Source organism: Bubalus bubalis, chromosome 16 (assembly GCF_019923935.1).
Source record: "Bubalus bubalis isolate 160015118507 breed Murrah chromosome 16, NDDB_SH_1, whole genome shotgun sequence".
Lineage (NCBI taxonomy): Eukaryota > Metazoa > Chordata > Mammalia > Artiodactyla > Bovidae > Bubalus > Bubalus bubalis.
Window position 1 is genome coordinate 80,020,174 of NC_059172.1, and position 72,089 is coordinate 80,092,262.

The 72,089-nt window shown below is 37.4% G+C and overlaps 1 protein-coding gene across 3 annotated transcripts; it reads right to left on the reverse strand.

Moving 5' to 3' along the window:
• Positions 1-15,497: 15,497 nt before the first annotated feature.
• DCUN1D5 (defective in cullin neddylation 1 domain containing 5) lies at positions 15,498-47,453 on the reverse strand. 3 transcript variants are annotated; one of them, XM_006063067.4, is made up of 8 exons: positions 47,038-47,452; positions 44,870-44,961; positions 39,315-39,385; positions 38,812-38,903; positions 24,614-24,722; positions 24,420-24,524; positions 21,383-21,485; positions 15,498-19,163 (listed from the first exon to the last, which is right to left on the reverse strand). In XM_006063067.4, exons 1-8 carry the CDS (start codon positions 47,118-47,120, stop codon positions 19,108-19,110), a joined length of 711 nt encoding a protein of 236 aa, XP_006063129.1. In that variant the 5' UTR covers positions 47,121-47,452; the 3' UTR covers positions 15,498-19,107. The 3 variants fall into 3 exon arrangements, with proteins under 3 accessions (XP_006063129.1, XP_025122806.1, XP_025122807.1); XM_025267021.3 differs by lacking the exon at positions 44,870-44,961 and having other exon boundaries at positions 47,038-47,451; XM_025267022.3 differs by lacking the exons at positions 38,812-38,903; positions 39,315-39,385; positions 44,870-44,961 and having other exon boundaries at positions 47,038-47,453.
• Between the last annotated feature and the right edge of the window lie 24,636 nt (positions 47,454-72,089).

Sequence of the window (72,089 nt, forward strand, 5' to 3'; positions counted from 1 at the left end):
GTTTTCCCTTAGCCTTCCTGGCTTCTTTTCATGCCTTTTCCCCCAAAGACACAGGACAGACAATTCAAGGCACTTGCAGCAGGAGCTGCTGTCACTTCACCACTTTGCCTTTTTCCATCACTTCCACACATAAACCTACAGCCTATACTTCTGCTTCTTCTGTATCTTGATCCAATCAGTGACTGCCACCTGTATCCTTAGGCATTTGCTTAGACAGATAACATATGGAAGCTATTGAAGACATCTGTATTTTAATAACTGGAAGGAAATAATATTCTATGAAGTTCTGGGCAAACTGTTTATAAATCTATACTGTAGACTGTATTTAATCATAACTTTTGTTTTTAAGGAAGCTTATATCACTTTTAAACATAACCAGATTTCCAAATAATCACTTTTTTTTTAAACCTTACAGATACTTGTTAAGAAAAGCTGTTTGATGAATATTACAATCTGAAAAATGAAGTTACTGCACTATAAGCACAATCAGTTATAATTAAAGACAGAGAGGCAAGAATGTTTTGCATAGACAAGCACGAAAGACAGAAGGAAGCACAAAAATGAAAAATAAAAGCAAGAATGTCTCAGAGAGCTAAGAGAAGAGCCAGAGTAACACGCAGACAGTGGAAACTGCTGGGGACTTCTTCAGTTAGGTTACGGTGAAGAGAATGGGGAAAGGCAGGAATGCCACATTGAGTACAGAGAGAAAACACAATTGTTTAGCTCCCAGTTTAGTTTCTCTCCTGTTGATGTGAATGTGCATCTGACATAAAAAGAAAATAGTTTGAAGAATGAGGTGAGTAGACAATCCTCTACACCCTGAGCTGGTTGTATCAAGCTGGAGTTTTATGCTTGTTTTTAGGTTCAATATTTTATGATAACTCAAAGATCAATCAATGTATATTCAACTGTTCATCTGTAAGTTTATTTACTCTTCAATAAATACTTCTTGAGCAGCTATTATACATAAGAACCTAAATTATATGCTAGAAAATATATACATCCATTCACTCACTCACTCACGCATGCTCATCATGTACCAAGCACTGTGGATAAATCAGTTATGGTCTCAGCTATCACAGAACACACGGATATGTAAGACACTTAGAATACAGTGTGAAAATCACTGTAGTAAAAAGTCTGTAAAGTATAACAAAGCATCTATGAAGCACAGAGGACAGAGTTAAAATTTTGACTGAAAGAAGGGTTTAAACTGGGCCCTAAAGAGTGAGTACTTCAGTGTATGGAAAAAGGAATGACGGTAATGCAGGCAGAAGAATGGCATGTGCAAAGTCACTGAGGTGTAAATGTATAAACAGGCTGCATCAGGAACAAAAGACAGTTTCATCTCTCATAACAGAACCTGTTATATGAGAAGTGTTCAACTAGAATTTTTATTGATGCATAGTTGACTTACAATATTGTATTAGTTTCAAGTATACAGCAAAGTGACTTAGTTATTACATACATACATATTTTCATATTGTTTTCCATTATAGATTATTGTAAGATATTGAATATTGTTTCCTGGGCTATGCAGTAAGTCCTTGTTGTTTATCTATTTTGTTTAAAGTACTTTGTATCTGTTAACCCCATGCTCCTAATTTATCCCTCCTCCCTGACTTTCCCCTTTGGTAACCAGAAGTTTGTTTTTTTTTTTCTGTCTGTGAGTCTGTTTCTATTTTCTATATAGTGCTATTTGTATTATTTTTTAGAGTCCACATAGTGATATCAGTTAATCTATTATAAAGGAGGCAAGACAACACAATGGAAAAAAAGATAATCTCTTTAATAAGTTGTTTTGGGAAAACTGGGCTGCTACATGTAAATTAATGAAATTATAACATGCCATTACACCATATACAAAAATAAACTCAAAATGGTCTAAAAAACTAAGTATAAGACATGACACCATGAAGCTCCTAGAACAGAACACAGGCAAACATCCTCAGACATAAATCACAGAAATAAATATTTTCTTGGATCAGTATCCTAAGGCAAAAGAAAAAAGCAAAATAAACAAATGGGGCCTAATGTAAGTTTTCTGCATAACAAAGAAAGCCACAAACAAATGAAAAAATAACCTACAGAAGGGCAGAAAGTATTTGCAAAGGATGCAATGACATTTGCAGTGACTGTTGTTTCAAACAGAATGGGATGTCCTTTGTGGAAGTAAGATCAAAAAACTACAGAAAATAGTCAAGCAGAGCCTGAATAAGTCAGAGATATACAGAGATAACACGTGCATTGGGTAGAGCACTTACCTTCAAAGTCAAGTCCAATACTTCAGGTTCTTTGAAAGCTAAGATCACATCATGCAAAATGCTGGACTGGATGAAGCACAAGCTAGAACCAAGATCACCCAGAGAAATATCAATAACCTCAGATATGCAGATGATACCACATTTATGGCAGAAAGTGAAGAGGAACTAAAGAGCCTCTTAATGAAGGTGAAAGAAGAGTGAAAAAGCTGGCTTAAATTTCAGTCTTCAAATAACGAAGATCATGGCATCCGGTCTCATCACTTCATGGGAAATAGATGGGGAAACAGTGGAAACAGTGACAGACTATTTTCTTGGACTCAAAAATCACTGCAGATGGTGACTGCAGTGATGAAATTAAAAGATGCTTGCTCCTTGGAAGAGAAGCTATGACCAACCTAGACAGCGTATTAAAAAGCAGAGACATTACTTTGCCAACAAAGGTCCGTCTAGTCAAAGCTATGGTTTTTCCAGTAGTCATGTATGGGTGTAAGAGTTGGGCCATCAAGAAGCTGAGTGCCGAAGAATTGATGCTTTTGAACTGTGGTGTTGGATAAGATGCTTGAGAATCCCTTGGACAGCAAGATCAAACCAGTCAGTCCTAAAGGAAATCAATCCTGAATATTCATTGGAAGGACTGATGCTGAAGCTGAAGCTCCAAAACTTTGGCTGCCTAATCCAAAGAGCTGAGTCATTAGAACAGACCCTGATGCTGGCAAAGACTGAAGGCAAGAGGAGAAGGGGATGACAGAGGATGAGATGGTTGGATAGTATCATCGACTCAATGGACATGACTTTGAGCAAGTTTAGGGAGATTGTGAAGGACAGGGAGGCCTGGCGTGCTGCAGTCCATGGGGTCGCAAAGAGTCAGACACGACTGAGAGACTGAACAACAAAAGGATCACATCACCATACTGTAAGAGAGCATACTAGATTTTGAGAATCCTGGAGAGGAAAACTGATTTTGACCAGGGTTCTTGGCCTTCCCCAATCAATAGAAATTAAGAGGCTAGAGAAGAAATTTAAGCAAGGCTTACTGGGACCCCTGCTGCAGCAAGGGGGAATGAAAACAAATAAAATTCCTTGGTTTGCTCCGTGCGGTGGGGGCAAGCTTGTTTCCTGTACGGGGTGAAGGTAGGGGCAAGTCCAGGAGTCCAGCTGGAATTATGGCTTTAGGTGGTCTGCCCACTCCTTTGGTGGTGCTGAGTGCACAGGGCATGGGCAGTGCCCTGCTTCTCTCGGACATGCTGTTTTTATTCCCAGTTCTTTTAGAAGTGGTGGTTGGTGGGGAAGAGTGGGTAAACGGAGGGAGGTTGTTCTTTTTCTATCTTGTTGTCCATAATTTGCCCAATTGCACAAGCATGAAGCAATTTTCAGTCCTTTTTAGTTTCTTTGTAATATTTGTTGCTCTAGATGTTTGTTCAGGGGCAAGCACTGCAGCAGAGGGTCCTTCCAAGCCCTTGATTATAGAATCCAGAACTTTCGCTCTACAAATGAGAAACTGAAACCTTGTGTTAGGTAGAAGTTAGGCATGAGGAGCAAGGGGTGACCTAGCCGGAAAGGATGCAAGCTGATCTCTAAACCCCATCCCAGAAACACCCAGGAGAGCTCCAGGATATACTGCAAAAATAACCACAGAGACTTTTCCAACTCCTGCTCATGCACCCTAGGCACACGGTGGATACAAAATAACCACAGGGCTTTCTCAAGTAACCTTACTGCTAGGAGCCCATTAAGAGTTCTTAAATATTCTATACATATATACATCTGATTATAACAGAGTGAATTATTGGAAGATATATACAACACACCCTGCTGTTATATAACTTGTAGTTGTCAAACGGCCTTAAGCGTATGACCATTTGCATTCTCTTTCTTGATTGGTACAAGCCCTATTTTGCACAGGGCACAGCTGAAAAGAAGAGACAGCATGTACAAACGGGGAAGCCAAGAGGGATCAGGAGGAGGACTCCTTTGGGGTTCGCCTGCTCCCATGTCTTGGGAGTTGTCTAGTAAGAAATCTGTCTGCTTGAGCTAAACTGAGCTGTAACTTTTCTGTTGTTTTAACCCTTTAGTCTGTTGTTCCAAATTTTTGTTGTGATGAGACAAGAACCAAGGAAGAGAAATAAACCAATCTAAAACTTGAAAAATAAATGGGTAGCTTAAGATCACCTAGCACATCAGGGGCTCCATCTGGACTAGAATCACCTCCTCATCTCCCTGTGTGATGGTCATCCCATCACATTGCTGTTCTCAGTTGAATCCAAATACATGGACACAGAATTCTCAGTGAATACACAGTGTGATGACCAAAGCACCGTCTGATGTTACAGGAAAAGTGGGGGACAAGAGGCTCCAATTCTGAATTAGGGATGGGCATGCGTTTTCCTGAGTTTTCAGAAGTAAAGAAGGTGGCTTCTCCTAACTGCAGCCTTGTGAGATCTTTATCTCAACTCAGGAGAAAAATACACTGGATTAAAGAATAAAGAAGAGGTGACCACAAGGAACCAGCATGGAGAACAATTCATCCAAAGTAAGCTTTCTTTACTTTTTAACATGGTAAGGAAATGCATTTGTTAATGCCATCACTCACTTCTTCATCTTATCAACAAGGAAATATATGCTTGAGTACCTGCTATGGTCTTGTGGTGAACTAAATCCATTAGGAACACAAAAGACCACATCTCTGGTTTCAAGGAGCTCAAGATAATACAATGTAACATGACCAATGCTATATTCAGAAGGTAAGAGAATACTAGGGAGCAGGTACAGGTGAGCAATGCCTTCCCAGAAGAAGCAATGCTTACCCTGGGATTGGGGGTTTCAAAGGATGGGTGTCAGCCAGGGGATGCTTTCAAGATGGTGAGAGCAGCGTGTGAAGCAGTGGATTTGGTAAATACCAGGCATACAGTGGTGTGCTATAAGCATGCTGTATCTATATTTTGCCAGCCGACAAAATCCGTATCGCAGATAATCTTTGTGCATAATATGCCAGGTAGATGGATTACTGACCAATCGAATGGCCTCTCCCCAAGAGTAAGGACCAATGCATTTATAAAGATGGGGCAAAAGATTTTTATTGGCTTTATCCAAATTTATTGATGAGGTTAAAAATAAAAGTATAACATGAACAAAAAATTAATGACTAATTCAGAAATTTTAGATATGAAACTTTTGTTAACTACAAGTTCTATGAAACAAAGCAAAACTAGTTAAGGCTACCAATGAAAGATTTTGTAGAAGATACACAAGCATCAAGTATAAGACTTCTTTTTGAGAATCTATAGTTTACAGATTAGAGTTCTATAAAATGAGGGGCCTAAGTGACCAGAAAGAGCACTTGAGTAGAAAGAGAATTTTTAGATTCAAGTCTACATGTGCCACTTATATCCATCTCTGTCTCAGAGAAATAGAAAGGAATGAACTAGATTCTCTTTATTAAATTCCTAGTTTAAAAATTAAACCTCAAAATACAATGAGCTTTCAAGGACTTGATACTTACCCTTTTATCCCAAGTTCTGAGGCTCAGTAGTAGTATCAACAAATATTTCCTGACTGAATGAATCAATCAAGGTTACTTCTGTATTGGCTCCAACTGTAAGCTATGACTACCATGCACAGCGCATCAGGGCAGAACAGGTAGAAAGAATGGTTTGCCACACTGGGTCCTGGTGGAAACTCCTGTTACAAGGTTAGTCTCTCTTCCTTGGGAGGATGGGTATAGTCAGCAAAGGAGAAAGTGTGCTTCTTTCTATAATGTTTTAAAATTAATAAAGTAATTAAACATATTCAATGCAGAAAATACAAAGAATGAAGCAAAAATAAAACCTCGTGGTAATTCTATATCACTGAGCTTCCCAGGTGTTTCAGTGGTAAAGTATCCACATGCCAATAAAGAAGACATGGGTTTTATCCCTGGGTCAGGAATATCTCCTGGAGAAGGAAATGGCAACCCACTCCATTGTATGAATATAATTTATATAACCAATTTCTTATGGTTAAGCATTTATTTCCTTTTTCCTATCAGTAAAATATGATTTAAATGTTTTGCTAGTGTCTAATTTATTGTATAGGATAAATTCCTAAGCACAGAATTGTTGAAAGGATATGAACATTATTAAGGCTTTTGAATATATTTTCCTAAATACCTTCCAGAAAAGATCTGCCAATTTACATTTCTTTCAGCAAAATATAAAAACTTCCATTTCCCTGTACCCTTATCCACAATGAGTCTTATCAGTTTAAAAATCTGTATCTATTTAGTAGGCAAAAATGTTATAATTGTATTAAGATGAACTTATTATTTCAATTTACATTTGCTTAATAACTTTAATAGTAGACCAACATTAAAAATAGGGCTGTACTGGAATTTCTGCCATACAGTGAAAAAGATAGACAAAAGACAGATACCTTATACAAGCAAAACCATTTATTTATCTGTCCATCTTGATTTATTCATTTGTTCCATTTATTAAGTGCTTTCCTATACTGTGGATAATTCTGAACACTGGAAAAATAAAAGGCAAAAATACACAATCCCTGCTCTCCAGATCACAGCTTAGTTAAGAAAACAAACATGTAAATTAGGTGTTAACTCTAATAAAAGTATATACAAAATTTACAATAGTTCAAAAACAGGGAGAAAGGATGTATCTTAAAAAATAAGCAGACCCCAAATAAGGAGTGGAACCCTCAATGAGCACAAGAGGCAGAAGAGATTTCAGAGGCAAAGAAAGGGGCTCTGATTTTTTAACATAAGGGAGAAGTTTCAATAAATCCAATCTTACAACATAAAGACCAAGGTAACTATTACCAATTCATACATTTTAAGCTCAAAAAGAATCATATTTTCCTTCATTCATCTGGAGGCCTGTCAACTTTTTTCAATTGTTGTGTAACATTAGACTACTTGATGTAGTATCTTATGACCAATTTAAATAAATTAGCAATTAAGAAAAAAATGACTCATTAGTAAGTACATATGCAAGCAGTTAAAGCAAATGAAGCATTCATCCCTCAGGAAGCTTCTTTTCCATAAAAGTTCTTCTGGTGTACCTTGTGGTCTGTCTCCTCAGTATGGGAGCAATCTTAGAAACACTGTCAGCATGAAAACCTCATGACTTATTCACCTCTGACATAACTTTAGCATCCCCTAGGAGTTTCCAACTGATCCAGAAAGTCTTTCTTCTGATCATGAGATTTGGTGGCTTCGGATATTTACTTTCCTTCCTGTTAGAGTCAACAAATCCCTGGCAGACTGCAGGCAGGAGCTGAGGTTCCAGGGCTTCCATTCTTTTCATTAATCAACACCACTTTTTCTTTGTCATTCAACAAACATGTATTTGGAACCCACTGCATTCAAAGCACAGCATTATGTCTTACTTAGCATGTCACAAACACTTTGAAGTACAATATGACAAGGACAAGAATTTTACCTCCACTTCACAGAAGAGGAAAAGGAAACTACAGTCACCTCAAGGCTCTACAGCCAGTAAGCAGCAAAGTGGATACTGAGCATACATTTTTCTGTCCAAGCCCAGGGCTCTTGCCACATCGTGCCTTCCTTACCGGTCTCCCTGTTCCCAGCCTCTCTCCTCTCCAGCTGTCTAATTCATGTTCTGAAATCAAAAGACCACCCACCTTTATCAAATCGCACCAACTCTGAGAAGAACTATCACTCCTCTGAGCTCCAACAGCTTGCTGCTCATGTCATCCAACTGGCCCTAACTCAGAAAATGCTTAGTGGAATCTCTGTCTTCAATTATGAAATAGTTTTAGCGTGTATTCAGAAGGCATGGTGTCAGGTTTTGTGAACCTACTCTGGTACTATTCAAATTTAAGTTCTAGTCAGTTCTACAGACATTTTTGACAACTTGCTATTAGTGAGGCGCTAGGCTAAGACATGGTTTCTTCCCTCAAGAACCTTAGTCTAATGGGAATATAGATACGTAAAATTTTTATGTATATATGTGTACATTCACTCATTTACTGGCCATGTGCTACCACTGGGCACAAAAAAGATAAAACACGGCCTTTCAAGTAACTTGAAAGCAGACAGACATGTAAATGTTTTCATTCATTCAATAAACATCTATTAAGCCCTTATTACGTATGGACACTGAGTGAGGAATACTTATGACTAACTATCCCTGTTAACGGAGCTGTTTCTCCTTTAAAGATTATAATCCTCAAAAGTAGAGAGTAGGAATTAAACTTTTTTATATGTAATAAGGGACCATAGTGAATGAAGCCTCAGCCAATCACGCTTATATCAGTTCCAAATCTCTCTTGGCAGTTCATACATATCACTTTCTTTTAGACCAACTCTAGATACGCATGTGCTAAATCCCTCAGTCGTGTCTGACTCTTTGTGACCCCATGGGCTGTAGCCCACCAGGCTCCTCTGTCCATGGAATTCTCCAGGCAAGAATACTGGAGTGGGTTGCCATTTCCTCCTCTAGGAGATCTTCCCAACCCAGGGATCGAACCTGTGTCTCTTATGTCTCCTGCATTGGCAGGCGGGTTCTTTACCATTAGTGCTACCTGGGAAGCCATGAACTCTAGATAACGAACCTAAAACAGAATGATCATACACTTTATCATTCTAGTATAAACATTTCCAATGACGCTGAAATACATCTCATCTTAATCCATCCTAAAACAATGTCAGCCACATTTTTACTTTTATGCAGAGAATTAAACAGAAATTTCTAGAGTCCGAGCCTTCTCATTCTATTACTTTATTCACGTTTGACAGGACAAAATGCAAATGTGGGCACAGTAGATTTCAAAATATGCACGTGAGAGACCTAGGAGTTCCTTTGAGGTTTCTCAGAAGTGAGAGCGGCAGCGGGGGTGGTGAGAGAGGACTTTTCCTACTTCAACCAGAGCATGTCAGTTTGCTCTGCTTTAAATATTGTGCTTCTAAGTACAAGTTCTTTTGGAAAAGAATCCTGCTACTTAATTAAACAATTGTTTAACAGAGTCAAATAATAATACATAGTATTTTGGCTTTATAATTTTTAACTATTTGTCTCAAAAAAAATAGAGAGTCCTTCCTGAAAGATCAAACTGGTCCACTTTTAAAGACAGCTACAGGAGCTAACGTTGCTGAGTGCTTACTACTTGGTGCCAAGTACACTTTAAATTGATCATCTATCTCATTTAGTTACATCTTGCCTAGAAAATCCCATGGACAGAGGAGCCTGGTAGGATGCAGTCTATGGGGTCGCTCAGAGTCGGACACGACTGAGCTACTTCACTTTCACTTTTCACTTTCATGCCTTGGAGAAGGAAATGGCAACCCACTCCAGTATTCTTGCCTGGAGAATCCCAGGGATGGGGGAGCGTGGTGGGCTGCCATCTCAGGGGTCGCACAGAGTCGGACACGACTGAAGCGACTTAGCAGCAACATCTCTTTGAAGAACAATTTCACTATAATGCCCCATATTAATGGAGCAAATAAAACAAGTCACTGTATATCACTGACATTAGAGACTAATTTGTTAAAAGATTTGCATCTCTAAACGCATCTGATTTAGTAGATCAACTTTTTTTTTGCCATTTACTTAATTCTGAAAAAAAAAGTAAAAGTGCTAGTTGCTCAGTCACTTTCAACTCTTTGCAACTCCATGGACTGTAGCCCACCAGGCTCCTCTGTCCATGGCATCAGGCAAGAATACTGGAGTGAGTAGCCAGTCCCTTCTCCAGATCTTCCTGACCCAGGGATCAAACCCATCCTCCTGCATTTGCAGACAGATCCTTTCCTGTCTGAGAACCATGACTTAATTCTACTATATAATAAATGACACTTAACAAACACCAATCCATCCTACCAAGTCCAACTGGTCTGCTGTCCAGACACCAGAGTAACTCGTGTTTATTGCATGCATTATTTCATTTCATCCTCAAAATAATCTTACGAGGGAAGGAATATTATTCTGTTCTCAGTAAGAAAACTGAGGAACTAGCATGTAGAAGTAGGGATCCTAAAAGGTCTAGGGAGCATGATCATGTGTGGACAAACTTACTGGGTGAAGAGTGCCCTCATTCCAGAGAACTGTTTCACTTCAAACTTCTCAGATTGACAAGAGCCAGATAGGAGTCATCCATCTTCTGCATTTTTCTTTCTTCTCCACTTCAGGGACTATAAAAAGGCTAGACCTCCATTCTCTATGAATGTCATTTTTTAATTAATATTTCTATTCATAGCTCTTGACCATGGGCGGAGATGAAGACTATTAGCAAGAGTGGGAGCAGATGGAGTGTTGGAATAATCTCCGTAACCATTTTTGTTTTGTTAACAGGAGGGCTTTTCTGCAAGGGAAAAACTATGAAAAGAAAATAAGATTTTTGCAAAAGCCCTATTTTTTTTTCTTTTTCTGTCTCTTCTCATTAATTTATCCATGCACTATGAACTAACTTAAGTACCAGGCACTGTGATGGGCACTTGGGAGTACCAAAAATAAATGAGTCAGGACTTCTATCACTGAAGGAAGAAGATATTTAAATAAACACAAGATATTAAGTGCTATAATATGCTACACCAAAGCTTATGTAAGCAGGGACTGTATTTTACTTATTTTTGTAGTCCCAACTCTTTATCACAATTGATAACACAAAGTTAACAGCTCAATACATTTCCTGAATAAATGTTTTCATGACCAATATTTCTTCTGACTGGCTTCAAATTCTCTTATGTTAATGTATGTGTGAATGCTCTATATAAGATCTTAATATAACTGTAGTAAGCTACAGGTATATTTCTTGGGACTTCATGTGTAAATACATATTAATATCAACTACTGATTCTAGATTAAAATCTAGGATACTAAAATCAATCATAGGATAAAATCATAATTTTATAGTTTCCCAGGAGCTGAAAAAACATAGTCGATAGGACACTGGTCACTTGCAAGACAAAACTATCCATTAATTGGGACTGAATATAGTTAAGACATTTGGCTAAATCCATTCACAGCACCTTATAGTCTAGAGGCAAGTCTGCCCTCTAGTGCTAAAACTCACAAACTGAATCAGAATAGCAAGTTCCAACTATCAGAAAAAAAGAACTAGCATTTCAGAGACATTAAAATGTAAAACTGTATCATTATCCCAAAACAAAAAGCCTCATTACAATAAAATGGCATTCCCCTTTTAAATTTGTCATATGCTTATATATTAATCTTATTTCTTAAATCTCACAGCTTCCATAACATTGTAGAAAAGTAATGCTTTTGTGTGTAGTAGAAAACGGTAACATTACATTTCTACTTGAAAAACCACAAAAGCTGGCTTAAAATTTCACAAATCACGTATTTTCAATCCAATCCTATTCTCTGGCTATCCTTACTAAGATCTCACCCATCCTGACTTAAAACTAAGGCTATATACTGAAGTCACATACACATATCCAGCTCAGCTCTGTCCCTTTAACTTCACTCAAGTACCCAACTGCCTACTTGACACTTTCTGTGGGAAGTGACATGTGAAAGGCCTAACATATCCAAAACTAAATTCTTGGTTTCCCCCTCAAACCTCCTCCTTTGAGCCTTCCTCACCTTAGTATCAAATATGGCTGCTTCATTCTTAGCCAAAAATATTCTTCATTCAAGCTGCTTCATTCAAGCCAAAAATATTCTTCTTTCTCATATCCCACATCCAATACATCAGCATATACTACTGGCTTTATTCAAAGTATTTTCAGAATCTGACCACGTATTTCCACTGCCCTCATTCTAATTCAAACTACCCCAGTTCTCATGTAGATTACTAAGTCGACCGATTTTCATCCTTGCTTTGATCAGCACTCTGTTTCCCACTTCAAAGTCTAAGTCTGTAGGAAGGTCTATGATGCCCTTCAATGATTAACTATAATCAGGCACTCTACTCCCAGTCTCTCTAACCTCACTTCTAATCCAGCTAGTAGCTCTTCTTCCTCACTACTGTCACAATGACTTCCTTGCCATTTCTTATACACACTAAGCAGACTACCAGCTCAGAACAGTAGAATTTAAAGTCCTGCCTGGAATGCTCTTCTCCTGATTATATATATGGCTTAATCATTTTCTTCAGATTTCTGCTCCAAACCACATTATCAGTGTATACACTATTTAAAATAGCAACCCTATTCTCACTCTCCAGACCCTTTCCTCGACTTATTTTCTTAATAACATGCGACCATATGATAAACTATGTATTTTATCAATTAAAAGCCAAATCCCATAAGGCTCAAAAATAATTGTCTATTCTGTGTCCTGCTGTATCCAGGCCTAAAACATACTAGATGCTTGAGATTTTCTGAAACACTGGGTTGGCCAAAAAGTTTATTTGAGCTTTCCTTCTGATACGAAAAAACCTGAATGAACTTTACGGCCAACCCAATATTTAGTTCAAGAGGAATATGAGTAAGTCTGATTAGTGGTCAAATAAAAATTTCAGCTATTTCGGTTTACAAAGGATGGGAAAACTTGTTTTTAAAAAAAGAAAAAAAAAACTAGTTAACTGAACAACAGAATGGTTCAAAATTGGAAAAGGAGTATGTCAAGACTGTATACTGTCACCCTGCTTATTTAAATCATGCAGAGTACATCATGCGAAATACTGGGCTAGATGAAGCACAAGCTGGAATCAAGATTCCCAGGAGAAATATTAATAACCTCAGATATGCAGATGACACCACTGTTATGGCAAAAAACAAAGAGGAACTAAAGAGCCTCTTGATGAAGGTGAAAGAGTGAAAACACTGACTCAAAACTCAACATCCAAAACACCAAGATCATGGCATCCAATCCCATCACTTCATGGCAAATAGATGGAGAAACAATGGAAACAGTGACAGACTTTCTTTTCTTGGACTCCAAAATCACTGCAGATGGTGATTGCAGTCATGAAATTAAAAGATGCTTGTTCCAAAGAAGAAAAGCTATGACAAACCTAGATAGTGTATTAAAAAGCAGAGCCATTACTTTGTCAACAAAGGTCCATCTAGTCAAAGCTTTGGTTTTTCCAGTATTCATGTACAGATGTTAAGAGTTGGACCATAAAGAAAGCTGAGCACTGAGGAATTGATGCCTTTGAACTGTAGTGTTGGAGAAGACTCTTCAGAGTCCCTTGGACAGCAAGGAGATCAAACCAGTCCACTCTAAAGGAAATCAATCCCAAACATTCATTGGAAGGACTGATTTTGAAGCTCCAATACTTTGGCCACCTGATGTGAAGAACTGACTCATTGGAAAAGACCCTTATGCTGGGCAAGACTGAAGGCGAGAGGAGAAGGGGAGGGACATCAGAGGATGAGATGGCTGAATGGCATCATTGACTTAACGGACATGAGTTTGGGCGAGGCCTGACGTGCTACAGTCTATGGGGAAAGAGTCAGACATGACTGAGCAACTGAACAACAACAAATTGCTTTCTATTTAATTATCTAGTTGTATTCATTCAACATTTACTTAGCACTGTGGATAGGACACTGTTTTGAAGTTCCTAACGGTACTGGTAAGTATATTATTTTACAGACAACAAAACTGAAGATGGCAGAAGTAAAGTGACTTGTTTAAAACTGACATAACAAGGATGTGGCAAAGAGGAGATCAAATCAGGCTTCTCTGATGTTACTTCTATAAACTCTCTCAATATTCATAGCAGTTTCAAGAAATGATATAAATCCAAAAACAGGTAAGGTTTCTGCATTTGTAGATAAAAGTAAAAGTGCACAAACTTGCTATAAGTCATCTGATTTGTATGATAGAATAATACAAGGAAAGAACTAAGGGTAAACTAATTGTACTTAATGTAATATTCATAAAAAATAATTTTGCTAAGTTTGGTAAGTTAATAATACTAAGTCTCTAACAAGTTATTGAAATAATTTATCTTTTCTCTTTCACACGCACATTTCCTCTTCAAATGCAACTGACAGCAGTCATATGGAAGCAAATTCTCTTTTCACCAAAATATGTGAAAGCTTTTATCCACAAGCTATTTTCTACATGAAAAAACAAATTTTGGGTGATACACAACTTACTTATACACACACAGCGATTTGGGTAAAGCTGGTTTTATATATATCCATTTTGCTTATTTTTGTTAGCTTTTAAAAATAATTGTCTCATACTGGAATATTTCATAATACCCACAATTTTACTTCATACTTAAAATAATCCATCATGTATGGTAGTTTTCCTTATTACTCTAAAGCTGAGAAAAACAAAATTGCAAGTGATAAAACTTCTTCAACATGATCTAATTTGGGGGAAAACTAAGAAATTTTTAATATACGTTTTACATTTGTGGACCACAGATCCATAAAATACAACAAAGCTCCAAAAAAACTGGCACTCTAAGGTAAGAATTCATACTCATGTTAAAGTCTAATCCTTTTACTGGATGTATTTTAAAGAATATTTAACACATGATAAACCAGAACCCATGTAAAAATAAGCCATATTATAAAAGGTTTAATAAATTACAGTCAAAGCACACAAAATAAGAAGAAAATGATCAAATGAACAACTGGTCTAGGAACAAAAGAAGCACAATCTGAACAGGATACAAAAGACTGTAAGATGGACACAGCAAATTTATTTTTTATTAAGACTGGTATTTGAGAAAAAGTAAATAAATTGTGCTTTAAAAGAGCTAAAGATTTGCTTCAGTGAAGTAAAAGTTCACTAGAAAAGCCTCTACAATTAAACAGTGAATTAGAAATAATTCACCTGAGGTTTGGGGCAGGAATTTACCTTTTCATAATCTGTATCTATATAAATTTGACCATAAAAGTCAGACTGTTTTTTGGGCTTCCACATTACTACTTACAGGTAACTAGGTTTATCAACAAAAAAGACCAGATCTTAAGCAACTTGTCTGGTTGTTAACAAATATTTATAAAACTATATTCATTAAAAAATTATATGATCTAGAATATTTAATAATCCAGACAAAATCAAAGGTATTTTGTGCTATTTCTCTTTTCTCCTGAAGAGTAAACACTACCTTGAAATGTTTCCACATAATGATTCCCAATATCACTCAAGAAATATACTATCTCAATAAAGAGGATTCTTCTTTATGAATTCTTTAGAAGTACGATTAAGAGACGGCTTTGCCTTTTCTCTTAGTTTAACAGAGAAATGCATTTAAATTATGTAAATTAAAGTGTCCTCAACTTATTTGATGCTTTAGACATTTAGTAAGCACATGAGATGTGCTACAAAACTTTAGGCCATAAGAGCCTTGAGAGCCCAAACAAGACTTTATTGAATTAGGAATGATCACAACAGTTTTAAGTACCCTTCAAGAAAGCAGTTTTTTTTTTTTAAAAAAGTCAGTATTCTAGTTTATCAAGCTGAGTATGTAATATATTTCAAATAAATGCTTTCATAACTTCACATCATCAATTAAGAAGAAAGGACATGTTTTGACAAAGAAATCATCTGTTCAAAGTAAAATGTTTCATTGCTAATACTCTACATTAACTACTATGCTTTAAAATTCTACTATCCTACTCACCTCCCTGCACAAAGTGATGGCATTAATTCTACTAAAGATAAATTTTTGGCTCACTAGATGAAAAAGGCATTTGAATTTAAGAGAAGTACTCTTCAGGGTCAATCTAACATTCCCACAGAAGGCCCTCAAATTCCAGTTTAAGAAATACTTGTGTGTAGTCGGTCGCTAAGTCATGTCTGACTCTTTGCGACCCTATGGACTGTAGCCCACCAGGCTCCTCTGTCCATGGGATTTTCCAGGCAAGAATACTGGAGTGGGTTGCCATTTCCTTCTCCAGGGGATCTTCTCGACCCAGGGATCAAACCCACATCTCCTACTTGGCAGGTGGATCCTTTACCACTGAGCCACCAGGGAGCCCTTTAAGAAACACTAGAGTACTTCCAAGTAAAACTCAACAAAACCTGTACATTACACATAAAAATACAATTACAACCAAAAATGGATTACATCAAGAGTTTTACTGTAAGCAGTCAAAAAAGAAGACACTGTAAGACAATTAAGAGATAACACTGCAATAAAGTCAGATAAGCCCACAACACACCATTTTCTATCTCCTATTCAAATAAGTTACCTGAATAACTGGCAAGTTCCTCAAGATACTATGCCTTGTTAAAAAATCACTGGCTTCAAGGGGTTGGGGGACAACCTCGCCATCCACTCACAGTTCAGAATCAACACCTGGCTCTACTTTCTTCCAGTAGTATTCCATCTATATGTTATTCTATAAGAAGAAAGTAGTTTCTAATTATAAAGCACCAGTGAATTTTATTCCACATTAAAGGAAGTTTTACAACAGGATTCCTGGGAAGGCACTTAAAGCTAACTAGTTAAAAGAAGAGCCCCAACAGATTTGTTTTTCATACTGCTGGCTCCTTAATACTATCCTCTTTACTTATATTATTTAACCTCTTGATCATTAGTTCCAATAAATTAAATGATGTTCAAATACAAATTAAAAAAGAAATGACCAGAAGGGACAAGCCCACATCCTGAGATGAATGAGGCAGAGTTAAGTTTGCTTCCAAAATAAGTGAGTTATGACTCTAAGAAGGTTAGACAATTAGAAAGAGCAAGAGAGTAAACCAAGCACGGCCTGAGTAAAACAGGGCTGTTGACTTTAGGATAAAGTAAGTTTTATTTAAATTTCCAGATTCAAAGTCTTAAAGGAATTTTTGGATAAGTAAGCAAAGTAAATTGTTTCATATATTTTATTTCTTTAAAGGGTTATCTATAATTTTTAAATGTTTCTTATAAAGACAAAACTATTTTCTTCAGGCCATAAATTGACAACTTATAAAATTTCATTTAAATTATATATTTTGGAATTAAATAAAAATGGGCAATATTCTTCAAATTCACAAGTTGTCCCCTGAAGAGTCATAAAGATTCAAATGTCTAAAAATCTAAGTGTTTACAGTCATCCCTCAGGACCTAAAGGCTACTGGTTCCAGCAGCCCCCAAGTTTACCAAAATCTGCAGATGCTCAAGCCCCATAGTTGGTCCTCTATACCCACAGGTCCTGTTATCCATGGATGCAGGGTCCATAGATATAGAGGGTTGATTGCATATTTGCTGAAAACAAATCTGCCTATAAGCAGAACCACACAGTTCAAACCCATGTTGTTCAAGGACTGACTGTACTTATAATACATTTAATACTAAAAGCCCAGTCATAATGTTGTAACACTCACTGTCAGAATGCTCAGTTCCGATAATTCAGTGATTCTAATACTTGACACAGTATTCCAGGAAAATTATCCTTATCAAACATTTAAGGGAAAAACTATTTTCCATTATTATATCAGTGTTTCACAAAGTCATACATAGTGATGTCATGAAGAAATAAAAACGGCAATCATTCTTTCTCAACCAAAAAGCAAAAAAAAAAAAAAAAGCAAAAACATATAATTATTTAAAATGCTATTCTCCCTAAGTAATCACTACTGTAATCACTCATTAAATTCACCACCAAAAACCAACCTTTACCTTAAATCCCAATAGAAATGTTATTATGGAAAAGCAACCTATTTACTTTTCTCCATATAATTAGGAATTAACATTCCTGAAGCTGTGACTTGACTGTAAATGTGAACACGGTTTTCATTTCACTGGGATATTGGATGGTTTAAGAGGAACGTAAAAACAGCGCTGCTGCTAGTCCAAAAAGACATCTTTTGTGTGAAGTAGAAAAAACACGGTCCTGTCTTCAGGAAACTTCACTGCCAACGGTCAGAGAATTGTGACAATTAGCAATGTAATTTGTACCAATGTAAATGGTACCCTTGAGTTGTGCACAATTACACCCAGAGTTCTCCCATGAGTCCGTATTCTCGTTTTTCTAATATATATTTTAACTAAATCCACAACATCAGAGCTAAGGTTCTCACATAACCAAAAAGAAGGGGGATTGGGATGGAGTGGTCCTCAACACAACTCCCCAAATCACGAAATGATAGTTAAAAAGATCACATATATGTCATGAACAACAACAATAATGATGATATACAGCTTCAATAATGGTCTTAATTTTCTCATAAGGCTAACTGATTTTGAGAACATTAATATATGAAACTTGCTCTTTCTAATATAAATGGAATTTTAAACTGATAGAATACAGAAAACGTAAAATTCACATTAAGAGTATACATACGATGCTGATTTATACTTATTGACAATACTATTTAATGGTTAGAAAACAAAATAACAACACAATAATCTTTCCAACTGTAAACTTTTCAGATAAAAAATATGCATAATATGTTGGCAACTTTCACAGAAAATCACAGCTAAACTTGCCCAATGTCCAGAAATGTATTTTATTATTAGCTGCATCAGAAATTACCCAAGAAGTCAAGACCAATAAATATTCTTTCTGATTGTGCAGAGATGAATATATGAGCTATACCATGAACAGAGTACACTGCCAAATATTAAGACTGTTTAAAACCTTTAAAATTCCACAAATTTCTGGTATGACAGACTTCTAAAATTCAAGAATTAAAATTTACAAAAATAAATACCACTCTTGACACTCAACGGACATCTTCACTTTAAGGCCTTTGTCACAAATCTGAATCTTTATTGTTCTGAAATAAATGTTATAAACGTAACTCAAAACAAAAACTTCAATATTCAGTCTCAGAAGAGGTGTGGCTCAACGCCCATAACATGTAACAAGAAAACGTCCTTTAAAAAAAAAAGGAAAAAAAAAAGTACTATGAGAAGTCTTTCATATGAATGAAAATGCACCCCTTAGGTTTTTTCCCCTCTCATCTCATTAGCCTGTACACACGTCAGGATCAAAAGGTTTGCATTTTCTTCACAATACTTCTTGCTATGATGCTTGACGAACTTTATGCCACTCAACAAATTCATCAAGAAGAACAGGCCCTAGAAATAAAAGAAACAACTTTTATTAGAATTCAGTGAACTTTACTCTTAAATTATATAAAACAAACTCTATGGTGACAATAGGGAACTGACCTTTCCCTTCTTTAGGTATTTTCCTTCCAGACTCCCTCTTCTACTTAATAGGTGCTTTCTTGGCCATTTGTTTTTGTTTTTTTTTTTTTAAAAAAAAAACAAACATAAGGGACTTTCCACAATGGATATTTGTAGAAACCACATTCTCAAGATTTAAGTGTTTTATGAACTCTCTGATAACTCGGTCAATATTAACCTCTTCCTTTTTCTAACTGCCCATGGCTTTCTGCCAATTAATTATTAAATAATCTGAAAAGTGTTTTGACGTAGTATTTCTGTTACCTCACCAAGAAGTGTGTAAGTGTACTGAAGGTGTGGCCATATACTGTTCCAGGTTCAAGACCTACTATAGATCTGAACACAAAGCAAGTACCTAATAAATATCAACACCTGCCTTAAGAACTATTGTAAAAAGATATTTTTATATTACAGGGAGTTCAAATTTACTTACTTACAGAAGTCAGACAGGCAATATTTAAACCTCACTGTTTATTGTTTGGAAATGTAGGGAAAACTCATTGCCATAAAGAAATATGCTTGCCCTATTCTTCTTACAACCCTCTGGTGAGCTCACTTTTTCTCTCGCTTTTAATGGGTATTTCTCTACTGTAAGAAAAACAGGAGATGACGAAGGAGCCTGGTAGGCTGCAGTCTATGAGGTCGCCAAGAGTCGGACATGACTGAGCGACTTCACTTTCACTCTTCACGTTCATGCATTGGAGAAGGAAATGGCAACCCACTCCAGTGTTCTTGCCTGGAGAATCCCAGGGACCGGGGAGCCTGGTGGGCTGCCGTCTATGGGGTCGCACAGAGTCGGACACGACTGAAGCGACTTAGCAGCAGCAGTAGCAGCATAATAATAAATGACAACTGAAAAGCAACCTAGATGTTGTCATACTGTGGACCAGCACACCAGAAAGCAAGTGCAACATAAGCCACTACGTGGTTTCAACCTAATTCCTATAGAAGAACACAGGAACACTTCTGTCAGATTTTGTAATTTTTCAAACAAATCTAGAAGCTATATTTTTATTCAAAACCTCTCAGTTAAAACGCTGACTCAAATGCACATGAAAATACGTATCTACAGGCCAGACATAGTCCTGGAGCTGCCAGTTTACTGCTGTAAGGTATTATTTATAAAAATATTAAATTTTACACTATTTTGTAAATGGAAGACATAATATATACAGAAAGAAATAAAGTTATCCTTTTTTCAGCATTTTGTTTCTTCAGTGTCACAGAAGTCCATTAACCTCAGTTTACATTTGGTGGCTCAGTGGTAAAGAATCTGCCTGCCAATGCAGGAGACCCGTGTTCAATCCCTGGGTTGGGAAGATCTCCTGAAGAAGGAAATGGCAACCCACTCCAGGATTCTTGCTTGGGAAATCCCATGGACAGAGGAGTCTGGAGAGCTATAGTCCATAAGGTCGCAAAAGAGTTCAACACGACTTAGCAACTAAACAGCAATAACAATCTGTTCTATACAATGCTTTGCAACATGAAAACAACACATGCAGCCAAACTTGTGATGGGAGTGAAAAACTTACAGCTCTAGAAAATTCATCTGGCTTATCTAAATAATTCATCATTGCCTCCAACACCTATGGCATCCTGGGTTTTCCACTCAAGGGGACTGACAGATATTTTAATCATAGTTTATTGACTGTTTACTCAATAATTTCTGAAGGAAGTTACTTTGACATTATTTGCCATATTGTGAATGGATATTATGATATTAAATTTAAAGCTTTTGCTACTATAGCTGTTTTGCGTTCCTATTTTTAAAATCATGACTGCACTTTTCTTACATAGTAAAATGCCAGGAAAGACAGGAATAAAGCAGAATTTTAGCTTCTAGCTGCAGAAATTATATTCTGAATTTAGCTATAGTGCTCTGCTACCAAGTAATTGAAAATATTTACCAGCACAGATTTTATAACGGTGCTCAATGTAAGTTCTCTACCTTCTATACCTGCCTCCCCCCTACACTTCCCACACAATTAAAACAAGAAGGTCTGTTAGGAAGTTTAAATTCTTTATAGTAATGCTACACAAATCCATGTTCTCATTCAATAGCTTTAAGAACTATATTTTCATAAGAAAACATTGTATTATATACTTACAAGCACCATCTTCATCATAGTTACTAAGATCGGCATGGACTGTTCTACTGAATTCTAACACATTGTACCACTGATCTTTGTTCATAACGCGATACTTTGATTGCTGTAGAAAACGATATAAACATTTGGATTACAGAACAAGCAATATCTATTAGGATTTGACTTCAATAAACATAGTTGTAACTTTGTTGTGATTTAGTCTTTCCTAAAACAGTTATTCCTCTTTTAATTATTTGTGTTTCTAAGAGAATTTTCAGGGTCATCTAGATGTTAACATCTTCAAATTTATTTTTTCCTTTTTTATTCCTGAGGAATAAAACAGCATCAAGGGCACTAACAAAAAGGGTAAAACTCAATAAATTTTTACCAATGTATATGCTGTGTAATCACCAGTGAGATCAAGCTATATAATGTTTCATATACACAGTAAACTCCCTCCTGCTGCTTCTCATTAAATTGTTTCTTTGCATAAGGTTATGCAACTTCAAATCTTTAGCCACAAGCTTGGGTTCAAGTCTTACCTCTGTCACTTAATTGAGTGACCTTGGGAAAGTTACTCATTGGCTAAGTAAAAATAAAACATAATTCAAAATGGTGTTATAAAGATTTTAAAAGATAATGTATGTTAAACACCCTCCACACAACAAACATTTGAAAATATTTAGTTCTCTCAGCAACCTTTACATGGGAATATTTTTACAAGGAATATTTATCTCTGTCCCCAAATTACTAATATGAGGAAGATAGGTAATATCCATCAACTAATCTACTTTATTAGGCTAAAAGATTTAAGTGTGCACATAAGACCTTTTTATACTACTGTCTCTTATCACAAGCTTTAATCAAAACTAATCTGGGGAACTTGCTATGATAAACAATCAGCTTCATGAGAAATTATTTTCAAAGCAAAAACATCTATATTCAAAAAATGGTAAGAAGTACACCAAATAAATAAAATAAAAGACAAAATAAAAGACAAAATTGCAAAAACAAAAAAACACTACCAAAGCAAGAAATGGAAAAAAAGGACAGTATCTTCTTAGAATCACCTTGAACAACAGGTACAAGAATAAAGCCTTTCTTCCAAAAGAATACTTCCTTTATAAATTCAGCATATATGTCTCAGTAATCACTATATCTAAGTACAATCTCATATTTGGGGACATAAAATATTAAACTTTCTAACTGTGGTGTTGGAGAAGACTCTTGAGAGTCCCTTAGACCACCTGACCTGCCTCTTGAGAAACCTATATGCAGGTCAGGAAGCAACAGTTAGAACTAAACATGGAACAACAGACTGGTTCCAAATAGGAAAAGGAGTACGTCAAGCCTGTATATTGTCACCCTGCTTATTTAACTTATATGCAGAATACATCATGAGAAATGCTGGGCTGGAAGAAGCACAAGCCGGAATCAAGATTGCTGGGAGAAATATCAATAACCTCAGATATGCAGATGACACCACCCTTATGGCAGAAAGTGAAGAGGAACTCAAAAGCCTCTTGATGAAAGTGAAAGTGGAGAGTGAAAACGTTGGCTTAAAGCTCAACATTCAGAAAATTAAGATCATGGCATCTGGTACTATCACTTCATGGGAAACAGAAGGGGAAACAGTGGAAACAGTGTCAGACTTTATTTTTCTGGGCTCCAAAATCATTGCAAATGGTGACTGCAGCCATGAAATTAAAAGACGCTTACTCCTTGGAAGGAAAGTTATGACCAACCTAGATAGCATATTGAAAAGCAGAGACATTACTTGGCCAACAAAGGTTTGTCTAGTCAAGGCTATGGTTTTTCCAGTGGTCATGTATGGATGTGAGAGTTGGACTGTGAAGAAAGCTGAGCGCCAAAGAATTGATGCTTCTGAACTGTGGTGTTGGAGAAGACTCTTGCGAGTCCCTTGGACTGCAAGGAGATCCAACCAGTCCATTCTGAAGGAGATCAGCCCTGGGATTTCTTTGGAAGGAATGATGCTAAAGCTGAAACTCCAGTACTTTGGCCACCTCATGTGAAGAGTTGACTCACTGGAAAAGACTGATGCTGGGAGGGATTGGGGGCAGGAGGAGAAGGGGACGACAGAGGATGAGATGGCTGGATGGCATCACCGACTTGATGGACATGAGTCTGAGTGAACTCCGGAAGTTGGTGATGTACAGGGAGGCCTGGCGTGCTGCGATTCATGGGGTCGCAAAGAGTCAGACACAACTGAGCGACTGAACTGAACTCAACTGAACTCAACGGGACTGCAAGGAGCTCAAACCAGTCCATCCTAAAGGAAATCAATCCCGAATATTTATTGGAAGGATTGATGCTGAAGCTGAAGCTCCAATACTTTGGCCAACTTGATGGGAAGAACCGACCCACTGAAAAAGACCCTGATGCTGGGAAAAATTGAAGGCAGGAGGAGAAGGGGACAACAGAGGACGTGATGGTTGGATGGCATCACCGACTCGATGGACATGAGTTTGAGCAAGCTCCAGGAAATGGTGAAGGACAAGGAAGCCTGGCGTGCTGCAGTCCATGGGGTCGCAAAGAGTAAGACACTACTGAGCAACTGAACAACAAGATATTAAAAGTTTATTCTAATTCTTTAGATTGAGCCTAAGCTTTAATACTAAAATTGGTTCTCTTAAATTGATTTTTTCAGTCTAATATTCTGTATATAGAAAGAAACTTGATTTAGAAGCTTGAGATTTGTACACTAGCATCAATTCTCTCCTGAAAAATCCCAAGAAACTAATTTTACATTAAGGGCATTTGTGCTAAAATATATTTTTTGAAGATTTATCTTTTTTTTTTTTTGAAGGGAGAAGATCTGTGAGGAAAGGAATATACACAGCTTATGCACAAAATATATTAATGAACATGAACTCATGTCTAAATGAGAGCAGATAGGTATACATTTAAACAAATTTTCAACCACTTATACAGATTTTTTTAAAAGCTACCGTCTTTTTGTTTTTATTCATTCAAAGGTATGCTGTTCATTCAGCTGAAGTTTTTAAATATTATTTTAAAAATAAAAATATATACATACCTCTAGGTACTGGTAAAATACTGAAAACAGTGGCCATGTCCTTCCAAGGAGAAGAGCTAACATAGACTTAGCAGTATCAATATCAAGGCTTCTCTGATCTTTATCCTAAAACAAAAGATAAAAAAGTTTTCCTAAGTGTGGTTTCAAGATAATAAAAAAAATATTAAAATTGCAAACATGCAAATTTCACCTACCCTTGCAAAATCAAAGGCATATCTGTAAATATTCTTAAACGAAGAAATATCATTCAACTGTGAGCGCAAAAAGTCAAATTTGTTCTGTAACTTTTCTGTGCAGTCACACCTTAAATTAAAAAATCAAATGTTATATAATTAAGAAAATTAAATAAAAGTATCTTTGGGGGTTAGAATGAATGCATTAAATAAAAAAGTGAGCACATTTATGAAGTTAGGTTACATTTAAAATCTCTGATTCACAAATTTAGAATAACTGTTGCCTTCTATCTACCAATACAATGCAAAAGGGAAAAAGGGAAAAGAAAACCTGGCAATCTATGAAAGGTCACTCCAATAACTTTTCTTTAAAAAAAAAAACACCCACAACTCAAGCATAACCTCGAATAAAATCACAAATATTTGGTAAAAAGAAACATACTAAGATATATGCTTTTACCACACATAAAGTTAAAATGACAGAACAAATAAAATTAATCAGGCCTCTGACACAAATTCTCAGGCACCATCTTGGTGAAAGAGACTAACCATGATTGCTTTTAAAAGTTTAGTAGGTAATCCAGAGGAAATACATTATATTAGTGATTCAGTTATAAACTCAGATTCCTACTACATTTTTAGTAAACAAAAAATCTAAGTATATCAGTGACAGCACCTAACTTTACATCAGGTACATATACAAAAGAATGCAAACAAGTAATAGATGTTATCTCTAAAGGTACAGCTAACTAAATATAAGGAACTAAAGAGATGGGATGTTCCAAAGTATTATTGGCTTTCTGACTTTACCTGGGTTGATTTACTCCATTATTTAGCAAGAAATAAGGCAGACAAAGCCTTTCACAATTGGCATAAACTTCCAATCTCATCTCCAGCCAGGGCCCAATATCCTTAAAATGTAACTGTGCTCTAGTTATAATTCACTTACCATTTCCAAATGCCATATCTATGCTTTAAGCACATATTATTTTATCTACTTGATATGCTGTTCCTTTTAATATTTTGTCAAAAAATTTCTCATCAAAACTAACTCACAGTTTGTCCTCTCTGAGATCATCTGACTCCCTTCAATCAAATTAGCTGTGCCATCTACTGTGACGAATAGTTTTCCACGCAAAACTGATTTCAGTACTCATGACAACACACCTAGCATTCTCAGATTTAACCAAGCCTTTCACTGTTCTAAATCAACAATGTGATGTGTAGTAACTTATCAGTTTATTAATGTGTAAAATATCTGAATAAATTTCTAGTGTTGCTTAACGCTTGCATTCTTAGAATAAGCCAAACTTGGTCATGTTACCTGTTTTATACACTGCTGGATATTTTGCTTTGTTCATAAATGAGACTGGCTGTAAATTTCATTCTTTCACATTTTTTTTGCTAGTCTTGTAACAAGCTTATAACATAAGCCTCAAAAAACCAAAATGAAAAATGGTACACTTTCTTCTGTTTTCCAAAAAAAGTTTACTCAACATTGGATTCAGGATATGAACAAACTCAGTAGCTGAAAAACCACCTGGGCCTTTTTACTAAGAAAAGAAAAACCTTTAAACTACTAAATCAGCATTTTAAATGGTTATTAGACCATTCAGATTTTTTTATGTCTTTTTGAATCAGTTTTGGTCCTTTATACACTTTTCTGATTACTTATTTCACATATAATTTTACTTAAATATGCCAATTAAAATACTTATAATATTTTCTAACATGATTATTATATATTTTTGCCTTTTTTTTGTTCTTCTTGATTACCTCATCAGAATTTCTTAATTCTCTCAATTGTATCTTTTTTCTGTTTTACCAGGGTTTGAACATTTTTTATCTCCTTTCTTCTTTTTTCTTTGGGTTAATCCTTTTCTTAAATTAGATACCAGTTCATTTGGTTTTAGACCTTCCCCCCCCCTTTAATATAATATTTAATGCTACAGACTTCCCTCTACAATTTTAGCTTCACCCAAAGCTTTGTCAGTATTAACTGGTTTGATTATTCACTTGTAAATAAGGCCTTTACAAGGGTGATTTCCAGAGGAGCTATAAGGATAAAGTCTTGCTAGAATAGGTTTAAAAGAGCGAAAGAGGAGAAACTAGAGAAAAGAAGCCTAGACAACTGCTTTCAAAGGATCTGTTTCTAAAATGGAGCAGAGAAAAGAGGCAGTAGAGTACGATGGGGAAGGAAGGCAGAAAGTTCACTTTAAGAAAAAATAAGAGAAACAACTTGCTTCTAAGAAGATGAAGTGTTATTTCACATTTCTCCTGTTAATTCAATTAAAAGCCCTATACATTATATAAAAAACAAACATAAAACAAACAAACAAACATAAAAAGACTCTGAAAGAATCTGAGAAATGATATAGTAGCATGTTCCCTGGGTTTTCTTCTTGCCTCATCTATCCCAGCTTGGAGCTGAAGGAGTCAGCAAAACAGAAATGCCAATGAGGGCAGACAAAAAATAAACAAACACAAAAGCCTGCTCTCCCCCTCTAGCCCAAAGTAAGCAATCTGGCAAGACAGAAATCGTTAAGGGAAAAAAACAACAAACCACTCTTCTCCAGTCAAACACCAAAGAGAAAACTGGCTCAACCCCTACCAACGCCAGCAAAGCCTGAATGGGGGGAACTGAATGGTCCACCCTCACCAGGATATGGGGCGCTCTGGGGGCTCAGTGGTCAAGAGTCCTCCTGCCAACGCAAGGGACTCAGGTTGGATCCCTGAATTGGGAAGACCCCCTTGAGGAGGAAATGGCACCCCATTCCAGTATTCTTGCCTGGAGAATGCCATGGACAGATAGCTTGGCAGGCTAGAGTACATGGGGTCACAAAAGAGTCAGACACGACTTAGGGACGAAACAACAAACAAAACACTAGGATATAAGCAGGTCGCCCTCTCAAATTCTGCAGTGTCAGCGGAAACCACAAGGTACTCCCATCAGGCAGTGAAAAGCAGACACTCCTCCTCCACTCTGGGAGTGTCAGAGGAGGATGTCGAGTCAAGGCTGTCAGCTTTACCCAGGACCGCGGCCATCACTCCAGCAGTGTCAGTGGAGACCAAGCATCTGCGGAGGCCTCTCACCTCCGCTGACAGTAATGAGGACCCCTCCCCAGGCGTCAAGGATGCAGAGAGGAACTTCACTTTCTATGGGAGCCTGAAACTAATGAGGCAACAGCCCTCAACTCTCCCGCCCAAGTGGTATTAGAGGAAGCTAGCTAAAACAGAAGCCTCAAGTAAGATCCAGACTTTCATAACAAAATCATACTCCAATCTTCCAGGTTTCAATTAAAAAAAAAATTGCGGGCCATAGCAAGAACCAAGATCTCAAACATCAAAAGGGCAATCAATAGATGCAAACCCTGAAATGCTAAAGATGTTCAGAATCACTCAACTCAGATTTTAAAGCAGTTATAAAAATGCTCCAGTAAGCAATCAAGAAGAAATTAAAACAAATGAAAAGATACAAACTATCAGCAAAGAAACTGAAAGTCTAAGGAAAGAAATATATAACAAAAGAACCACAATTTTTGAACTGTAAAATACAGGGCAGACTTAAGCCCTAATACATCAGTAATTACATCAAATATAAGTGTTTTAAATTAACCAATTGTAAGATTAGAGACTGACAGAGTGGAACAACAACAACAAACACCATAAACTATGCTGTTCAGAAGAAACTGACTTTAAATATAACAATATAGGCGGGCTGAAAGTAAAAGAATAGAAAATGATATACTGTACAAACAACTAAAAGAAATGAGAGGTGGCTAAACTAGTATCAGCTAATGCAGACTTCAGAGCAAAGAATATTACATAATGACAAAAGGTCAATCCACCAAGAAGATGGAACAATCCCAAACATGTGCACCAGATGAGAGCTGCAAAATATAAGGAGAAATAAACAAATTCACAATTACAGTTAGATTTCAATCTCTCTCTCTCTCAGCAATTGACAGAACAACACAGAACATCAGTAAACGTGTAGAAGAATTCAACACCAACAATCAACAGGATCCAATGGACATGGAAAGAACATTCTACTCAATGGCAACAAAATACTTCTTTTCAATCCTAAACCATAAAACAAATCTTCACAGATATAAAATAATTGAAATCACACAGAATATGTTCTTCGACCACAATGAGGCCAAACTAGAAGGTAAAACTTAGAAATTAAACAACCAACTCCTAAATAGTCCATAGGAATGGAAACCAAAAAATATACTGAACTGAATGAAAATGAAAACATATATCAAATTGTTTGAGATACAAAACAGTGCTAAGAGGGAAATTTATAGCACTAAATATAAATACAAACATTAAAGAAGAAAGCAGTCTCAGTCAACAATCTAAGCTCCTGCCTTTGAAATCTTATCTAGATTCCAAAAATAGGAGCTTAGATTATTGAAAAAGACCAGATTGAATCTATGGCAAGTAGGAAAAGTAAATAATTAAATTATCAGTATCAGGAATGAAACAAAGCATATCATTAGACCTGCAGGTATCAAAAGGATATAACTTTGATAACTTAAGAAGAAACAGACTCAGAACTTCCCTGGTGGCCCCGTGATTAGGAATTCTCTCTCCAGGACTTCCCTGGTGGCTCAGAGGTCAAGAATCCACCCGTCAATACAGGAGACATGGGTTCGATCCCTGATCCAGGAAGATCCCACATGCCTCAGAGCCCTAAGCCCATGCGCCACAACTCGAGAACCTGGAAGCTGCAACTACTGAGCCCACAAGCTACACCTGCACGGCTCTGCATGAGAAGCTACCGCAGTGAGAGGCCCACACACAACTAGAGAGCAGCCCCTGCTCCTTGCAACTAGAGAGAAGTCCTTGCAACAATCAAGACCCAGCACCGCCCTAAAGGGATGAATGAATAAACAAATAAATAAAAAAAAAAAAATTTTTTTTTAAGAATTGACTTTCCAATGTAGATGAGGCGGATTCGATCCCTAATGAGGAAACTAAGATCCCACATGCTGCAGGGCAACTTACTTCATGCTCTGCAACAAGAGAAGCCCCCATGCAACACAACAAAAACCCAACATAGCCAAAAACAAAACAGGTGACATGGACCAATATTTGAGTTGTGTAACTATTAAACTATTAAATAAACTGAATTCAAAAGTTAGAAACATCTATAAAAGACATATACAGGTTCCGGTGGTTTTACTGGAGAATTTCACCATCTTTGAAGATCAATTCTACAACTTCCTTCAAAAAATAAAGTATAAGCAAAAACTTTCCAATTTATTTTATAGAGCCAGTATTACCTTAACCCTAAAATCAAGGACAATTAAAAAAAAAATCATCACAAGGAAAAAAATGTACAGCTATATATACTGATGGATGTTAATGACTTATTATGGTGATAGTATTGCAGGAATCAAATCCATGTCACCTATGTCTCCTGCATTGCAGATGGATTCTTTACCCACTGAGCTACCTGGGAAGCCCTTAATTTTGTAATATATACAAATATTGAATCCTTATGTTTTACATCTGATGCTAATATAACATTTTATGTCCATTATAACTCAATAAGAAAAAGAAAATAAAGTTATAGACCAATATCCCTCATGAGTCCTTAACAAAATATTAGCAAATAGAATTAAACAATATATAATTATATACCATGATCAAGTGGGATTTATTCTAAGTATGCAAGACTGATTCAGTACTCACAAAAAAATTAACATAAGCACATTAATGGGCTAAAAAAAGAAAAACCACATGACTATATGACTTAATGCAGAAAGTGTATTTAAAGTATTTAATATCTATTCACCTTAAAACTCACAAAAAAACAGAAAGAGAACTTGCTCAATTTGATTAAAAAAAAAAAAAAGAAACCTACAAACAACCTACCAATAACAATACTTAATGGTGAAAAACTGTTCTTTATCTCTAACATGGGGAACCAAAACAGGATGTCCACTATCACCACACTTATTCAACATAGTAGTAGACATTCTAGCCAATGCAATATGTCAAGGAAAAGAAATAAAAGATGTACAGACCAGAAAAGAAATAAAACTGGCCCTATTTTGTGTCATAATCATATGACACAATTGTCCATGTGGAAAACCCAAAGAACACACACACAAAAATCTTAGAATAAGTGTGTTCAGCAAGTTCACAGGATACAGGACATTCAAAAATTAATTCTATTTCTATATATTAATAATGAACATACGGATGCTAAAATTAAACATAGAATATTTATAGTGACTAAAATAAAGATGAAATATTTAGGTTTAAATCTTAGAATACATGTATGTACAGGACGTCCATGTTTTACAAAAAAATGATGAAAGAAACCAAGCACCAAAGTAAATGATGACATACCTATCTTGGAAGAGTCAAAGAGTAAAGATGTCAATTCTTCTCAAATTCACATGCACTTTAACAAGAATCTCAGTAAGATTTTTTGTAAATATGTAAGATTATTCTAAAATTTTTGGAAAAGCAAAGAGACTGTAGTAGCGGGACATCTCTGGTGGCCCAGTGGTTAAGACTCCATACCTAGCATAGGTTTCACTCTCTGGTCAGGGAACTAAGATTCCACATGCCACACAGTGTGACCAAGAAAGAAAAAGGAGGTTGAAAGAAACTGTAGTAGCTAAAAAAAAAATCGAGAAAAGATCAGTCAGTCTACCTGACTTCAAGACTGAGTACATAGTAATGCAGACTGTGTGGTCGTGGAAGAAGATCAACAGAACAGAACAGGGAACCCAGAACAGACTACACAAGTAAGGCCAGATGCTTTTTGATGAAGGTAAAATTCAATAGGAGAAAGAGTTTCTGCACCAAATGGTGGTGGTACAAATGGACATCCACAGATAAAGAAATAAACCAAAATCTAAGTCTCATACCTTTGATAGAAATCAATTCAAAATGCATTACTGATTTAAAAGTAAAATGTAAAAATATAAAACTTCTAGGAAAAAAAAATAAGGAAAAATCCTCAGGATCTATGGCTAGGCAAAGAATTCTTAGACTTGACACTTAAAACACATAAGAAGGAAAAAACTAATAAACCAGACATCATCAAAATTTAAAACTTTTATTCTGTATAAAAGTCCTTGTAAGAGAATAAAAACACAAGCTACAGACACGGAGAAAACATTTTCAAGCCACATATTCAATGAAGGACTTAAATCTAGAATATAGAGAACACAGTCAAAATTCGCAGAACAGACTCAAAATTAATTTTAAAAAATCAATCCACTATAGCTCTTAGCCTCTTTTCTATTTTCCTCAAATATGGTAGGTCACCATTTATATCCATCTCCTTTGCAGTTAGTTCATCTACTGAGTTTTAAATCTTTTATATATTTTGCTTTTAGAAATTATCTGAAATCTGATCATCTGAGACCATTCTTTTTTTAATACACATAAATGTAGTTATTTTATACTGAGATGTAATAACTCAAAATACTAGCCTTAAAGAGTCTTATTTTGAAGTTTAAGATCTGTTTCCTAACTTGTTTAGTGATTTTTGATTGTTAACGATCACTGAACTTTTCTCTGAAGAAATTGAGGCTTCTGTTTAAAATGCTTTCCTGTACAGAACTGCTTCCACTAAACACATGGGAGTACTAATTACCTGAGACAAGACTAAAATGCATTTTTGGATTGTGTCTACATCCTCATGACAAACAGCTCCTTTTTTTGACGATGCCTCTCAGCTTGCAGGATCTCAGTTCCCAACCAGCAACTGAACCCAGCCAGGACCATGAAAGTGAAAGTCTTGAGATCCTAACCAACAGGGAACTCCCCAAAAAGCACTTTTAGTTAGGAATTCTCTCAACTAGAAGCCCTTTGTCTCCAACTGCATATGTCAAACCAAGCCCAAGCAAACAAGTCTCCATCTTTTGGATAGATTTGGCATCAATAACTAAATGTGCGAGGTTTTAACATGATTCTCATTGCAATTTGTCTACAGTTTGCAACAGGCATAAAAGGTTAACCCAGCTGACTAAGAACAGGCAGGTATCCTCAGGGTAAATGCCAGCTCCACAGAGCCCTATGGAATTACCATCTCTCATAATTTTTGGCTTCTGATTTATTTTTCTATAGTCAAGTACAAGTATGTTTTTTAAAAGATGTTTCATATTTTAACCAACATTTAGGTGTGTAATATGGGAAATGATTTGTTTGCATACTTAGGATGCCGTAACTGCCAGAAATGGAAATCAAAGTTTGGATAAGTTAATCATCTAATTTGTCTGGGGCCTACTTCCTTACATATGAATAAGTACACAAAATGTTTCAAGAAGAAATAAGAAAAATTTATTCTTATCATTTATGAGAAATTTATTATTTACTATTTCAATAAATGGCTTCTACTAGTGCAAACATTCTTCATTCTATGAAAAAGTTTTAATGAAAGCTGAAAATGCAGTTAACTTCTACCAGAAGAATACGCAAAAGAAACAAATTCTGAGATTACATGCTATTATAATAGTGTTTGAAAACTGGGACATCTCAAAACTTCAGTATCTCCTGAGTTGTCAACTGAGAATGTTCCGAAGGTCCTAGTACTAGAAGTGACTAGTCACAGGTGCTCCTGTTCCCACCAGGACCTACCTTTAAGTAGGGGCCTAGTTTTCTATATCTTTAGAGCTTCTTCAAGCAGCTTTTCACATTTTTTTTAATGATGTGACTCACATTTTCACACAAAATCTTAACAGACTTGAGATTCCAAAGGGAAAACAAGTTAAAGGATACCTCCCTACTTTAAAAGCTTTTTTTCTCTCAATACTTCCAGAATTCAAAAATCATCGTCATAGGTTTAACATGGGGCCTGGCATATAGGCCCAAGCATTCCAAAACTGTCTGTTAAATAAAGGTATGAATATCAAAAATAAAACACAAAGTAGATGATGTATTACAAAAGGTTTCAAAATTCCCATCTGGGAAAAGGTTAGTGGAAAACTATAGTTCAAACAGAATTGTTAAGCATGTAAGTAGTGACTGACAAGTCTCTCTAGGAGATAATCTAAGAGATTACAATCCCTTCCAAATATTTTACATTCCACAGTTGTGTGTGCTCAGTTGCTTGGTCATGTCTGACTCTGTGACCCTGTGGATGGTAGGTAGCCCACCAGGATCCTCTGTCCATGCAATTTCCAGGTAAGAACACTGGAATGGGTTGCCATTTTATTCTCCAGGGAGATACACAAAGTAACAATATTACTTAGGATGAGACCTCAATAATACAGAGATAAAGAACAAAGTTTCAAGTCAAACAGAGAATTGAAATTCCAATTTTTCCACTTTCAGCCATGTGGCTTTAGGCAAGTTAATCTTTTCCAGTCTCTTTCTCATTTTAAAACCACAAAAACAATGAGACAGCCATAGGGTTACTAATGAGGGTCATGTATTAAATGTGTAACACAATTCTTAGCTTGACAGGCTGAGTTAACGGGCTTGAAAATCGTCTTCACATGGGTGGCTCTCTCCAAACTATCATTCCTAATGGCTCCTCTACACCTTCAGCAGAGAAAAAATTTAATAGAACTGACAGTCAATGTTTCTTCTTAGAGAAAAGTGAAAAAAATTAGAACACAAACTTCCACATTTATCACAAACATCATAAAGACATGGCTGAACCCAGCAAAACCAGTAAACATGCCCAAGCTATTATTAACACGCAATTCTGATATTTAATCTAGCTCCAAAATAGACTCACAGGAGTTAATAATCTTGATACCTCTTAAGGTAGGAAGAATATTTCTTCTGAACTAAAAAGAAACACATACTGTAAGTAGTATAGCATGAAAATAAGAATAGTCTATTTTTGAATATCAGATTATAGTTTTCAGGGAACACTGGCACAATACGATAACCATCTTCAAAGTCACTGCTGTTAGAATGAATAGAAATGGGTTTAAATTTCAACATAAAGGCTTGGGGATTAATTTCCTGAATATTGTTAAACATTCTATTAACAAGAGAGACTTGAATTTCTGCTTCATTAATGACCTTTAAAATGAGAGAAAATCTTCATTTAGGTCTAAGTGAGGTTCTCTTCCTTAATCTTCAAGCCCCAATAAGAATGCTGTGACACACTGATGCTGTAATAGGAAGGATTTTCTTCACAAAGTTGTGGATTTAGAACATTCTCTGAATCAGGTCTATTGACCACAACAATACAAAAAATCCACCTCTGCAGGCATCTGGAAATGTGGAGAGGGGACATTCTGAACAGTCATGGTGACTCTGCGGGAGAGCAAAGGGGAAGAACCACACCAACGACAACTGGTACTTGGGCCCCAAATGCTAAGTGAATGATAAATCACATGCCACACACAGTATAGCATACAATCTACTCAACTCTTCTACTCGCACCAAAAAAAATTATATAAATGTTCCCCATTCCTCTCTCCTTTAAGAAAGTAAAGTCTGTCAAGCCTTTACTCTTCAAAGCACAGAGCTCAATACAGAGACCAGAAGGTATACAATCTGTAGGCTACTGGAAGACAGCTTAGTGTACTAGTGTTCTCATCAGGTGCTATTCTTTCCCCTCTTTCTTCATGATCATAATCAAGTATACTCTTTCCAAAGATCTATGCCCGCAATTTTCTCTAGCAGCACCATAACTCATCTTCACTCCAACAACAAACTTTCAGCGGGTACATATGAGAAAAGTCCTTTGCTCCAGTAAGTATGGCAGAATAAAATTTTCAAGTATCCTTGGAATCTTGCCGCTATAGATGCAAGGAAGAAGATCCATATGCAACATTTTGTGTGTAGCAACATCTGTGCATTTTAACGGGGATAGGGTTCACAGTTTTCCTAAGATTTTCAAGAGTATATGATCTTAAAACATTTTTTTAAAAAAAGAAAAATCAACTCTATTGAAATCATCCCCCAAATCTTTGATAATTCCTGTGCTCAATAACCTGCTGCCTTCTCAAGCTAAAACACATGGTTTAAACTCTCTCAACATTTAGTCAAAGTCCTGCATAATGCAGCCATATCTCAACTATCTGGAGTTTAAAACTGCTGTCAGTTTCTTTTATGTACCTTTTGATTCCAGCAAACTAGACATGTTTTTCCTTCTCAAGGCTCTGCTCACAGTTTTCTCTTGAAACATTTTTCTATATCCTCAACCATCAAAATCCTAATCATTGTTCAAGGTCTAGTTCAAATGCCACACCTATAGCAAAGACTTGCCTGTCTACTCAGCGGTAATTCATCCCCTTAGCAGCTGTGCTTTCACAGTATCTGTTATTTTTACTCACATCTGTCCCATCCCACATGGATCTATGGTTTGTTTCTCAGTCGTATCCGACTCTTCAGAGACCCCGTAGACTGTAGCCCACCAGGCTCCTCTGCCATGGGGTTTCCCAGGCAAGAATATTGGAGTGGGTTGCCACTTCCTTTCTGACCCAGGGATAGAGCGCTCATCTCCTGCATTGCAGGCACATTCTTTATCGCTGAGCCACTGGGGATTTATTTCTGTTTACAGTATTGTAACACTTTCCCTGCCCTGCTAGAATGTAACTAAGTAAAAGCTGTGTCCCACACCTCACTGTGATCACCAGTAAGCGGCACAGTATCTTAGATAAAATAAGGGTAAATATAGATTAAATTAAATCTGACTTGAAGGGAAATTTGACTATTAATAAACAACAATGAAAACAAAATAGAGCAAACTATCTGGAAAGGATATGGCAATCACATCCCTAAAACTTACAAAATGACCATTCTACTCCAATTATGTACAAATTCATACCCGTAAATTCTTTCACACAAAAGAAAACAACAATTCAGTTATGGAAAGTCTGTATGAATAACAGCTTTAAAATAAATAAATGTTTTCAAAAAAGTATTCTGAAAACAGTTAAGTATTACACCATTACAGATTTTAATTAACCATGATTATGATAGTCTACTATTCTTTACCATAATGTATGTCTTAACTATCAGACTGTTTCTATTCTTTAGCAGAGCTCTACTCAAGTTTTCTAAGGGTTAAAATTAATTAATTTGAAACAGCTGATAACTACATTACAGTGATTCAGGAATCATCAAATAACTATGTTCAGATTATATTAAATCCTAAAAATATACAGAATTATAAAAAGAACCAAGTCTGTAAAATTTTATACTTTATAATTATATAAAACCAAGTATACTAAAAACTATACATTTTTTAAAAAACTAAGAGCTCGGACTCCCTTGGTTTATTTTGTAAACTTTTATACAAGTTCCTTATAAGAATATTCAGGGGATAATAAGACTTAGCCAACTAAAAAAAGATACTTTGTACATCACATAGCAATCTAGATCATCAGAGGAAAAAAACTATTTTCCCAGTCAAGAACGCTTGCCTAATTTTAGTAACTTCAAGGCTCTACACTATAGAGCTCTAGGCAAATGGGTAGGGGATAATACATGAGTGAAACAAAAACCTCTGGGTCAATTTTAAGAGCTAAATATTGCTTTTATTATGTAAAGCCTGTGAACTTCCTACTGGAAAGATTTCCTAATAATCAACATGTTCATGGGTTCATCAATTTTCCTAGGATATACCTAAAGCCATATGTAAATACTAGAAACATTTTTGTTTATATTTGTTATACAGAGGCTCCTTATATAATATCAAGTTATTCAAAAGCAATTAGAAACTTTTGGTTTAAAAATATGCCAACACTTGTTAGCTGAGATATTGAAAAAAGTAGGACAAAAGCAGCAGCAGAAGAGTACAAAAAGCAACTGTAATGCCAAATAAAAGGTCTCACAATTAACGAGCTATGTGACACCAATACAGGTTTTAATAAAACAGACTGAGCTGTATAAAATTCTTTATATTCTTTGCATACTCCTGTATAGTTTATCTTTCTCTAAAAAATTAATTAAATGGTGGCAAACAGCTCAAAGAATTTCAGAAGCAACATTATTTTAATCTGGCATGTTATGACACCTAGATGAACAGCAGAATTTGTGGTCTTGGTTATAAACACTATGATTTTAAAGTTGATAATGGCCTTCTATTTTATAGAGTGCTAACAAAGGAATGCCACAATAGGAAGCGCAGTATGGTAGACTGGTAATCAGGAAATTAAAATTCTAGCTCTGCTATTCTTAGTTACACAGGAACTATGTAAACTTTGGCAAAAATTTTCTTCACCTCTATGAATTTCAGACTCATCTCATCTATAAATAATAAAAGTGAGAGTGTGTTCTCTTTTCATCTGTGTGAGTGTATATACACACATAAAATATCTAAATGTTAATGCTGGTTTAAAAGGAGAATTAGAAAATATTAGACACTGAAAATTCAAAAATAGTTAAGTTCCATATGAACAAATACACTTGAAAAAACTGGTATTCTGAAAGTTAAGGATAGGCAAACAAAGAGTAAAGAACAGTTAAGCATGTTAATTAAAAACATACAACAGGAAACTAATTAACCTCCAGTTTGGGGCTCCACAAATATTATAAATTTATGCTTGCTCTATTTTAGAATGTTGATTATTAATTACTTCCTGGATGAACTTCAGGAATAAGACATAATATAAAATTAACATACAATTACCAATTGAAACTAAGCACACTTTAGTTTGCTTCAAAGTTTGGCTTCTGGAAAGCCAAAATCAAATTATTTTTATAAAGAAGCAATTTTGTGAAAAAGAAGCAATTTTGTAACTTATAAAAGCATTCAAAAGCAGCAATCTGAAAGTATACAACTATAAAATGGCTAAATGTTGCACACTTATTAATGCCAAACAATATTTCTACTTTTATTCTTTAAAACTGTCATGTAACTCACTTCAAATTTCTTTTTTAAGTTAAGTATAAAACTGAAGAGAGAGGAGGCCCCAGAGCTCAGAACTGCCGAAGAATAAACTACTCACGTAGTAGAATTCTGTATTCTGAGAAAGAAGTCCCTCATTGCTCATACATTCCATGAGTAAATAACTTCTATCATAAAGCTCTAATTCATGCATCAGGAGAATAGGTGGGTTTTAACAGAACTGCTTAAAGATTCTTTCTTAGAAAATATGAAAAATGGAGTAACTGTTCATTTGCCAAAGACCATAATATAATTTTTTTCAATCCTAAATTGATTGTTATAGATTAAACTAATTTAAGGTGAAGCCTTACTCCTGAAATTACGAAGCACAAAATATCAATTAAGATTTTCAAACAGGCCATCAAATTTGTTTTTTAAAAAAATTTCTTACTGTAATGAAGTCATCCCCTTTAACCATTCTTCCTTGGTAAAAAATCCCATGCTTTCAGCCTCCAATTTCCACGCTAAAACTAACATAATAATCTGGAAAGAACAGAACATAAAGGATAGGGGAGAAGTCAGCACAGAGATTATCATGTCTATATTTATCATGGAGAGCATTTTTATACAACTATTTCCATCCTTCAACTATTAAAGAGTACAATCTCTGGAATTATTAACTGTAAAGAAATTTAGATGGGTCAATTTCTTAAAAGCAAAATATTCTAACAGTTTCTGAAGGTAGAATCTCGCTTACTCTATTACAAAAGACATTTATATCAAGAAAGATAATACATGCCCCAATTAAATTCACTTAAAAAAACCTAAATGAAAATCTGCAATATTCATGAAGAAACAAAAGTTTCTTATAAGATTAAACTGTTCTAATTTTTAGAAATTTATGAATATGCTATACCCCACTTGCATTCCATTCTACTTAAAAATAAAACATACATTTTCAGGTTCAACACCAATGTCTTCACAAAATTTTTCCATTCCTTCTGGCCCTACAACTTCATCAGGACCTTCAAAGACAAAAATAATTTATATATTTTATTGTTATAACTTTATATCAACATAAAACAGTGTGTTAAAGGAATTTATGAATACATAACATTTTTTTGTGAATAATTGACTTTGAATTTTGACATACCTTTGATAAAGTATGAACATTTGTACAGATTTTTTTTAACTTTGAAATCCTCTTTGAACATATTATAAAATATAATTAAGGACATAAAAACAAACATTAATGACAATCACTAGGTTGTACAATCACTTGAATCTATCCTTAAAAATACATTTACTGAGAGCTTCCTCTGAAGAAATTTTTTGACAATGCATCAATATAAAGAAGCACAAGAAGGTTTGAGCTCCTTATTCTACTAGAATGTGCCAGTACCAACCCACAATTCAAGACTGTAAACAGAGGAGAATATCTGTTTCTTACTAAAACAGATGGTCATTCATTAACCTTCTGAAATATATCCATAAAAATTTAAACCTTTTTTAAAGATATAACAATAATGATATAAGAAATGGCTACACTGAGATTCCAGAATGAGGTATTTTCCTAGTAAAGCATGAATATTATGTAATCTTAATGTAGAAATAAATGCTTAATCCCTCAATCAGCTATGTCTATCATTAGTTCAAAAATTATGGACATTTTTCCTATTTTTTCCCTTAGTAACACTAAACATAAGTCAGTACATCAATTCTCCTATTTTTTATGTTATCTTTTGACTTGATAAGAGTAAAACAAATTTGTGACAACATGGATGAACCTCAAGGGCATTTTGCTAAGTGAAACAAGTCAGAGAAAGGGAAATACAACGTGAGCTCACTTGTATAAGGAAATCTACCAAAAACAATCAAACTCAAATACAGAGAAGTAATTGGTGGTTGCCAGAGGCAGGGGTGGGCAAAATGAGTGAAGGTGGTCAAAAGGTACAAACTTCCAAACTTAGTAAGTCCTGAGGATGTAACATGGAGCAGGAGGAATATAGTGTTAATAATACTATTTCGTGTATTTGAAAGTAGCTAAGAGAGTAAATCCGGAAAAGGCAATGGCACCCCACTCTTGCCTGGAAAATCCCATGGACCGAGGAGCCTGGTAGGCTGCAGTCCATGGGGTCGCGAAGAGCCGGCCACAACTGAGCGACTTCACTTTCACTTTTCACTTTCATGCATTGGAGAAAGACATGGCAACCCACTCCAGCGTTCTTGCCAGGAGAATCCCAGGGATGGGGGAGCCTGGTGGGCTGCCAGCTATGGCATAGCTGGGGTCGCACAGAGTCGGACACGACTGAAGCGACTTAGCAGCGGCGGCAGCAGCAGCAGCGGCAGCAGCAGCAGCAGCGGCAGCAAGAGAGTAAATTCTTAAAAGTTCTTATCACAAGAAAACAAAATTTGTAGCCATGCGTAGTGACAGGTGGTAATAATTTTGTGATAAAAACATATATCATTATGTTGTATACCTGAAATTAATATAATGATATACCTCAATTTAAAAGGCCAAAATAAATTTTAAAACTAGATATGATACAAATATGTTTACCACACTTGGTTTTTGAAAGAAAACACAGTCTTCAAATATTAAAGTAGCTAAGAGAAACTTGTTTCCTTTCTTAAGGACTAAAAATACTCCAGCTTATATGTCATGGACTAGACCAAGGCTGCTCAGGTGGCATTTTATATCACCATCATTAGTTCATAAGCACAACATGGGGCCAATGTACTACGGTTTTTCTCAGTAGAAAAATGTAACCACCCAGTATGGGACCAGTTAAGCTTTTATTGTCTCAGATGAGGTCCAGACTACTAAGATGATATTAACACATGATGTGAAACCGAATGTTTTAAAAACTCTTTGGTCTAAATAAGTACTGTACTTTTTTATACAGCGAAATGTTAAAAGGTTAAGGGGTGATAATTATAGGAAACTTTCACTTCCTAATATACATTTGGAGACTTTTTTTATGAAAATGTGTTAATTAAGTAATTTTAAAAGCACACATACACAATTAAGGTGTTAAAAAAATAACTGAATGTGCATCCTTATATGTGGTTTGGATGGAAATAAAAACCAGATAAAAAAACTGAATGGAAGAAAACAAAGTTTTTTTAAGTCATGATTGAAACATATTTTAACTGAATGCAGCAAGAAAGCAAACTTGCCCTCCACACTGCCATCAATAGTAATAATAAGAGAAAGCTGAAGAGTCATATCAAGAAATATCAGTTACTGTCATAAAAAATAGCCTCCCTGGAAAATGGGAGACTACTGATAAAAATTTGATAAGAATCAAGTTAAATTGTGTTCTATAAAGATATATAAGATACATATAAGACCTTTTTGTAAATGTCAAGTGACTTTCACAAAACAAATAACAACAATCTAAATCTAAAACCAAGTCTATACTAATGTTCTTTTCCCCAGATCACATAACATCAATTATACTTCTTCAAACAAACTCTTCCAATAAAACTACTTCCAGGGTAAAACCTCTGGAGTAGAATTTAACTATTTCAGGCACAGTATGGGTTTCTACTCAACTTAAGAAGCTATGAAAATGATGTAGTTCACTCTACCAGCTGGTTACTTTACTAGGACTAAGCAATTCTATCTCCCCTTTTTTGATTCTTTATAAGACTTTAAAATGCCTTTTCACTTCCTACACCTTTCTTCAACAACAGGCCTAATATATTCCTGAATCCTTGCCAATGCAAGTATCACTCAAAATGAGAGGTCTTATGAAAGGGAAAAACTATCAGGCTTTTCACACACCACTTATGACCTACAATATCTTATTAACAAGATTTGTAGTAAAACATTCTGTTGCAGTTGTTTCACTCAACCCTGTCGGACTCTTTCGCAGACCCCATGGACTGCAACCTGCCAGGCTTCTCTGTTCATGGGATTTTCTGGGCAATAATACTGGAGTGGGTTGCCATTTCCTCCTCCAGGAAACGCTTTTAAAATTTAAAAGAAAATCAATTTTCTGATGGTTTAATAACCATATAGTTCCCAGCTATACCTGCAGGGTCTAAAACAATGCCAGCCAGAGCAAATGCTCAGGGGAAAAAAAAAATCTGCTCAAAGCATGACACAGCACCTTAAACATAAGCTACATAGGAGCTACATTGTTAATTTTTTGGAACAGTATTATAAAAATATATAACCAGTAAATCTGATGCTGCAATACTATCACTTTTTAAATCAAAGCTAACGTTTATTGGGTTCTAACTACATACCAGGTACAGTACTAAGTGTTTTCTTTACATGTTTTATCTCAGAAGGCACAATTATTGTCTCCATTTTAAACAAGGACATCTCAGTTACTCTAACTGACAAACAACTAGCACCTCCTCATCGTTTTGGTCTCTGACTGAAGCAATCTCCAGAGGGGCCTTCCCTAGTCACCTTATTTGAAAGTCTATCCCAACTTTCTACTTCCCATCCCTGCATCACACCACATTACTTTTATAATCTTCCACCCATCTGTAATTATCTTGCTTATTCACTGTGTCTTCTCCATTAGAAGGCAAGTCCCCAAGGGCAGGGATCTTGTCTGACTTGCTCACCACTATACTCCCAGCACTCAGCACAGCGCCTGATACATGGACTCAAGGGCTCCATAAATATGCATCATTCGATGAAGGACAGAAAACAAGTTAACCTCTAGTATACTTACTAATTTTTTTTTGGAAAAGGAAAACTGGCTGCCACGTACAAATTTTAAAACCAGATAGTAGCAGTTAAGCATAGGCTACATGGTCAGAATGACCGGGGTTTGAATCCAGGTTCTTGTCACTGTATGATCTTGGGCAAATTACTTGATCTAAGCCTGTTTCTCATCTATAAAACAAGAATACCACCACCTACTTAGCAGAATGGTCACAGGGAAAAATTAGATAATAAAGAATAAAGATAGCAATTAGTTTGCTGGCTATTAAAAAATGTTGGCATAGAAAATAAACGGTTAACGAAATCTAATCCTACGCTACCCAGGAAAGTCCCTATGAGAAGTAAAACAATCAAGCATGAAAGAAAAAAAAAAAGACTAATTAATTTTATGTATCTAGTACCCTTTATAGGTGAAATAAGATGACCAGCCTTTGATTCTATACCTTACCATGCATACCAGTAAAACTGGCATTTTGAATATTGGGTCAACATTTCAAATGGAGGTCAAAAGAAAATGAATTCCCTCTATTTAATTTGGGTTAGTGGTTGTCTTGGGATGCCAGTAATAGCAGCTTTTCTCGTCTATAAAGAATCTGTTCTGTTACTAAACAATTTTCAAATTATATTGTTGAGATTGCTCAGAGGATACCAACAGTGAAGTTACTGTCTCTCAAAATAGTCTTTTTTTCCATACATAACCTAAAACTAAATCTTAAGTTCAAAATTCCCTTGAGATCTATGCCTTATTATCACTAAATATAAGACAATGACTGCATATACAGTGTTTTATTCTACACAAACACTCTGAGGATGATAGGTAAAAGGGGAAAAAACCCCCAAAAAACCCAACCAGGGAGGCAGGTAAAAGAAGGAAACAGTTGGGAGTGGAGGGCAGATTTAAAAATCAATAATTCCAAAAAGAACTAATCATTCTAACGATTCTATGGGGGAAAAAAATGTATAAAATTTAATATGAATTAATCTCCCCTTTAACTGCTATTTAGAAGTTAATAATAAATGAGAAACAAGTTCCTTTTTCATATACTTAACTCTGGCCTCATCCCAGGCTTTTGACTTTTACCTCTGAACTAGTCTCATCCTAGACCTAGAGTTTTTCATTCACCTCCTATAAGATTTAGTGCAGGTTAAACCAGCTTCTTCAAGAAATTTTCACTGACACTTTCAAGGTTGGGTTATACACTCCTCCCATGAACTCTCACAGTGCATCTTCCTAATATATTAATAGCATATAGAATACTATACTAACATCAGTCTGTTTAGTTTCTTATTTATTATTGCATCTCCAGTGGAAGTGAATGGCTAAATAAATGTATTAAAAGGTAAAACTGTCATGGAATGATATATGAGTTTAAAATCTTTTACTATATCTTCCCAAAAGTTTCACAAAAAAGTTTCAGAAAATACAAGCTTATGGTTCAGAAAAACTTCAAAGAAAACTGAAAAGAAAAACAAGAACCATATAAAGTATAAAATGTTCTATTACACATAGTTTTCCAGAATACCAACTCTACTGTAGCCAATGGACATAAGCCAATAATGAATCTATTTACAAATTTTACTAACAGTAAATGAGTTTCACCCTACCCACTAAACATATACTGAATTACATATTTAAAAAGATATCAGCCTGAAAGGGCACCGAATTCTTAGCCTAACCATAATCCTCAGTCTTGACCCTGATCTCAGCACACAGCACTAACACACAGCAGGCCTGCAATAAATATTTGTTAAATGAATGAACCAAAAAAAAAAAGTTTTAAAGCATGTGACTGATATCTTCTTATATTAATTTCATTACCTGCATACTCATAAAACCAAGCCAGGCACTTCTTGCTTGAAAAATGTTCCTCTCCACTTATTAGTCTAGCAGGGGGTTGGGATCTGCAATAGCTTAGAAAACACACAAATGCCTAAGAATTTTATCAAGTCTCAACTTTTAGTGAAAAGCTAAGTTCAATATGAACTACTTCAATTCAAACCAAAGTCTTTTTTTTTTTTTTTTTTACAGTTGGTGTTATAGGGAAAAACTGGAATTGTTAAATATATGCAATTTGAAACAGTAATCTACACATAAAAATTTCTGGCTAACAAAGCCCAAATGCTACTTTGCTCACTATCAAATACCAAAAATATCACTAAAATTATTGCTCCCAGATTTCAAAAAACCACACAGAAGTTCAACCTAATGGTCTCAATGCAGGACTGGTAGTTGGGAAAATATAAACCTTTACAGTGATTCTGCTGATTTGCATAGAAATTCTGTATGTGTATAATTTGAAAATGAACTTTACAAAGTATACTTTGATACCCAGTGAATCAATATTTCAGAATATTATATATTAGGAGTTGTTTATTTACCATCTACCAAACTTAAACATTTTAAAGATAAAAGATAATATAGGACTTAAAGGTATAATTAGATTCCACAGATTAAAAAAAAAGGAAAAAAAAAAAATTCTAATAGATCATACCAGTTCAAATAATTGGGCCAAAGCAGTTTAATCCCAGGATCTATCTTTTTCATAAAATAATTAAAATTTAGAAAGTTCGTTAAGTGGCCTCTAAGATTTAACGAATAGAGAAACTTTTCTCAAGCTCAGTTATACTACCACAGTGACAGGAATGCTCTAACTTCTGCAACTATGTAATCGTTTTTGAATAATGTAATATAAAATAAGGGTGCCAAATTAAAATTTTAAGTTGACAGAGCAAAGTATCACCTGAGTGCTAAGAATACTAACGGCTCAGCCGTTTTAATGTGCTTAATTCAAATAATTTTAATACGTTATACATTTAAGATTGCTACAAGTTAAAGTAAAAGAAATTAATTTGCATGCGTCATACAGATATGAGCTAGTGGAGTATATGTCAAATTCTAGTATGAGTTATTAAGAGGTATAAGAATACAGCAGTATCTTTCACAGTAATAGTCCAATACCCTCGGGCTCTTCCGCCAACCACAGTAATAAGAGGAAAAATCCAACCAATTACAAAAAAGATGAAGCAGACTAAAAGAGGTCACCTACCTTACATTTTAAGCAGATTTCTCTTTAAGGAGAGCTCTATCATTATCTCCTCTTAATAATGCTGGCTACTTGAAATGGTAGCATCTGAAGTTCTTACATTAAGTGCCAACCACTAAGACAGTCAAGACATCCAATAAGGAGATTTAAAAAACCCACTTCTCAGACGTAAATTGCACTGATTTTTTGCAGCATACAGTGTTGCTGTAATGCCTTAATGACATGCTACAACGGAACCAAAGAGCTATACAACTACAACTCTGCCTTGCTTTCTTTTTCTCCAAAATGCAGAGTATAACAGCTCTCAAATTATTAATATTTATGTTGAGAGCTAACAACATCCTGATGGCTAAACAACAAAACGCATGCAGGGCCTTTTCAACTTTGCACACAGCGACTTAGCTATGGAGGCACTATAGCCAGGCACTTTATTTGGCAGGTGGAGACACTATGCTTCCAGAAAATGGGCCTCCTGCTGGGATGGTCCGGGTTAGATCACTCCAAATACTAAATCTGGAGGCCAATTCCAGCACAAGGAGCTTCTCTTTCTATGACTCTCAAAGCAGCAGTCAGGACCAAATTCCTCGCGCTCTGCTCCTTTCTTCACAGTCTACAGAGAAATTCTAGAAGTGACCCTTGCACGGATCTGTACACTGCCAGGTCTGGATTGAGGGCGGGGGAGGCTTAGGGAACGGTGGGGTACTCGTCTCCCCCACCATCCTCGGCACGCAGAGTCGGGAAGCGACTCTCAGAGTCCCTCAGCGGCGCCTGAGCACACAACCCAACACGAGGTGGAGCCCTGCACAGACTCACGAGGTCCGGCGCCTGCCACCCCGGTTTATCAGAGGGGGCTCGCCTCTCCCGGGCCCGAGGCCTGCCCGGCCGCCTCCTCTTTCGGTCCTGAAGCAAAAAGAAAAGACTGAAGGGCAGGGGGCGGCGGTACCTGGAGATTTTACACTTTTTGAGGCCTCCGTCTTCCGCCGCTGCCGCTGCCACCCCAGATTTTCTCTTCTTCTTCACCGGCATCTTCCGCCCTCCCCTGCGGGGCGGGCAGGCGAGCCGGGGAAGGGGGTCGCTGCTCGCTGAGGACTCCTCAGGGCTGGCTCCCGCTTCCCAGAGACAGCAGCAAGAGAAGGAGCAGAGCCGCCAGCCCGCCCCCGAGCGGCGCACCCCGGCCGCCGCTCGCTCCCAGGTCCCCTGCCCGTCCTTCTCAGCGCAAAGCCGCGGGGGCACCCCGCCTGTAGGCACTTTGGCGGATCACACCGGCGACAGAACGCTGACGGCGCGGCACCGCCGCGAGTCACACTCTCCTATAGCCAGAGGTGCAGCCTGACCCGGATGCGGATCGCCCGAGGCCGGAAGTGACGCGCTCAGAGACAGCCGCCAGGGGGCGTGGCTCGGGAGGGGCGTGGCTCCTCTCTTCCTGGCCCAGTTACTCTGTGAGGCCGCCTCCAATGGAGAAGTTGAGGGTTACTGACTGGTTGACCGCCTTTAGTTGTCAAAGCTATCCCGACTTTTCTCACGAAGCTTCCAATCTGCCTTAATACTGATGGTAATCCCCCCCCAAATGTCTTAGGAAACCACTAATACTCTGCAGAATGCCATTAATTGGTTCAGAATGGATATGTGAAAATGAAGCATCGGGAAGCAACTTTATTTCCTATGGACTTGAACCTGAAAGGAGGTGGAGAATGAAGCCAAAACTCAGAAGAGATCTGAATTAAGCAGAAAGAAAAATCAAGAAGACATTTTATGATATGAGTCTGTGCTGTACCCTAGAATTTTGAGATACTTGAGCAAATAAATCTCACTGCTTTGCTTATGCAATTAAGTTCTCTGTCACTAGAACCAAAAGAATGTTATTTTTTAACCCAAATTTGAACAAAATCAAGTTTCTATAAAGAAATACTGCTTGTAAGTAGAGGACAGTTCAGTTCAGTTCAGTCACTCAGTCATGTCCTACTCTTCGCGACCCCATGAATTGCAGCAAGCCAGGCCTCCCTGTCCATCACCAACTCCCAGAGTTCACTCAGACTCACGTCCACCGAGTCAGCGATGCCATCAAGCCATCTCATCCTCTATCGTCCCCTTCTCCTCCTGTCCCCAATCCCTCCCAGCGTCACAGTCTTTTCCAATGAGTCAACTCTCTGCACGAGGTGGCCAAAGTACTGGAGTTTCAGCTTTAGCATCATTCCTTCCAAAGAATACCCAGAACTGATCTCCTTTAGAATGGACTGATTGGATCTCCTTGCAGTCCAAGGGACTTTCAAGAGTCTTCTCCAGGTTTTCATCTTGAAAGGAGTTTGACGTTTCTACTTGTTCAAGAACTGCATTGCAAGCCAGACAAGATTCATTATGATCTCATCACCTCGAGTTTACGGTCAGTCAAACTAAAAAAAAAAAAAGAGTCTTCTCCAATACCACAGTTCAAAAGCATCAGTTCTTCAGCGCTCAGCTTTCTTCGCAGTCCAACTCTCACATCCATACATGACCACTGGAAAAACCATAGCCTTGACTAGACGGACCTTAGTTGGCAAAGATATGTCTCTGGTTTTGAATATGCTATCTAGGTTGGTCATAACTTTCCTTCCAAGGAGGAAGCATCTTTTAATTTCATGGCTTCAATCACCATCTGCAGTGATTTTGGAGCCCAAAAAAATAAAGTCTAACACTCTTTCCACTGTTTCCCCACCTATTTCCCATGAAGTGATAGGACTGGTATGCCATGATCTTCGTTTTCTGAATGTTGAGCTTTAAGCCAACTTTTTCACTCTCCTCTTTCACTTTCATCAAGAGGCTTTTTAGTTCCTCTTCACTTTCTGCCATAAGGGTGGTGTCATCTGCATATCTGAGGTTACTGATATTTCTCCCAGCAATCTTGATTCCAGCTTGTGCTTCTTCCAGCCCAGGGTTTCTCATGATGTACTCTGCATATAAGTTAAGCAGGGTGGCAATATACAGCCTTGATGTACTCCTTTTCCTATTTGGAACCAGTCTGTTGTTCCATGTCCAGTTCTAACTGTTGCTTCCTGACCTGCATATAGGTTTCTCAAAAGGCAGGTCAGGTGGTCTGGTATTCCCATCTCTTTCAGAATTTTCCACAGTTTATTGTGATCCACACAGTCAAAGGCTTTGGCATAGTCAATAAAGCAGAAAGAGATGTTTTTCTGGAATTTTGCCTTTTTGATGATCCAGCAGATGTTAGCAATTTGATCTCTGGTTCTTCTGCCTTTTCTAAAACCAGCTTGAACATCTGGAAGTTCACGGTTCATGTACTGCTGAAGCCTGGCTTGGGGAATTTTGAGCATTAATATACTACCGTGTGAGATGAGTGTAACTGTGCGGTAGTTTGAGTATTCTTTGGCAAGTAGAGGACAGAGGAACATGTTAAAACTCAATGTGATCAGCAAAATCTAGGCTATCAGAAGATGTACAAGAAAATAACAGAGATTCAACAACAAAGTATTAGAGTGAAAGAGAAAGAAGGAAATTGTAAAAGATGTTTAAAAAACAGATCAATCATTTTTTCACATGTGATTCTTACTTGAGTCTTTATTCAAATGACATAAACAATATTTTGTCCCATATTTGTCCCAACATATGGGACAATTGGAAAATTGAATATTAGCTGATAGTTCAGAAAATTCTAGAACAGTCAAAATTATGTGTAGGACAGGTATCACTGATGCTTGGGAACTGGGTTGGGGTGGTGATGGAGGTGGAAAACTTGACTGCAAAGAGGCCCAGGGGAATTTTTTTTAACTTTTAATTAGAGTATAACCAATTAACAATGTTGTGATACTTTCAGGCAGACAGCAAAGGGACTCAACCACACATATACATGTATCCATTCTCCCCCAAACTCCCCTCCCATCCAGTCTGCCACGTAACAGTGAGCAGAATTCCAAGGGGACTTTTAAGGTAATTGTCATATTCTATGTCTTGATTGAGGTGGTAGTATATATACTTGTTAAAACTCACTAAACTGTACATTTAAAAACATATGCCTCATCAGACACATAGAGAGGCATAAACAGGAATGTTTATTGTGGTTATTGTGTCCCTTCTCTACTGTTGTTTGTTGCGTGACAGTGGGGAAAGACAATTGTTTCTGAGTTTACATGTCACTGGATGATAGAGAACCACTTCCCTATGTAAGGAAGAAAGTCCTTTCATTCCTGGAGATTCTGGAGATTCAGCAGAATGTAGTGACTGGATAGGAGACTACCGCATCTATATAATTCTTTGAGGAAAAGACACAAGTCTGGGTCCATGTAGAGTATCAACTCATTCAGTCAGTTACTCAAACAATAAGTGATCACTTAACCCAAGAATTGGTGGATTTAGGGATATAAAAGGCAGGCATGACTCCTGCATTTATGAAGCTTACAGTTTGGAGGAGGAAATATATGTAGCCCATCTGCATTTAAGAGAACTTTATGAACAAATAAGGTCAATAATCTATGCTTGTCAGTTATATTAAAGGGAAGGTGATTTCCCTGGGAATCACTTAGACCATTTTCTTCATTGCTTTCCCTGCTGCTACTGCTGCTGCTAAGTCGCTTCAGTCGTGTCTGACTCTGTGCGACCCCATAGACGACAGACCACCAGGCTCCCCCGTCCCTGGGATTCTCCAGGCAAGAACACTGGAGCGGGTTGCCATTTCCTTCTCCAATGCATGAAAGTGAAAAGTGAAAGAGAAGTCGCTCAGTCATGTCTGACTCTTAGGGATCCCATGGACTGGAGCCCACCAGGCTCCTCCATCCATGGGATGCTTTCCCGGATCGGTACCTAATACCACCACTATACCTCCATTCTCAAATGGAGTATTCCCTTACTCCAATTACAGTTAACAGATGGAGCATACTGATAGCATCACTGTCTGTGAGTGGTATAGAATTGCCTAGTTATGTAGTTTTTATCTTTTTTGCCCTTCACCAATATACAGATATACATTATTTTTCATTAAGAAGGCACCTGGAATGGATATATAAACTATGACAGTACTATCGTTCTTTGTTGTGTACTACGCTTTTTTTAAAAATGAAAGTCAGTGAGAAGGAAAGGGTGTGTTGAAGCATTTACCTTAAATAGGAACTCATGTGTTCTGGTTTGAGAGCCAAAGAAGACACTAAGTGACTTTAGGCAAGACACAATTTCTTTTATCTTTCATCATATTCTACTGATACATAGAAGGCTATAGAAAAAAAAAAAAGCTACTGAATACTATCCATATATAAAGACAGAGGGCACATATTTATGCCAAATGGGGCAGTAGGCAAAAGGACCGAGACTGAGCCATAGCTTTGATCTATTTGACATCCTGGTTATAAATCCATCCCTTAGCTTTTGGGGTTATAGAATGAAGCCATGAAAAAAATCTTTTTATATAGTTGCATCTATATCCAAGCAGCTAAAAATAGTGTCGTAAAATGTGCTAATTCATATATCCTGTACATAGTCTATTTTTTTCTTAATCCTTATTTCAAATAAAGCATTTCAACTTACCAGAAAAATAAACAATACAGAAATTAAGTGATTTGTGAGATATCACTTTATTGTGGTCCTGGTTCTATACAAATAGTTTCCTTTCCATACATTAGCATTTATTCTTTCAAAACAACCTTATGAGCAAAAATTTTCTAAAATATTTTTGTATGTATAAACCTAGAGAAAGAAAACTATGGGACTTCCCTGGTGGTCCAGTGGTTAGGACTTGTCACTTACACTGCTCAGTCTCTGGCACGGGTTCAATCCTTGCCTCAAGGAACTAAGATCCCATAAAAATGAAACAGGACAGCATCATCAACAACAACAAAAAACAATGTCTAAGAAAACAATAGAAAGGCAAGTGACAATGAAAATATGGCAATCCAAAACCTATAGGATGTAACAAAAAAAGTTCTAAGTGGGAAGTTTATAGCAATACAATCTTACCTCAAGAAACCAAAAACATCTCAAATAAACAACCTATCATTAAACCTAAAGCAGCTATAGATGGAAGAACAAACAAAACCTGAAGTTAGTAAAAGGAAAGAAGTCATAGATATCAGAGCAGAAATAAATGATATAGAGATGAAGAAACAATAGCAAAGATCAATGAAACTAAAAGCTGGTTCTCTGACGTTCTAAAATCAAAACTGATAAACCTTTAGCCAAAATCATTAAGAAAGAAAGGGAGAGGACTCAAATCAATAAAATTAGAAACTAAAAAGGAGAAGCTATAACAGACACCCCAGAAATACAAAGGACCATTAAGAGGCTACTACAAATAACTGTACACCAATAAAATGGACAACCTAGAAGAAATAGTAAATTCTTAGAAATGTACAACCTTTCTAACTGAAAGGTTGAACCAGGAAGACTGAACCAGGAAGAAATAGAAAATATTAACAGACACAAGTACTTAAATTGAAACTGATTAAAAATCTTCCAACAGTCTTTCTCCAAGTCTGCTTGTGTGTCTATTCACTCATAACCTTTTTCCTCCTAATAAACAGTTTACTTATTTCACCAAAACAAAACAAAATGAAAAATTTTCCAACAAACAACAGTCCAGGACCAGATGACTTCACAGGAGAATTCTATGAAACATTTAAAGAAGAGCTAACACCTATCCTTTTCAGACTCTCCCAAAAATTGCACAGGGAGGAACCCTCACAAACTCATTCTGCAAGGCCAGCAGTATCACTGACAAACATAGGTGCAAAAATCTCAACCAAATACTTGAAAAAACCAAACAATATATTAAAAGGATCATACACAATGATCAAGTGAAATTTACCACAGGGATGCAAGGATTATTCTATATACCCAAATCAATCTATGTGATACACCATATTAACAAATTAAAGATTAAAAACCATATGATCATCTCAATAGATGCTGAAAAACCTAATCAACAAAATTCAGCATGCATTTATGATAAAAACTCTCCAGGAAGTGAACATAGAAGGAACATACCTCAACATAATAAAGGCCATATATGAGAAACCCACAGCAAATATTCTTAATGGTGAAAAACTGAAAGCATTTCCTCTAAAATCAGGAACTAGATAAGGATATCCACTCTCACCACTATTATTCAGCATGGCTTTGGCAGTCCTAGCCATGGCAATCAGAGAAGAAAAAGAAATAAAAGGAATCCAAATGGGAGAAGAAGTAAAACTGTTGCTGTTTGCATATGCCATGCATGCCACACATAGAAAATCCTAAAGACAGTACTAAAATATACTAGAGCTCATCAATGAATTTAGCAAAGTTGCAAGATACTAATACACAGAATTTTTTTTTTGCATTCCTATACACCAGCAATGAAAGATCAGAAAGAAAAACCAAGAAAAAAAAAAAAAACATTTATCATCACATCAAAAAGAATAAAATACCCAGGAATAAAACTACCTAAGGAGGCAAAAAGACCATGCTCAGAGAACTAAAAGGTACTGATGAAAGGCATCAAAGGTGACACAAGCAGATGGAGAGATAAACCATGTTCTTGGATTAGAAGAATCAATATTGTGAAAATGACTATACTACCCAAAGCAATCTACAGATTCAGTGCAATCCCTATCAAATTACCAATGCCATTTTTCACAGAACTAGAACAGAAAATTTTCATAATTTGTATGGAAACACAAAAGGTCACAAATAGCCAAAGCAATCTTAAGAAAAATGGAACTGGAAGAATCAGACTCCCTGACTTCAGACTATACCACAAAACTATAGTCATAAAAACAGCATGGTACTGGGTGGTGGTCCAGTGGTAAGGACTCCATGCTTCCACTGCAGGTGGCATGAATTGATCCCATGCCACCTGTGGGGAACTAAGGTCCCACATGGTGCATAGCTAAAAAAACAAAAGAACAGAATGGTGCTAGCACAAACACAGAAATATAGATCAACTGAATAGGATAGAAAGTTCAGAGACAAACCCAAGCACCCACAGTCACCTAATCTATGATGAAGAAGGCAAGAATATATAATGGAGAAAACATAGTCTCTTCATAAGTAGTACCGGAAAAACTGAACTTCTACACTTACATGAATGAAATTAGAGTTCTCCCTAACGCTATACATAGAAATAAACTCAAAATGGATTAAAGACCTAAATGTGAGAATGAATATTATAAAACTCATAGGGGAAATCATAGGCAGAATACTCATTGACATAAATCACAGCAAGATATCTTTCTTGATGTACCTCCTAGAGTAATGAAAATTAAAAAAAAAAAAAGCAAATGGGACCTAATTAAACTTAAAACTTCTTACACATTAAAGAAAACCAAAACAAAACGAAAAGACAAACCTCAGAATGGGAGAAAATATTTGCAAATGAAGCAAGCAACATGGAATTAATCTCCAAATTTGAAAGCAGCTTATGCAGCTAAATATAAAAACAAACAACCCAACCAAAATATGAGTGGAAGATTTAAATACCTGACATTTCTCCAAAGACATACAGATGGCCAACAAACATGAAAAGGTGCTCTAATTATTAGAAAAATACAAATAAAAGCTACAATGAGGTATCACTTCACACCAGTCAGAATGGCCATTATTAAAAAATCTACAAACAATAAATGCTGGAGAGGGTGTGGAAAAAAGGAAACCCACTTACAGTATTGGTGGAAATATAAATTGGTGCAGTCACTATGGAAAACAGTATGGATGTTCCTTAAAAAAAAACAAACTAAAAATAGAGCTGCAATCCCACTCCTGGCCATATATCCAGAGAAAACCATAGTTCAAAAAAATAGATGCACCCCAATGTTAATGCAGCACTATTTACAATAGCCAGAACATGGAAGCAACCTAAATGTTCATCAACAGAGGAATGGATAAAGAAGATGTGGTACATATGGAACACTACTCAGCCATAAAAAAGAATGAAATAACGACTTTGCAGCAACATGGATGAACTCACTGAGTCATACTGAGAGATTGTCATACTGAGTGAAGTAAGTCAGACATAGACAAATATCATAGGATATTACTTATGTGTGGAATCTAAAAAAAGGGATGCAAATGAACTTATCTACAAAACAGAAATAGAATTATAGATGTAGAAAACAAACTTATGGTTACCAGGGGATAAGGAGGAGAGAGATAAATTGGGAGTTTGGGGTTAACATATACACACTGCCAAATATAAAATAGATAACTAATAATGACCTACAGTGTAGCACAGGGAACTCTACTCAGTACTTTGTAATGAACTATATGGAAAAAGAATCTAAAAACGAGTGAATATGTGTTTATGTATAAATGATTTCCTTTGCTGTACACCTGAAACTATCATGACATTGTAAATCAACTATATTCCAATAAGAAAAAAAATGAAAAAGAAAATGGTAGAAATTGGATGATAAAATAGGACTTCCTATTTTGGAGCTTTAGTAAAGCCCACAAGAAGTTCTGGTGTCTTCAAGAGGCCCTGCAGTGCAGAACTATGTAGCATGTGCTGTATCCCCTTACATCCTAAAACTGTGCTGTGAGCTGTACTGGCCTCACTCAGTCATGTCTGACTCTTTGTGACCCTATGGATGGTAGCCTGCTAGGCTCCTCGGCCCCTGGGATTCTCCAGGCAAGAATATTGGAGTGGGTTGCCATTTCCTTCTCCAGGGGAATGTTGACAATCCAGGGATCAAACTTGAGTTTCCTATGTCTCCTGCCTTGCAGGCGAGTAATTCACCCACTGAACCATCAAGAATGCCATTAAAAGCAGTGTGCCTGAGCAGATCAATTACAGCCTGACAGAGGCTCTCATCCACTCCAGGGCTCAGACTGCAAGAGTAGCCACTATCTGGAAAATTCCTTCTGATGACGACAGAGGGAAAGGAAAACATAGTGAACCCGTGGCTTTGGATGAATGGCAGAGAAAACCACCAGTGAGTGCAGGCAGCTTGTGCTTAGGTATGTTCTTATGTGCATTTTCACAGTCTTAAGCATAGATGGATGTCGTGTTTTTGTTACACTGTATACTTCCCAAACTTGTATTTTGGAAAGTTGACATATATTGGAAATGGTTTCTTAAAATGAGAACCACCATTAAGCTGATGTATTTGCCTTTTTAAACATTGTAGCCTTGGATAACACATTTACTTGAGTTGTTATTCAGTTTTGCCATCTGTATAATAAAACAATACTATATGCTTTATCTACACATCACAGCATTGTATTGTTGAAAAGTAAGAGACTTTCCTGGTGATCCAGTAGCTAAGTTTCCATGCTTTCACTGCAAGGGGTGCAGGTTTCATCCGTGGTAGGGAAGCAGCCTATTAAAAAAAAATTTAAAAAATATCAACCTTGTATCAGAACTACTAAGGGGTACATAATTATGTATCAGCTAAAGTCCTTAGGGCACACCCAACAATAAATCAAGTTTTACTAATCTAGAAACCATATTTTTAATAAATAAATAAAGGTAGTACACAGACTCCAAGGAAGGGATTTCAAACAAGAAAGCTCGTGAAAGTAGTGAGTTGATCTGTTTTCCTCCTCCACCCAAATTCTGGTAGTGGCTCTTCCCTATCCTATTTTGAATATCAACCTGTGTATAGTTACCAGACGGAGAAGGCAATGGCACCCCACTCCAGTACTCTTGCCTGGAAAAGCTAATGGACGGAGGACCCTGGTAGACTGCAGTCCATGGGGTCGCTAAGAGTCGGACACGACTGAGCGACTTCACTGTCACTTTTCACTTTCATGCATTGGAGAAGGAAATGGCAACCCTCTCCAGTATTCCTGCCTGGAGAATCCCAGGGATGGGGGAGCCTGGTGGGCTGCCGTCTATGGGGTCACACAGAGTCGGACACGACTGAAGTGACTTAGCAGCTTAGCAGCATAGTTACCAAAATTTTAACCATGTTGTCAGCCATCAAAAATAGGGTTGTCTACACAGGGCAGTTTGAACAGGACTTAGCAAATTCTTCAGCTTTGGTTAGGTGTCACTTCTTTAGAAATCCATAGGCCACAAATGGGCAGTTACTGACAGCCTTCACAATTCAGTACAGAGCAGATGAGTCGACATGACTGTGTAGCAAAGTCGGGGGCAGCGATTCCTAGAAAGGCGTACATGATCTGAAATAGTCTCAGACATTTCCTTGGCCCCCACACTGCTCTGCTCACTGGCGCTGACAGTGTTGGGTCCCTTAATGCTGAGTCAGTTCCTCTCTGGTTTTCCTCACAGATCCACTCCCTCATTTCTAGCCTCTCAGAGACCTCCTCCAAGATTGAGCCCTATTCATCTCTTGAATCCCTCTCAAGCCATTCATTACAGCATAAACTTTATACTCTGCTTCTTACAGACCTGGACTTTTGATTTGAAAGGGCCCTCTTGTCTCTCAGAGGTTAAAGCATCTGCCTCCAATGCGGGAGACCAGGGTTTGATCCCTGGGTTGGGAAGATCACCTGAAGAAGGAAATAGCAATCCACTCCAGTATTCTTGCCTGGAAAATCCCATGGTCGGAGGAGCCTGGTAGGCTACAGTTCCCGGGGTCACAGAGAGTCGGACACGACTGAGCGACTTCACTTTCACTTTCTTGTCCCTAAGGATAATATATGGCTCATAAAAATTAAAAGTGCTGACTTCCGGTTGCGTTTTATTTTACTTTTTACCATCATGAAGTTTCAAGAGCATATTTTCAAAGGGAAAAAAATTAAACTGTTTTTCATTTATTATTTTACTGACTTTACAGTCTTTGACACAGTCTTTACAGTCTCAAGATCAGATCAGATCAGATCAGTTGCTCAGTCGTGTCTGACTCTTTGCGACCCCATGAATCACAGCACGCCAGGCCACCCTGTCCATCACCAACTCCTGGAGTTCACTGAGACTCACCTCCATCGAGTCAGTGATGCCATCCAGCCATCTCATCCTCTGTCATCCCCTTCTGCTCTTGCCCCCAATCCCTCCCAGCACCAGAGTCTTTTCCAATGAGTCAACTCTTCGCATGAGGTGGCCAAAGTACTGGAGTTTCAGCTTTAGCATCACTCCTTCCAAAGAAATCCCAGGGCTGATCTCCTTCAGAATGGACTGGTTGGATCTCCTTGCAGTCCAAGGGACTCTCAAGAGTCTTCTCCAACACCACAGTTCAAAAGCATCAATTCTTCGGTGCTCAGCTTTCTTCACAGTCCAACTCTCACATCCATACATGACCACAGGAAAAACTATAGCCTTGACTAGACGAACCTTTGTTGGCCAAGTAATGTCTCTGCTTTTGAATATGCTATCTAGGTTGGTCATAACTTTCCTTCCAAGGAGTAAGTGTCTTTTAATTTCATGGCTGCAGTCGCCATCTGCAATGATTTTGGAGCCCAGAAAAATAAAGTCTGACACTGCTTCCACTGTTTCCCCATCTATTTCCCATGAAGTGATGGGACTGGATGCCATGATCTTCAGCTTCTGAATGTTGAGTTTTAAGCCAACTTTTTTCACTCTCCTCTTTCACTTTCATCAAGAGGCGTTTTAGTTCCTCTTCACTTTCTGCCATAAGGGTGGTATCATCTGCATATCTGAGGCTATTGATATTTCTCCCAGCAATCTTGATTCCAGCTTGTACTTCTTCCAGTCCAGCATTTCTCATGATGTACTCTGCATAGAAGTTAAATAAGCAGGGTGACAATATACAGCCTTGATGAACTCCTTTTCCTATTGGGAACCAGTCTGTTGTTCCATGTCCAGTTCTAACTGTTGCTTCCTGACCTGCATGTAGTTTCTCAAAAGGCAGGTCAGGTGGTCTGGTATTCCCATCTCTTTCAGAATTTCCCATAGTTTATTGTGATCCACACAGTCAAAGGCTTTGGGATAGTCAATAAACCAGAAATAGATGTTTTTCTGGAACTCTCTTGCTTTTTCCATGATCCAGCGGATGTTGGTAATTTGATCTCTGGTTCCTCTGCCTTTTCTAAAACCAGCTTGAACATCTGGAAGTTCATCACGTGTTGCTGAAGCCTGGCTTGGAGAATTTTGAGCATTACTTTACTAGCGTGTGAGATGAGTGCAATTTTGCGGTAGTTTGAGCATTCGTTGGCATTGCCTTTCTTTGGGATTGGAATGAAAACTGATCTTTTCCAGTCCTGTGGCCACTGCTGAGTCTTCCAAATTTGCTGGCATATTGAGTGCAGCACTTTCACAGCATCATCTTTCAGGATTTGAAATAGCTCAACTGGGATTCCATCATGTCCACTAGCTTTGTTGATAGTGATGCTTTCTAAGGCCCACTTGACTTCACATTCCAGGATGTCTGGCTCTAGGTCAGTGATCGCACCATTGTGATTATCTGGGTCGTGAAGATCTTTTTTGTACAGTTATTCTGTGTATTTTTTTTAATTTATTTTATTTTATTTTAAACTTTACATAATTGTATTAGTTTTGCCAAATATCAAAATGAATCCACCACAGGTATACATGTGTTTCCCACCCTGAGCCCTCCTCCCTCCTCCCTCCCCATACCATCCCTCTGGGTCGTCCCAGTGCACTAGCCCCAAGCATCCAGTATCGTGCATCGAACCTGGACTGGCAACTCATTTCATACATGATATTTTACATGTTTCAATGCCATTCTCCCAAATCTTCCCACCCTCTCCCTCTCTCACAGAGTCCATAAGACTGTTCTATACATCAGTGTCTCTTTTGCTGTCTCGTACACAGGGTTATTGTTACCATCTTTCTAAATTCCATATATATGCGTTAGTATACTGTATTGGTGTTTTTCTTTCTGGCTTACTTCACTCTGTGTAATAACTCCAGTTTCATCCACCTCATTAGAACTGATTCAAATGTATTCTTTTTAATGGCTGAGTAATACTCCATTGTGTATATGTACCAAAGCTTTCTTATCCATTCATCTGCTGATGGACATCTAGGTTGCTTCCATGTCCTGGCTATTATAAACAGTGCTGCAACGAACATTGGGGTACTCGTGTCTCTTTCCCTTCTGGTTTCCTCAGTGTGTATGCCCAGCAGTGGGATTTCTGGGTCATAAGGCAGTTCTATTTCCAGTTTTTTAAGGAATCTCCACACTGTTCTCCATAGTGGCTGTACTAGTTTGCATTTCCACCAACAGTGTAAGAGGGTTCCCTTTTCTTCACACCCTCTCCAGCATTTATTACTTGTAGACTTTTGGATTGCAGCCATTCTGACTGGCGTGAAATGGTACCTCATAGTGGTTTGGATTTGCATTTCTCTGATAATGAGTGATGTTGAGCATCTTTTCATGTGTTTGTTAGCCATCTGTATGTCTTCTTTGGAGAAATGTCTATTTAGTTCTTTGGCCCATTTTTTGATTGGGTCATTTATTTTTCTGGAGTTGAGCTGTAGGAGTTGCTTGTATATTTTAGAGATTAGTTGTTTGTCAGTTGCTTCATTTGCTATTATTTTCTCCCATTCTGAAGGCTGTCTTTTCACCTTGCTAATAGTTTCCTTTGATGTGCAGAAGCTTTTAAGGTTAATTAGGTCCCATTTGTTTATTTTTGCTTTTATTTCCAATATTCTGGGAGGTGGGTCATAGAGGATCCTGCTGTGATATATGTCGGAGAGTGTTTTGCCTATGTTCTCCTCTAGGAGTTTTATAGTTTCTGGTCTTACGTTGAGATCTTTAATCCATTTTGAGTTTATTTTTGTGTATGGTGTTAGAAAGTGTTCTAGTTTCATTCTTTTACAAGTGGTTGACCAGAGTTCCCAGCACCACTTGTTAAAGAGATTGTCTTTAATCCATTGTATATTCTTGCCTCCTTTGTCAAAGATAAGGTGTCCATATGTGCGTGGATTTATCTCTGGGCTTTCTATTTTGTTCCATTGATCTATATTTCTGTCTTTGTGCCAGTACCATACTGTCTTGATAACTGTGGCTTTGTAGTAGAGCATGAAGTCAGGTAGGTTGATTCCTCCAGTTCCATTCTTCTTTCTCAAGATTGCTTTGGCTATTCGAGGTTTTTTGTATTTCCATACAAATTGTGAAATTATTTGTTCTAGCTCTGTGAAGAATACTGTTGGTAGCTTGATAGGGATTGCATTGAATCTATAAATTGCTTTGGGTAGTATACTCATTTTCACTATATTGATTCTTCCAATCCATGAACATGGTATATTTCTCCACCTATCAGTGTCCTCTTTGATTTCTTTCACCAGTGTTTTATAGTTTTCTATATATACGTCTTTAGTTTCTTTAGGTAGATATATTCCTAAGTATTTTATTCTTTCCGTTGCAATGGTGAATGGAATTGTTTCCTTAATTTCTCTTTCTGTTTTCTCATTATTAGTGTATAGGAATGCAAGGGATTTCTGGGTGTTGATTTTATATCCTGCAACTTTACTGTAGTCATTGATTAGTTCTAGTAATTTTCTGGTGGAGTCTTTAGGGTTTTCTATGTAGAGGATCATGTCATCTGCAAATAGTGAGAGTTTTACTTCTTCTTTTCCAATTTGGATTCCTTTTATTTCTTTTTCTGCTCTGATTGCTGTGGCCAAAACTTCCAAAACTATGTTGAATAGTAATGGTGAAAGTGGGCACCCTTGTCTTGTTCCTGACTCTTAGAGGAAATGCTTTCAATTTTTCACCATTGAGGATAATGTTTGCTGTGGGTTTGTCATATATAGCTTTTATTATGTTGAGGTATGTTCCTTCTATTCCTGCTTTCTGGAGAGTTTTTATCATAAATGGATGTTGAATTTTGTCAAAGGCTTTCTCTGCATCTATTGAGATAATCATATGGTTTTTATTTTTCAATTTGTTAATGTGGTGTATTACATTGATTGATTTGCAGATATTGAAGAATCCTTGCATCCCTGGGATAAAGCCCACTTGGTCATGGTGTATGATCTTTTTAATGTGTTGTTGGATTCTGATTGCTAGAATTTTGTTAAGGATTTTTGCATCTATGTTCATCAGTGATATTGGCCTGTAGTTTTCTTTTTTTGTGGGATCTTTGTCAGGTTTTGGTATTAGGGTGATGGTGGCCTCATAGAATGAGTTTGGAAGTTTACCTTCCTCTGCAATTTTCTGGAAGAGTTTGAGCAGGATAGGTGTTAGCTCTTCTCTAAATTTTTGGTAGAATTCAGCTGTGAAGCCGTCTGGGCCTGGGCTTTTGTTTGCTGGAAGATTTTTGATTACAGTTTCAATTTCCGTGCTTGTGATGGGTCTGTTAAGATTTTCTATTTCTTCCTGGTCGAGTTTTGGAAAGTTGTGCTTTTCTAAGAATTTGTCCATTTCTTCCACGTTGTCCATTTTATTGGCATATAATTGTTGATATTAGTCTCTTATGATCCTTTGTATTTCTGTGTTGTCTGTTGTGATGTCTCCATTTTCATTTCTAATTTTATTGATTTGATTTTTCTCCCTTTGTTTCTTGCCACCTCTTCTTAATATCTTCTGCTTCTGTTAGGTCCATACCATTTCTGTCCTTTATCGAGCCCATATTTGTGTGAAGTGTTCCCTTGGTATCTCTAATTTTCTTGAAGAGATCTCTAGTCTTTCCCATTCTATTGTTTTCCTCTATTTCTTTGTGCTCACCGCTGAGGGAGGCTTTCTTATCTCTCCTTGCTATTCTTTGGAACTCTGCATTCAGATGCTTATATCTTTCCTTTTCTCTTTTGCTTTTCACTTCTCTTCACAGCTATTTGTAAGCCCTCCTCAGACAGCCATTTTGCTTTTTTGCATTTCTTTTTCTTGGGGATGGTCTTGATTTCTGTCTCCTGTACAATGTCATGAAGCTCCGTCCATCGTTCATCAGGCACTCTATCAGATCTAATGAAGCTTAATGAGGCTCAACACAGAAGGAGTGCAGTGAGAGGCAAAATGATAGGTAAGAAGTAGATTTATTTAGAGAGATACACATTCCATAGACAGAATACAGTCCATCTCAAAAGGCTTGAGAGTGGCCCTGAAATATGGGGTGGTTAGTTTTGATGCATTGGTTAATTTCATAGGCTAATAAGTGGAAAGATTATTCCAACTATTTTGGAGAAAGGGTGAGGATTTCCAGGATTTTGGCCACTTCCCATTTTCTGGCCTTTTATGGCTGGCCTTGGAAATACATCATGGCTGGTGTGTCATTTAGTGTGCTGTGTCATTAGTATTGCATGGTCACTTGTATTACAATGAGTGTGTAATGAAGCTTGAGGTCAGCTGGACCTCAAGTCTTCCACCATCTTGGACCTAGTTGGTTCTAACCAATTTTTGTGATATCCTCAATGGCCATGCCATTCTTTTAAAGATTGTGCCCTGCCACCTTCCCTCTCATTTCGGTGAATATATTTCACAGTGGTGTAAAATTCCAAATCTTACATTATTAGATATCTTTAGTGATTAACAGTGTCAAGGTAATGCTTGAAAAAATGGGAATTGCTACTATTACCCAAAAAGTGGATTCACCTCTTAGTGAGTGTGAGCCATTAGATAAAACCAAGCCAAAGATCAGGAGGAAAAAAAGTTATATTACTTGCAGCAAGTAAGGAGAATACTGGGGATCTTTCCCCTAACAGCAAAATTCAAGGAAGTTTTAGGCTAAGCGTACATGCATATTCATGAGGAGGCTTTAGTGGAGGAAAATTCAGCTTTGAATTGGGGCAGAGGTTGACAGACAAGCTTTAATTGACTGAAGACTGGAAGGTCAACATCATCATTCCATCCTCCATCTCAGTACTGGCCTTAGCTTCTGCAGAACTCAAAGCTATATTATTATTTATATCCCTTGAGGAACCAGGACCCTGCTCAAGCCTGCATTATTGTGTCTTGACTATTGTGTCTTACTTTCTGCCTTCCTTCCCTTAAGATCATTAATTATATGACATGTTCACAGGAAAGCATTATGGCCAGGCCTAGATCACAAAATGACTTAGAGCAAAATGGGTTCTTCTGTCAAGAAAGCCAGGCTTGGTTGTCTTTCTCCAGGGACCCCCTACCCTATCTGCCTTGTGGTTCAGACAGTAAAGAATCTGCCTGCAATGTGGGAGACCTGGGTTCAATCCCTGTGTCAGGAAGATCCCCTGGAGAAGGAAATGGCCACCCACTCCAGGATTCTTGACCAGGAAATCCTATGGACAGACTGGTGGGCTACAATCTATGGGTCCCAAAGAATTGGACACAACTGAGTGACTAACATTTTCACTTTCTTTTCTTTAAATTTATCCTAAGCCACCTTGTTGAGTAAATTGATGCTGCCAATGTTTTGATGTTCTCTTCTTAAAGCAGAAAGCTGTGATGTTAGAGGGTTATTCTATCATAGAATTTATTTTTTAAAAAGATATTAGGCTGTGAAGCAGAAAGCTCTGATTTAATTGCATATTATTTAACAATCATTTTATGTAAATAAAAATGGAAATAGCAATGGAAAATAAAAAACTCAAAATAATAGTTTATGTGAACATTTTTAATTAATAGTTACCATGGTATAAAACTTTCCTTTCCCTTTAGCACTTTACATCAGTGGTTATGCATAATTTAAAAATAACATGAAAGGGCATTCAGCTGCAAATCTGAGTAAGACTGTTTCCTTTTAAGCTAGATCCTGCACACAGTAAGCATCAAAGCATCTAAAAGAAAAATCAGTATCATGTCAAGGAACTGTAAACCGAAACTGTCCGCCTTAGCCAGATATGATGATAACTGCTTGCCTGAGCTTTCTCACAACAGGAGGTTCAGATAAAGAATGTGGTACCAACATTGGAAACTAACCAGGAGAATTTGGGAGGGGCTGAAAGGAAGGAGGAGGTATCAGTCTAGAATTGTTCAGTTGCTAAGTCAGGTATGTCTTATGAAAATAGCTTGAAAGAATTCAGGAAGTGCACAAAGGAGTAGGTAGGAGATGCCAGCCCCATCAGCCTCCCAGAAGCCCTCACACTGGAATCCATCTTGGTTGAGAGATGTGCATATCACTAGGAAAGACCCCGAGCCAGACCAAATTTGGCAGCAAGCAAGGTGATTGGCCAAAGACAGCCTGGAAAGCTAACCCCATTACCGTGAAACCTGAGACTGCAAGCCGCATGGCAGAGTTCTCTCCTGGGTTCCCTTACCTTATTTGCTCTCTGCCAAGGTGCCCCTTCCCGACAGTCTTTTGCTTTGTCAGTACGTGTGAATTCACAATTCATTTCTAAGTATTAGACAAGAACTTAGCCTTGTGCTCTCGGAGAAAGTGATGGCACCCCACTCCAGTACTCTTGCCTGGAAAATCCCATGGATGGAAAAGCCTGGTAGGCTGCAGTCCATGGGGTCACTAAGAGTCAGACACGACTGAGTGACTTCACTTTCACGTTTCACTTTCATGCATTGGAGAAGGAAAAGGCAACCCACTCCAGTGTTCTTGCCTGGAGAATCCCAGGGACGGGGGAGCCTGGTGGGCTGCTGTCTATGGGGTCGCACAGAGTAGGACACGACTGAAGCGACTTAGCAGCAGGCAGGCAGCATACCTCATTACACTGAAAGGCAAAATTAAAAGCTCTATATTTATTAGACAAGTAATTATCACATAATTTGGTATATATGCAACAGGCTTCATTAAGACAGCATTCTGTAAAACAGCTTTACAAGCTCACATACCTACAGGGTAAAGTAGGCTATGTAAATTAAACTGGTCTGGGTATGAGACTATGGGGTGGGTGAGTACATACCCTATCTGCAGTTTGGATGAGTTAGCCTAGCACAGAGCAACAAAGAAGTCAATAACTCAGTTGTTTAAAACAACAAATGTGTTCTCTTGCTCTCATGAGTTGGTCAAGGGTCAGCTGGGGACCCTGTTCTTTGTCATTAGAACAAATCTATCCAAATTTGACATATCCATCAAAAGTCATGAATGTCATCAAATGTCTAGAACATTATTGGTTACTATAGCAGAGGAAAAAGAAGACATATTTTATTTTGCTTAGTCCAAGCAACATTTTTTTTCTTAATTTGAAAGACGTTAGAATGTATGATAGTCATTAGAACTGTTCTCAGATAAATTTTTAGAGCCTCAAGTTTTCTTTCTCCTCAATACCAATAAGATATATTGTCAATTAAAACAATTGTGACTATTCAGGAGAACACTTACATAAGGTGATTTATAACAAAGTTCAAAAGGTAGAGCAAAAAGTTACCACAAATTTTACAATTAACTTTCATATTTAATTTTTAATATGTAACTACCGCACAATCGCACTCATCTCACAGGCTAGTAAAGTAATGCTCAAAATTCTCCAAGCCAGGCTTCAGCAATACATGAACCGTGAACTTCCAGATGTTCAAGCTGGTTTTAGAAAAGGCAGAGGAACCAGACATCAAATTGCCAACATCTGCTGGATCATCGAAAAAGCAAGAGAGTTCTAGAAAAACATCTATTTCTGCTTTATTGACTATGCCAAAGCCTTCGACTGTGTGGATCACAATAAACTGTGGGAAATTCTTCAAGAGATGGGAATACCAGACCACCTGACCTGCCTCTTGAGAAACCTATATGCAGGTCAGGAAGCAACAGTTAGAACTGGACATGGAACAACAGACTGGTTCCAAATAGGAAAAGGAGTATGCCAAGGCTGTATATTGTCACTCCACTTATTTAACTTCTATGCAGAGAAGGCAAAGGCACCCCACTCAAGTACTCTTGCCTGGAAAATCCCATGGATGGAGGAGCCTGGTGGGCTGCAGTCCATGGGGTCGCTAAGAGTTGGACAAGACTGAGCGACTTCACTTTCACTTTTTCACTTTCATGCATTGGAGAAGGAAATGGCAACCCACTTCAGTGTTCTTGTCTGGAGAATCCCAGGGATGGGGGAGCCTGGTGGGCTGACGTCTGTGGAGTCACACAGAGTCGGACACGACTGAAGTGACTTAGCAGCAGCAGCAGAGTACATCATGAGAAACGCTGGGCTGGAAGAAGCATAAGCTGGAATCAAGATTGCCGGGAGAAATATCAATAACCTCAGATATGCAGATCACACCACCCTTATGGCAGAAAGTGAAGAGGACTAAGAAGCCTCTTGATGAAAGTGAAAGAGGAGAGTGAAAACGTTGGCTTAAAGCTCAACATTCAGAAAACTAAGATCATGGCATCTGGTACCATCACTCCATGGCAAATAGATGGGGAAACAGTGGAAGCAGTGTCAGACTTTATTTTTCTGGGCTCCAAAATCATTGCAGATGGTGATTGCAGCCATGAAATTAAAAGACGCTTACTCCTTGGAAGGAAAGTTATGACCAACCTAGATAGCATATTGAAAAGCAGAGACATTACTTTGCCAACAAAGGTTTGTCTAGCAAGGCTATGGTTTTTCCAGTGGTCATGTATGGATGTGAGAGTTGGACTGTGAAGAAGGCTGAGCGCCGAAGAATTGATGCTTTTGAACTGTGGTGTTGGAGAAGACTCTTGAGAGTCCCTTGGACTACAAGGAGATCCAACCAGTCCATTCTGAAGGAGATCAGCCCTGGGATTTCTTTGGAAGGAATGATGCTAAAGCTGAAACTCCAGTACTTTGGCCACCTCATGCAAAGAGTTGACTCATTGGAAAAGACTGATGCTGGGAGGGATTGGGGGCAGGAGGAGAACGGGACGACAGAGGATGAGATGGCTGGATGGCATCACTGACTCAATGGACGTGAGTCTGAGTGAACTCCGGGAGTTAGTGATGGACAGGGAGGCCTGGTGTGCTGCAATTCATGGGGTCACAAAGAGTCGGACACAACTGAGCGACTGAACTGAACTGAACTGAATTCAACAAAGCACTAGCATTCAAATAAACAGTATTTAACATCTGATAGAAGACTCAAATTATCTAAATTGTTTAATCATAGTGTCTGCATTTTCTCGTAGTGAAATCCAAAAGTATTATCTGCAAGGAGTTCCAAACTTTGACTTTGTTCTCCTCCAAATGTCAGCTTTTGATTGTTTTTGTTAGTGGAGACTGGGAGAAATCAACTCCACATTCTCACATTTCTTGCTATTCCACCATCATGCCCAGGATTAGTTGGGGGAGTGGAGGTAGACAGAAGTGCAGATGAAAGAATAAACTTCAGTTATACATATGACGCAATAAATACTAACTCCTTTACTCACATGGCTCCTTCCTCTCACCCTCTATATTTTCAACACAAATGACTACAGGAAGCATCGACTGCTTACTAAACTCCAGGGTAATGGTTAGAGACTCTTTTCTGACTTAGGAACAGAATTTGAAGAAATAGAATTCCTATTAATCCATGGGGACACATAAAAATGTATAGAGGTAAATATATTTAAGTATTTGAGTTGAACATTAAATGTCATATGAGAATGTACATTTCATTGTGCTGGTGATTGAAATCTGTAAATAATTATGCCTTGGAGTAAGTTTCAGCTTCTCTGAGTCTGAAAAAGAGGTTCTGAAACTACATCCTTTCATGTACAGCTCTCCCAACATTGTCCAAGGATAATAACTAGATGATTATTATACTTTAATATAGAAATGATATTATAACAATCCTATGGCATTTTGTTTTCAATATAATTTGCCAATATTTGTCAACCATAATGGATAAAGCATAAAAAGCCTTTTTTTATATTCATTTTCTTAAATAGATATAGGTAATGTAGAGACCGTCTAGAACAAATGATCCCCTGTGGAAACTTGAAATATTTTCAGAGGTCTCTAATGTCAAACTATTTCCACAATAATAGACGTTTTGTGCCTCTTTCATTGTGCTTGACATTTGATGGTGTAAAAGTAATGGTGGGCAGAATTCTAAAACAGTCCCAAGGTTTCCACTCCCTGGTGGGCACAGCTTGTATAACCTTTTAACCTTGAATGTAGGCAAAACCTGTGAATGTGGTGAGCTATCACTTCCATGCTTCCGTTGACTTTGAGTTAATAAAGGAGATTATCCTCTGGGCTAGGTAAATGCTTGAAAGGAATGGAGCCCTTAAAGAATTGAAACACAAGAGAGATTTGTTGTGTGAGAAAGTTCTCCATCCTTGGCTTTGAAGATGAAGGTAAAGAATGTCAGCTTATGGTTGGCCAAAAAATGGGGACCTTGGTCTTGCAGCTACAAGGAATTTAATTTTCTCAGCTATATGAGCTTGTAAGGATGTGAATATAAGAAGGTTCAGTGCTGAAGAACTGTTGCTTTCAAGCTGTGGTGGTGGATAAGACTCCTGAGAGTCCCTTGGACTGCAAGGAAATCCAACCAGTCAATCCTAAAGGAAATAAACCCTGAGTATTCATTGGAAGGACTGATGTCGAAGCTGAAGCTCCAATACTTTGGCCACTTGATGTGAAGAGCTGACTCATTGGAAAAGACCCTGATGCTGGGAAGGATTGAAGGCAAAAGGAGAAGCGGGCAGCAGAGGATGAGATGGTTAGGTAGCATCACTGACTCTTTAGACATGAGTTTGAGCAAACTCCAGGAGATAGTGGAGGACAGAGGAGCCTGGCATACTGCAATCCATGGGGTTGCAAAGAGTTGGACATGACTTAGCAACTGAACAACAAAATGAGCTTGGAATAGGACACTAAGATCCAGATTAGAACTCAGCCTGGGCAATATATTGAACTCAACTTTGTGATACTATTAGTAGAGGCTGAGATGCAGTTCGCAGACTACTAATGGACAGAACTAAACGCTAATAAAGGAGGGTGTTTATAGACCACTGAGTTTGCAGCAATTTGTGACACAGCCCTGGAAAACTAACGCAGTGTGGCTAAACTGCTGGCATCTTTGCACAAATCAAGGCTGGGACACTGAAATGTTCTAGTAGACATCCTCTCTTCTCCTCCGTGTACTCAAAGGAAAAGATACCAGTTTCATTTAAGAATGTCTTCAATGATAGAGTAAATAATTTAGTCAAATCTCAAATCTTGAGTTCAAGTCAGTTTAATGTTCTGATGGATGAAACATCAAAAGCACTTACGCTGAATACTGAAGTACAGTGGTTGCTTTAAGGAAAAAACAAACAAACAAACAAAAACCAACCAGGAACTTGTGTGACTATTTGAGTTTTGATCAAAACTAGCAGCTTTTATTGGAGAAGGCAATGGCACTCCACTCCATGACTCCTGCCTGGAAAATCCCATGGACGGAGGAGCCTGGCAGGTTGCAGTCCATGGGGTCACTAGGAGTTGGACACTATTGAGCGACTTCACTTTCACTTTTCACTTTCATGCATTGGAGAAGGAAATGGCAACCCACTCCAGTGTTCTTGCCTGGAGAATCCCAGGGATGGGGGAGCCTGGTGGGCTGCTGTCTATGGGGTCACACAGAGTTGGACATGACTGAAGTGACTTAGCAGTATCAGCTTTTATCACTGAAGAAAATTTTTACTTGAATAGATGACAAACTATTACTCTTAAGTCTTGGGTATTTGGCAGACATTTTTTTTCCTCAAAAATGAATTAAATAAGTCTATCATTTCAAGGAAAACATGAATAATATTTGTTGCCAATGATGAAATTCAGGCTTTCATGAAAAATTAGAATTTTGGAAAACTTAAATTCTCTACTACTGTAAGTTTGACAATCTCTCCATACACAGACTTTTTCTTCTGGTATCAGTGGTTTATTAAGGAATGTGATTTTATGATATTGTATAATGAAATGTATCAACATTTGGAAGATCTACATAGCTCAAATGTTTTCCAAATGACCAATACATGGAGTTACAAAGTTATGTACAGGCAAAATATCCATTCAGAGTGCAAGATAACCAATGGGTTTTAATGTAACTGAGTATGAAATGTTTATTGATATGGTTCCAGATTCTAAATTTCAACTGTCCTTCAAGAAACTGCTGTTTGTGGGGAATTCCCTGGTGGTCCAGTCGTTAAGGCTCTGTGCGTCCACTGCTGGGGGCATGGGTTTTACCCCTGGTCTGGTAATTAAGGTCCCACAGGCCATGCAGCATGGCCAAAATAAGTGCACGCGCGCACACACACACACACACACACACACACAAAGAAGGAAAGTACCATTAGTGGAGTTTTGGGTTAGTATCAGAGCTATCTGAAAAGACTATAAAATTCTTTCTGTTTTCCAGCTACACATATTTCTGTTTTCTAACTACATATCTGTAGTGTTCTCCACATACTTCAACCAAAACAACATATTGCAAGGGATGGATACAATAGTAGATAGAAGATCTATTAAATAACTGCCTCCTACTAAGGCATATATATACTAAAGAAATTTGTGGAAATGTAAAACAATACCACTCTTCGGACCAAATTTATTTTTATATTGGGAATTTTAATTATTTTCATCAAAATATATTATTTATGTTAACAAGTCATGTTAACTTATTACTTTTATATTTAAAAATATTTATTTATTTGGGTGCATTAGATTCTAGTTGCAGCATGCAAGCTCTTTTGTTGAGTTCTGAGGGCTTCTCTCTGGTTTTGGCTTTCAGGCTCCAGAGCACTTAGGCTCAGCAGTTTCCCTGTCTGAGCTTGGTTGCCCCAGGGCACATGGGAAATTAGTTTCCTGACCAGGGATTCAATCTATGTCCCCTACATTGCAAGGTGAATTCTTAACTATTGGACCACCAGGAAAGTCCTGCTTATTATTTTTAATTGGATGAATAAATACATATTTTAGAATCTGTCTCACTTTGAATGACTACTATAGTAAATTTGAGCTGAGCACCGAAAAATTGATGCTTTTCAACTGTGGTATTGGAGAAGACTCTTGAGAGTCCCTTGGACTGCAAGGAGATCCAACCAGTCCATTCTGAAGGAGATCAGCCCTGGATGTTCTTTGGAAGGAATGATGCTAAAGCTGAAACTCGAGTACTTTGGCCACCTCATGGGAAGAGTTGACTCATTGGAAAAGACTCTGATGCTGGGAGAGATTGAGGGGACAACAGAGCATGAGATGGCTGGATGGCATCACTGACTCAATGGACGTGAGTTTGAGTGAACTCTGGGAGATGGTGATGGACAGGGAGGCCTGGCGTGCTGCGATTCATGGGGTCACAAAGAGTTGGTGCTGCATTGTATTACATTCTAACAACTGCCAATATATTATAATGATTTTTTAATTGGAGGATAATTTCCTTA

Coding starts and splice junctions, on each gene's coding strand:
- DCUN1D5 (XM_006063067.4), bottom strand. CDS start 47,120: ATGCCGGTGAAGAAGAAGAGAAAATCTGGGGTGGCAGCGGCAGCGGCG. Junction 39,386..44,869: donor TTGGTTTTATGAGTATGCAG/GTAATGAAATTA, acceptor TTGTCTTTGAAG/GTCCTGATGAAGTTGTAGGG. Junction 19,164..21,382: donor CTATGATGAAGATGGTGCTT/GTAAGTATATAA, acceptor TTTTATTTCTAG/GGCCTGTTCTTCTTGATGAA.